This window comes from Vombatus ursinus, unplaced genomic scaffold (assembly GCF_900497805.2).
Source record: "Vombatus ursinus unplaced genomic scaffold, bare-nosed wombat genome assembly UNPS02000546.1, whole genome shotgun sequence".
NCBI lineage: Eukaryota > Metazoa > Chordata > Mammalia > Diprotodontia > Vombatidae > Vombatus > Vombatus ursinus.
In genome coordinates this window covers 533,605-603,670 of record NW_020940324.1, presented here as the reverse complement: position 1 = coordinate 603,670, position 70,066 = coordinate 533,605, and the positions used below count along the sequence as shown (strand labels likewise).

Here is a 70,066-nt window from a genome sequence, read left to right as displayed (position 1 = left end):
GTCAGAGCTGGGAGGGCCCTTAGGACACAGGATGTCAGAGCTGGGAGGGCCCTTAGGACACAGGGTGTCAGAGCTGGGAGGGCCCTTAGGACACAGGGTGTCAGAGCTGGGAGGGCCCTTAGAACACAGAGTGTCAGAGCTAGGAGGGGCACAGACTGTCTGAGCTGGGAGGGGCCTTAGAGCACAGGATGTCAGAGCTGGGAGGACTCTTAGAACATAGAATGTCAGTGCTGGGAGAGCCCTTAAAACATGGAATGGCAGGGCTGGGAGGGTCCTTAGGACAGAGTGGCAAAACTGGGAAAGAACTTAGAATATGGAATATCAGAGCAAGAAGGTACTTAAGGGATTATGTAATAATTATAGTAGAAGTGACAATAATAATAGCATTTCTATAGCGCTTTCTATATACCAAGCACTGTGCTAAGCGCTTTACAATTATTATCTCATTTGATTTTATCACAACTCTGGGAGATAGGTACTATTATGATCTCCATTTTACAGTTGAGGAAACAGGCATTAAGTGACTTATCCAAGGTCATACAAGTGCCTGAGGCTGAATTTGAACTTAGGGCACTCAATCCATTGTACCACCTAGCTGCTTCTATGTGATGGTAACAGAACCCCCTTACCTGACAAATGAGAAAACTAAGGCCTATAGAGGGAAAGGAATTTTCTCAAGATTACAGGATGAGCTAATTGTAGAGCTAAGATTAGAATGCAGGTCTCTGAACCCCCAGTCCAGGGCTCTTCCTGCCCAATTTAAATGACTTTCCTATCAGGATAAAAAACCTCAGGATGATTCAATCAAGTTCCTATGCATCTGATTAGAAGGCTGCCAAGTAGAGGAGTTGGGCAATAGGAAATAAGGTCAAGCATGAGGTCACTCCCCTCACCCCTTCGATCCCCCCTTACTCCTAGCTACCCCCTCCCCATGTCAGATAGATTTCGCCAATTCCCCCGCCCCCAAGCTGGCTTCTGTGGTGCTCCCTCCACATTCCAGCTTGCTCCCACACCCTAGGTCCGGCTGGCTGTCTGGCCCTGCTGGCCTGCCCACATTCCTGTTGAGAGTTGGGCTCTCCCAGAACCTGCCCTGTGGGCTGCTAGCCTCAGCCTCCTCCCTGCATCTTGCCCCAGCCCAAGAGCCTAGCTACGGGACAAGAAAGAGGAAAGGTCACTGGAGGAAGAAGGCCAGTGTTCTGTGGTATCCACGACCCTTCCCTGCCTCCCCAACACTGTGAAAGATAGACTGATGAGACAGTCCTCCTGGTCTGCGGGATGCACGCACCCATGGTCCATCCATCAGGAAATGGCTCACTCATCTTTTACGAGGATTATAATTAAATAACAGCAATTCCCATTTCAATCCCTTTATAAGGTTTACAAAGTGCTTTTTTCATAAGGGCTCCATAAGGGAAGTAATGCATTATTATTCCCATTTTAATGTTTACAAAGATTAGCAGCTCACATTTGGATGGTGGGTGTTTCAGTTTATACAGTAGCCCCAGGAAGAATGGAGACCATGTATTCTTGCCCACACTTTAAGAGAGGGGAAAGGCTTTTCCCACGACCACCCAGGTGTCAGTAGCAGAGCTGAGACCTAGACTCAGACCCCCATCTCTCAGTTGCTGACCCGGGTGTGAAAATGCCACCGGCTGCCCACAGTCCACCCCAGTGTCTTTTCTCCTCAGGCATTGTGGAGATCCGCTCCGTCAGAGTGGGTGTTGTGGCCATAAAAGCAGTCTACACAGGCTTCTACTTGGCCATGAACCGGAGGGGGAGACTTTATGGGACGGTGAGTATTCACCTGGGGAGGTAGAAGGGAGGGGGGCGCATAACAGTCAAGAACATCTCTGGAAGGAACCTCGCTGGGCAGGGCACCAGGGTAAACATAAGTCTCACTACGCTTCTTGGGCGTGGAGTTCCTGGGAATATGGAGATCTGGGTGCGAGTCCTGGTACCGCCCCTGATTCCTGTGTGACCCTGGTCGTGTCCCTCTCTGGAATTCTGAGGGGCTCTTTACGGCCTTTTGTCCCCATCCTGTCTTTCTCTTCCGCAGAGGGAATACAGCACCAACTGCAAATTCATGGAACGGATTGAGGAGAATGGCTATAACACCTACGCTTCGCTTCACTGGAGACATGAAGGCCGACAGATGTTTCTGGCCCTGGATGGACGGGGTGCCCCTCGCCAAGGTGGCCGGACCCGCCGGCAGCACCTCTCCACTCACTTCCTGCCCATCTTGGTCTCCTGAGCCTGAAGAAAGGACTACCGTGTATATATATATATATATATATATATATATATATATATACATATACATATATATATAGATACATATATATATATATATGTATGTATGTATATATTTTTTCCTCTATTTATTATTTTTTAAAAGACAAGCAAGGGAAAGGAAGATGCTTTCCTTCGGAAGACCTGGAAAAAAGGCCTGGAACCTTCTGGAGAGTCCCCAAGTCAGCAACTGGAGAACATAGAGGCCCTGAAGTTTCTGGGATGCTCAGCCCCCAGAGAAGGGGTACTCACCACTAGTTCCAGGCCTCTGAAAAGACCACATATTTGTTGTACAAATACTTGGAACACAAAAATCAAGGATCAGTGCAGCTGTATTAACCTGCATTTCTACAATGCCTTAAGGCTTACAAAATATTTTCCTCACAACAGACCTATGAAATAGGGAGTGCAAGTAAACTTACTCCCATTTTACAGAGGACAAAACTGAGGCCAGAAAAAGGGAAGTGAACTGCTTAGGCTCATACAACTAATCAATGGCTGAGTCAGTACTTAAATAAACCCCAATCTCATGACTTCAAGCTCACTGTTTTCCCCTGAGCACTGGGGTGTAACCCAGTGGCATTGGGTCCCCACTTTCCTTGGAAGAGAAGAGGGTAGGGCTCAGGATCCAGAGGAGATATCTGCTATATAACCCCAAGGGAGTTCTGAGCTTCAGAGTAAGCAGTATGGTAACATCATTGGGTGGGAAGCCCAGCTTTGCCTTTAACTCACAAATGGAGCTGTGACCTTCCCCACTGTGGGCCTCAGTTTCCCCATCTGTATAGTGAGAGATGTTGGACTCAGTGGTTTTTAGCATTCTTTGTTCTATGAGCCATTAACACTCTATGTTCTCTGTTCTAAAAGACCTTCCAACTCTGACCTTCTTTGTCCACTGGCTTTCCGGTTCAGATATTCCATATCTTTTGTTTTCTGGTCCTGTCTGACTCTGATCTTCTATGAACATCCCATGTGTTTGTAAACTCCCGTCCTGACCTAGGTTCTAAGATCCCCTCCAGCTCTGATGTTCTATGTCGTACATTCTAAGGAAAAGACAGTAATATGGGCAAGCCCATTACATGAAAATCCAGATTCATAAATGATAATTAGGACATAAAGCTTTATAAAAAGATTTTTTTTTTTTTTGCTTTTTTTGGTGAGGCGATTGGGGTTAAGTGACTTGCTCAGGGTCACACAGCTAGTAAATGTTAAGTGTCTGAAGCTGGATTTGAACTCAGGTCCTCCTGACTCCAAGGCCAGAGCTCTATTCACTGTGCCACCTAGCTGCCCCCATAAAAAGATCTTTGAAAGAGGGAACTCCCTTGGGGAATTTAAAATAGTACTTTCCTCTCTACCTTACCAGGTATCTGCCAAAAAATAAGCCCAGCCTCTTTCATTTCTAGATGGCCAGGGGCCAGGCTAGACCTGGAATAGGGCAATGGTATGCTGGTAAAGTTTTAACAACCAGGATTTCTGGAGAAAAAGAAAAAGGTATGCAGGCCACACTTAAGTTTAGTCTGCATTATTAACATTTTCTCCATCACTTTCTTAAGTCTAGACAGTCAACAAAACAATAAATCAAGTGCTGATCTATAGCATTTGCCAGTTTCTAAGGTGTAAATAAATATTCACAATAAAAATTTAACAATCAGGTCTTGAGAGCTAGTTAGAAATAGCTTTAACATACCTCTGGCTGGACTTGACACAAAGTGCGTCTGAGAACTGGGTAGCTCCTAGTGTCCTCTCCACCATGACAGGCCCCAGGGGAAGGCTGGACCCAGGTGAGAAAATAGGTTGGCCCTAAGGCTAGACACATAGTGACTATATATCCCTCCCTGGGAAAATGCTTATGCTTTTTCCTCTGAACTTCCTCTACTTCTCTACCATAATGTTACTGAAACTTGGAAGGGACAGATAGGAAAAAGAATGTCAGAGCAAGAAAGGTCCTTAACTACACTAAATGCTCTTCACTTTGTAGACTGGTGCCATTCAAAGACAAGAAGTACTCCTCCCTACAAAACATCTCAAAGGGAGTTTGCCATTGTCAAGTCTTCAGATAAGTAAGAATGACCTTCTATTTGTGAGCTTAGCAAAGCGGTTATCCCTTCCATTCTCATAGGCTTGAATCACCCTGATGAGGAAGACAGGACATGGATTATTACTTGTGTTGTACAGATATGTAAGCTGAGGACTCAGAGCAGGGAAGGGGCTTACCTAAGGAGTCACACATTTAGTGTAGGTAGTGGTAGATTCAGTACCATAACTAAGAGGTGGGTCTTATTTCCTAAAAACAGGCAACTCAAGAGTTAGAATTGGGTCCTGGTCCTGTTTCCATCACTTACTTGTTGTAACCTTCAGCATGCCATTTTCTCTTTGCAATGCCTCAATTTCTTCCTACATTAAGGAATGTGTGTATGAAATAATACCAACACAACCAGCCTCACCTGGTTGTTGTGAGCTTTCTAAAGCACTAATGAAAGCTACATGGGTGGCTATTATAAATTCATGGCTTTTTCTACTACTCTACTATGATGTTACTAAAACTTGGGAGGGACAGATAGGAAAAAGAATGTCAGAACAAGAGGTCCTGTTGTCTGGCCCTCTCATTTTATAGTGGAAGAAACTAAGACCCACAGAGGTGAGCTAGTGCAGACTCAGTTTCCAGTCTGGGGCTCTTTTTTATTCAATAGACTGCTTACTTCTCATATCTGGGTAAAACTCCAGGGTTTTATTCAATTCAATTCCAACAAACACTTATTAAGCACTGACTGTGTGCAAATGGAAGCTCAGTACAGGGGATACAAAGCAAAAACCAAAACATAATCTTTTCTCAAATAACTTACATTCCTTTGGGAGGTCTTACATTCCTTTGGAAGGTCTTGCCTGTCCAAATGAAGGGAACTGGAGAGCAGGAGAACCCAACCAATAATTTTGTTTCCTTTTTACCTAACGTTATTCCCTTAATTTCTTTATATCGTTTCATTGCTATTGTAAGCATTTCTGGCACTATATCAAATAGTAAAGGATGATAGTGGACATCCTTGCTTTACCCCTAATCTTATTGGAAAGGCTTCCAGTTTATCCCCATTACATGTAATGGTGGCTCTTGGTTTCAGACAGATAACTTATATCAAGGAAAGGTCCATTTAGCCCTATGTTTCCTAGTGTTTTTAACAGGAATGGATATGAGTAAGAACAAGGTTGGAGTGAGGTCCCCACTCCCCCACACCTCCATCTCTACCTCCTTACCACTTTTCAGCTACCTCTACCCAGGCCCACAATCCTATCACATCACTCTCCTAGCAGGGAGGGAGGATTTTGCGTCTAGGCCACATATTACCTCAGTTCTGAATTCAAACTCTGTCTTCCTCTCTTCAAGGGAGAGGCCAAGGGAATTTTTTTCTCTACTCTGTCCAAAAGGAAACACCTCATATTAAGACTAGGGCACATACTTGGGTACCTGTGGCCTGAATCACCAAGAAGCCAAGGCCCTTCCCAGGGAGAGAATGGCAGGATGTGGCAAGAGCCTAGTAGGAACCATTCTCTTGAAACAGCAGGTCTGTCTGGCATTTGGTACTCAAGCACAAAAAAAAAAAAAAAAAAAAAAAAGACTCATTTCCATTAGATTGTAAGCTCGTTGAGGGCAGGGACTGTCTTTTGCCTCTTTTTTGTATCCCCAGCACTTAGCACAGTGTCTGGCACATGGAAGATGCTTAATAAATGTTTATTGATTAATTGATTGATTCCTAATTCTAGGCAGCCCAATGCAGATAAGGGTGTTAGCTATGAAAACCAGATTGGGAAATGGACTGAATTTGAGTACCCAGAATCATGTACAAGTGGTCTCACCAGTCAGAAAACTTTCTTTGATATTGACTACTGAAAGGTTCTCATGCCCCCTCAATCACAGGCTTTTTGAAGGCTGAATTCCTAGGGCTCAAATGTTCTGCCATAGGGAATAAGGAGATAGAAGGTTTCCCAGTTAATTAAGTTAATTCAAAAAATGCCAGGCATTGAGGAAAGACATCTTGTCCTGATGGACCTCTAAGTCCTTCGGCTCAAGGTTCCATTGTGAGCTGAGGCAAGGGGAGAAAATTGACCTGGGATGGAAGAACCCCTTGGATAGTGAAGAAGGCTGAAGAGCTAAAGCCAATCTTACATGAGAGTCATCTTTATCCTGGAACACATCCCTCTGCTGCTTCTTTTATTTCTACCTCTAGTAATGAAAGCATAGCACCGGCCTATTAGTGTGGGGGCAAGGTGGTAACAGTGAACAGGGACCTGTCAGAGGTACTGGGTTAGTCTTGGAGCTGCTGAATGAGCTGCATGACCCTGGGCAAGTCACTCCTCATCTCAGCCTCAGTTTCCTCATTTATAAAAAGAGGATAGCTGCAGGTAGCAGATAAGGTGCTGAACTTGGGCATTAGAAAGCCCTGGGTACAAATCTCACATTTCTCACTTTGTAGTTAGTTGTTCAACCAACTCACTTTACCTCTTTTCTCAAAATGGGGATAAAATCTATAGTAACCGAGACAAAAACATGGCTAGAACATTGGACTTGGAGTCAGGAAAACATGAAATAAAATTCTGCTTCACTTACTTAGCTGTGTGACTCTAGGCAAGTCACTTAAACGCTCAGCCTCAGATTCCTCATCTGTACAATGGGCAGTAATAGCAGCATCTACCTCCCAGAGTTGTCATAAAACTCTAATGAGATAATGTACGTGAAGCTCTTTGTAAACCTTAAAGCACTATGTAAAGTCCTATTATTCTGTTATATCAAGCCTTTTAAAATAGATGGCTCCACCTCAGATCCATATTTGGATAGTAGAGTATAAAAAAAAGATCTGTGAAAAATCAGAAAATGCAGAGAACTAACCAAAATTATTATGAGGGGGGCGGGGAATAGCTCCTGATAAGAAATAAATAAAATGAGATTGATTGTTCAGCCCAGAAAAGGTTGAGGGAAAATAGGTTCTACCTTTGAGAATGTGAAGGTTTGCTGGGAGCAACTGTATTACATATCTAGGGATAACCAAAGAGGAGGTTAGCACAGGCCTGGCACACAGTAGGTACTACATAAATGCACTATAAATTGCTTATTTAAAGCAAGAGGATATGTAGGTGGATATATGGAGGACAACAATGGCAGAGCTGGGAAGGATCTCAGAGACCTCTAAATTCAACTCCCTCCTTGTACAGAGAGGGAAACTGAGGTTCAGAGAGAGAGACCTACCCAGGGTCACAAAGCCAGGGCTTTGGACTCCTAAGTCTCTTGCTTTTTTTGTACTGGACTGTAATTCCTGAACTTTCACTAGCCTGGATGTGAACAATTCCTTCTACATCAGAGTACTAAATCAGTCATAAAAATGTTGGTCATCTATCCTAAGCAAGGAAGGAAGATGTAGCATGGTAAGCAAATAGCATCCACCTAAAGGCAGCTCTGGAGTCTTTTTTTGTGGGTGGGAGGGGCAAGACAGTGGGGTTAAGTGACTTGCCCAGGGTCACACAGCTAGTAAGTGTCAAGTGTCTCAGGCCACATTTGAACTCAGGTCCTCCTGACTCCAAGGCCAGTGCTCTATTGACTGCGCCACCTAGCTGCCCCCTAGAATCCCTTTCTTAACTGACTTTGTGACTGCCACCCTCTCCCCTCTAGAATCAAACAAGACAAATTTAATCCCTCTTCCATTTGGGGAAAGAGGGGAAGGAGAGGAGGAGAGTACCCTCCCACGACTACAGGACCCCTGACTTTCCTCAATCTTTTAGTGTTTGGGATAATAACATCTAACACACATAGTCCATTAAGGCTTGCATATATCATCTCATTTAGATGCTATTATTATCCCCATTTTATAGATGAGGAAGCTGAGGCTGAGAGGATTAATTGACTTGCTTTTTTTGTTGTTGTTGTTTTTTAAACAAGTGTCTGAGGCAGGACTTAAATTCTAGTCTTCCTCACTCTAAGTCCAGTACTCTATCCACTGTGTTACCTGGTGAGCACCTTCTGGAGTTCCAAGTTCTCCAGAAAGGGGAACCCAGACCCCTGCCCCAAAGTATATTCTCCATCCATATCCTTTGAGCTAGCAAAAATTAAGACTGGGAATCTTAGAGGGACAGGGAATGATTGTCCCATTAGGATCAAGGACAGGTAGACTGGGCATTGTCTGACATGCACCGTAACTTTTGGGGTAGAATGGATTTTGAAAGGCTCAGAGAAAGACCAGATAGGATCCCAAGTATAAAATCCTACTAGAGACCTCAGACCTTGAGGCATGAGAAGCTCTCAGAGAATGAAATTCTGCTGGCCAGGCATGATCCCAGCTACCAATGAGGAGGCTAAGGCTGGCAGATCCCTTGAACTGAAGACTTCTGAATGCAGTGGCTGAAATAAGTTTGGCATTAATATGGTGAGAGGGAGGAGGGTGGCTACAAGGTTGCCTAAGGAGGATGCCAACATAAGATTCCAATGAGGAAACAGGTCACTGACTAAAATAGATTGTTTAAAGACCTATGTAAAAGGTGGAAGCAAGGACAGCTCATGGTACAATTCTCCAAGAAAAGCAGCAGGAGTGAGAAAGCTTGGAATTAGCTGAAGCAGATATGAAATGCTATAGGAAAAACGCCTCTTTTTAGTGATACTGAAAGAAAAAGAAAACAAATAGATCAAAGAAAGAACAGCTCCTTTGGGTGGACTGGACAATGCTACTAGGTGATGGAAACTCTTTTGCTTCTCTTTACCTCTGGCAAGAATAAACTTTCAAGAACAGACCAAAAATAAATGAATTCATCCTCCCCCTTCTTAGAGCCCAGGAAGGTACCCAGCTGCCTGCAATAACTTTTGGTTGATTCACTTGCCTGGTGGGCCATACTCCAGGTTACTTAAAGAATTACTCCATGGTGGGCTACTCACTGTCCATAATTCTGGTAACATGATGGATGAGAAACTGGATGAGAAACAGAAGGGACAGAAAATGTCCAGATTTTCTAAAAAGGGAAGAGAGGCTATAGTTCACAGGACAGTGGGAATGATTTTGGCTTCTGAATGTATCGGGATGGCCAGTCACCCTTCCAGAAAGAGAAGCAACAATCTCCACAAGTCAGCATTCTCTAGACCTCTCTTTCCTCCCCTCCCTCCCAAGCCCTGACTTCTTTCAATAGGGACACTTAGCCTGCAGGTCAGGGAAATATCATAGATACCATCAGCAAAACATCTTGCACATCCTTGTGGACAAGATGAAGAGATGTGGGGACCGGATGATGATATGATTAGGTCAATTCAGAACTGATGAAGATCTCTAGAGCCAGCGTAGTCAGTCACCACTGGGTTGTTAAATTGGAGATTCTTGAGTAGTTTTCCAGGGATCTGCCTTTGTGTGATTTTAACACTTTTATCAACGACTTGGATGAAAGCAGAGGGCAGCACGTTTGTCAGTTTCAGATGACTCAGAGTTAGGAGAGATAGCTAATATAGTGGATTACAAAAATTCCAAAGGGCTAAAAAATGTGCCAAATTTCACATGGCCTCAAGGTGAATCAACTTCACAAGGATAAGGGGGAGAGGGGTAGGCTTGATTAAATGAGTTTGGGTTAAAAAAAGATCTGGGGGCTTCAGTGGGCTGAAAGCACAACAGGAATTAAGAGTGAGATGGCATCCTAAAGAAGGGCAGTGTTAAGCTAAGCTGAGAGAAACCTACTGTCCAGAAAGTGGGACATAGCACAGCAGCCCTGCCCTGACCAGAATACATCTGGAGCAATGGGGTTAGCCCTGGATGGCACACTTTAAGGATGTGGACAAGCTGAAAAGCGCCAAGTATGGTGAGGAGCCTTAATACTATGCCAGATAAGCACTGATGCAAAGATCTGGGAATTTTGAGTCTGAAGAGTAGACCTGGGGGGAGAAGGTGAGAAAGAAGACACATGGTAACCATCTTCAATTATCTAGGAGGCTGTGACATGAAAAGGATTAAATGTGTCCTATTTGGTTCTAGAAAGAAGTATGAATTGTAGATGGCAATGACAAAGAGACAAGCTTTGGCTTTTAAAAGGAGAAACTTCTTAACTCTATTTCTCCAAGTGGAATGGGATGCCTCCAGAGGGCGGGGATTTCTCTTCACTAGAGGTATTCAAAAGGAGGCCAGAAGCCCACTCCCTGGATGTGCTATATAAGAATTCTTGGTCAGGTAGAAGGAACTCAGAGTTCTCTTCCAACTCTGACCAGGTGACTCTCCTCTCAGTCGCCAGTACCACATGGTGCTATAGAGGGCACCTACAGCCACCTGGTGCCACCTAGAGGCACTGCTTGCCAGGGCCCCGGAGTAGAATCCCAGAATCTCAGATCCTCCATCACTCCCCCACTACATAAGGATTCTATCATCTCCCTCTATCGTCCCCTAGGGATGAGGCACTGTGGAAAGTCTGGCTGTTAGCCCAGTTTGGGCCCCTAGCATCTCTTGACTGGACTATGGCAATAGCCTTCTAACTGGTCTCCCCGACTCAAATTTCTCCTCCACTTACTTGGCAGGGTGATTTTCTTTGAGACTGGTCCTCCCTATCTCATCAAGTGTCTACCCATGGGCCCAATCGCACTGCTGATCACTGCGGGAGCTTTGACTTACTACATTTCAGAGTTGGAATGGCTCACCTCTCTTTAGACAGCTTGGTTACCCTTCGCTCCCTGGGGGCTCATTATATCAGTCAGTGCCGGACTTGGGGTCAGCAGCCAATTAACAAGCTTCACTCACTACAGCTCAGAATCCCCAAGCTCAAGCAATCCACTAGCCTCAGCCCCGTGGGTAGTGGCAGTTACTATAGATGAGGGGCACAACCACAACTAGTTGATTTTTCTAAGGTGTAAGTCTGATCATGTCTTCTACCTCGCCCCCGCCTGCCCCCAACCATTTGATCCAATGAATCAAATATAAACTTTCGTTTGGCATTTAAAGCTCTTCATAACCTTCCTATCTTTCCAGCCTTCTCATTATTATTCCCCTCTGTACGTAGCTAGCCCCCATAGAGCACCATCTCCTGTGTCCCTGTGTATAGCTTCAGCATTCAGCTCTAATCCTACCTTCTGCAGAATGCCTTTCTCTTTCAGATTACGTTCATTCATACTGTATGTTTATATGTGCCTAGACATTGACCTGTTGTCTCCATCACAACATATATATGCTCTTTTAAAGTGGGAACTGGTTTTTGTTATTGGGTTTTGGGGGGGGGTATCCAAGTGTTTAACCCTGTGTGGGGCACACAGTAGGTCTTCCTTATACTGAGACTGAATATGCTTCCCTGCCCCACCCCATTAGTGCTAAATCTGCACTCTGCTATATTTTTTAAAAGTCTTAATTAAAAAATCAAACATCTCTAACCACTCTGCCCTAATTGCCTGATCCTAACCAATCCTTAATCAAATGCCAAACTATTCTGCCCAGTGCTCCTCACCTGCTTTTCTGATACTGAACCTGAGTTACTAGGTTTCCCCATTCCTGCAATCCCAGTCTTCTCCAGACTCAACATGTTCCCTCAAGCAATCTTCATGCCAGTCAAAGGCAACTGGATGACTGTTGGTAGCACTGACTCAGGAGAGCTAGGTTGAAGCTGATTCCCAAACTTCCATGCCTCCAATCCTAGCTGACATTTCCTAGAAGCAGCAGCACGCTATGGTGAAAAAATGCTAGACTTGGGGTCTGAGGCTCTTAAGGTCTACCACTTACTAGATGTGACCCGGGTAAGCTGCTTTTTCTCTCTGGCCTTAGTTCTTCTGTAAGAATTGAAGCAAGGTCCCTTCCAGCTTAGTTTAATGGCTCTCAGGGTCTTACTGACCATTATAGGAGGGTAACCATGATTTTCCTGGCCTTCACCAGGAAACCCTCATGAAAGGGATTTTTCTAGTGCCCAAGAATCTCTAATTGGTTGGGCCTTCCTCAATAGAGAATATTTGCTTGGAGCCAGAACCTCTCTGCCAATAATCCTAGCATTCTACAAGAGGCTGTGGAATCATGAGGATGATAAGGACCCCTTCCCTAAAACCCACTAGAAGGAATCCTTCAAGTTACCAGAACCCACTTGGCCACAAAGGGCCAAACCAAGAATAACAGGCAGAATCTACAAAGAATTCAGTTTAGGCTGGATGGATGTCAGGAAAACCTAACAACCAGAGCTACCACCAAGTGGACAGGGCTGCCAGAGGAGGTGGTGGGTTCCCCTAACTTAGAAATCTTGGAGAGGATGCTTACCAACCACATGTCAGGAGTGGTAGGGTGGCATGATTTTCATGGATGGGTTGGTTGGACTAAAAGGACAGAGGTCTCTTCCAATTCTCAAATGATGTGGACAGAATACAACAAGCAATGGACTTAGGAGTGAGGACAGTTTGCATCTTTGCTCTGCAAACTGGGGCAAATCACTTAACCTGAATCTCAAATAGGTTATGTGTAAAACAGAGTTGTGTAGCTTACTCTGTTGTGAGGCTCAAGAGATAAAACAAGTCAACAGCTTTTACAAATCAGAAAGCACCAAATAGAATACAAATTTGGTAACATATGCACGCACGCACACACATACACACGCACACACACACGCGCGCGCACACACACACACACACACACACACACAGAGTTGCCAGTCTTGGTCACCGAGGCTGGGTAGCAGACAGTGTCAGGGGAGGGAGAAAGCAGAGCCAGAGCCTGGACATCAAAGGAGGTGGGGACATGACCACGGACCCCCAAGGGCCTGGTTACCAAACGGAGCAAACAACCAGTACATCTCCAGAAAAAGAAGTCCTGTCTCAAAGTCCTACCTGCAACCTCTGAGGGAGCAATTGCTAACATGTTTTTTTAAGGCAATTGGGGTTAAGTGACTTGCCCAGGGTCACACAGCTAGTAAGTGTTAAAGTGTTTGGTCTGAGACCGCATTTGAACTCAGGTCCTCTTGACTTCAGGACTGGTGCTCTATCCACTGAGCCACCTAGCTGCTCTCAATTGCTAACATCTGGAACTTCCCTCCTGCCGACCCCAATGCATCGTGGAAAAGCTAGAAGGGTGCAGAAAAGGAAGGGGTAAGGTGTAGGGTGAGATGTCAACTATATGGCTGCAGGCCAGAGTTTCAAGAACCCAAGATCACCAGGGGTAAACCTAGGAACTGAGAAAATAGAGGTTCTATTCCCAGGTTCTGTCACTATCACCATATAACCAGAAACAAGTTACTTTTCCCTTCCACACCTGTTTCCTTATCTAAAACGTGGGCTTTAACAGCTGACTTACCCAGACTAGTGTTGTGAAAATCAAATAGAATGTGAAAAGGTTTTGAAAAGTATCACACATTATATACACAGGAGGTGACATTTTTTGAGCAAGATTCCTTATGTGGTCCCTAGATTGGGTTCCCCGTGGACCAGGGTAAGGGATGATTGGGTAAGGACCAAAGCTCTCTGTTCCTAGAGCTGAGCACCTATCTGGGGAGGAGAGGGAGGGAGCATCTAGCCTTGGTAACCCCCCAGTGGCTATGAGGCAGCTCATCAGAGAAGCTAAAGCAGGCCTGAAAAACTCCTGGCTATTAGTGGGGAGATGTTGGAAGACAAGAATATTTCTTCATGCTACTTCTGGCTTCTAGATGTGACCAAAGTACCTGGCCCTGAGAAGCATCGGCCAATGAATTCTTCTAGACTTTTGGCGCTCACTGACTTACATTTGTGCTGGTGAGTCAAGGCAAGCTTATGATGAAAGCATTCAGATTTAGGAGACAGTCAGTGCTGTAGCTGGTCCGTGTCAGAGCTAACTATGGATGAACATAACCCCGTAGAGGTTCCCATGAGTAACAATCATAAAACTGCCTCCAAACTAGAAAGGGACTTAGAAGGCATCTAGTCCAATCTCATTCCCAAGGTCAGAGTTCTAATACAGAATTTCAGAGCTGATATGTACCTGAGGGTTTAGTCCTCTATTTGGCCTAGTAATCCTCTCTCCAATGTCCCCGAAAATTAGTCCCCAGGCCTCTGCTTGAAAGCTTGCAATAACAGAGTATGTCCCACCTCGTGTAGCTGGCCAGTTCTGGTATTAGGCAGCTAGGTGGCACAATGGATAAATCGCAGGGCCTAGAGCAAGGGTGGGAAACATGTAGCCTCCAGGCCACATGTGACCCTCCAGGTCCTCAAGTGCAGCCCTTTGACTGAATTCAAACTTCACAGAACAAACTCCCTTAATAAAAGGATTTGTTCTGGAGAACCTGGGCTCAAAGGGCTGCATTTGAGGACCTAGAGGGTCACACGTGACCTCAAGGCCGCAGGTTTCCCACCCCTGGCTTAGAGTCCAGAAAACCTGAGTTCAAATTTGGATCAGACATTAACTGGATGATTCTGGGGCAAGTCACTTAACTTGCCCCAGTTTCTTCATCTGTAAAAAATAACAATACCTGCCTCCCAGGGTTGCTGTAAGGATCAAATGAGATAATAATTGTAAAGCACTACATAAATATTAACTATTAGGGTTAAATCTGGCCTTAGACACTCACCACCTGTGTGACCCTGGGTAAGTTACTTACTCTGTTTGCCTCAGTTTCCTCAACTGTAAAATAGGGACCATAATAGCATCTACTTCCCAGGGTGGTCATGAGGATTGGATAAGATCATGCTGGGTTTCAGTGATTGCGTCTGAGTGGGATGAAGAGTACATCCCCTGGCTGGGAGCGGGGCATGCTGAAGACACATTCTTGGGATGCTTATAAGAGTCAGAATACTCCACGACAATTTGAACTCAACAGCCCCAGAGAATGAATTGTACAAAAACACCAAGCTGAGGCAGATGAAGACTATGAAACTTGCTGTTTCTAAGAAGAACATTAAAAAGAGCTACAGACCATTAAATTGACAGAAAACTGAGAAAAGCTCAAAGACAAGAACCATTTGTTAGGGGAAGTTAATGGGCAGCTGCACCAACGAGAGCTGAAGAAGTTGCTGGAGAAATTTCAGGGTAGTTACTAGGCAATTTTGGACAGTGGCAATATTGACCCAGTTATAGGAACCAACAGATCTTGGAAAGCCAGTAAGAAACACTAAAGCATCAGAGACTTGCTCTTGGAAAGTCTGAAAGTTGAAATGAAGCTTTTTAACTAGACTGCTATATAGCAGATGGAGAAGTTGTAGGCACTGAAAGTGAAGATGGAAAAGGAGGAAAGATTTCATTTTCTAGAAGAATGGGCAGTGTTTAACAATCAAAGCGATGATCTCACAGCCACCCTTGAACAAATGGAATAATTACTAGCACTCTGAGAAGAAAAGGGGGTTCATTCCTTCCGTTAAGGGCAAACTACAAGAATGTTCTCTTAAATTTTCCTAGGATAGGACTCCTCAATATTCTCCCAACTAAAATACCTTCAGAAACAAAGTTGGAATCATCCAGACTTGTACTGAGGGGCCCTCTTACCTTATAATCATGTGCTGGTCAAGCAGCTAGGTATCTGAATCAATTGTCAGCTGACAGCTTAAGATCCAACCGGGAAAGGGGATCCCGGGCTGCCCTGCTGTAGTTACTACGTAGCAATAATTCAGCTCATGGGCAGAACCAGAAATGTGAACAAATAACAGAACCAAGAAGGATCATTCTCAGATTGGGAACGGGAAATGTTAGAAACAGTCTGTAGCATGGACTAAAAGGAAGGAGCCTATGGAAAGTCCCATGCTGTCAGTCTGATTTGAGCCACACACTTCTCTGGTTAGACCTCCCTAGTTGGTATTTAAGCATATAAGCATATCTTATGGTATGAACTCTGAACTTAGGCATCTTCCTTTCTACTCCTAGTCAAATTTCTGAACTTGAAATGGGTTAGCATCCATTTCCCTAAACAGATGGATGGATAACATGTTCCTAAAATACCTGAATAGAACAGTAGACTTGGAATAAATTCCTTACTGTCATCCTCTTGGTCCAAATGACCTAGTGTTTGTTCTTTATTTCTTTTAAGCTAAAATACTTTTATAAATAAATACTTCTTGGACTGGAAAAAAAAATGAGATCATATTTAGACAGAGCTTAGCACAGTGCCTGGCACATAGTAGGTGCTATCACTTTTAAGTTCAGTATTTCATCCATGAACTGAAATCTGGCTCTTGAACTTTCTCCCATTGCTCCAAGTTCGGCCCTTTAGAATCAGACACATCTTCCTTTTTCCATGGAATATTTGAAGATGTCAATCACATCCCCCTTAAGTTTCCTCTTCTGTAGGAAAAAGATGACCAATTCCTTGTACTGACTGCGATCTGACATGTCTTTGGTCTCACTGTTCTAGTCAGACCCCTCAGGACATGTTCCAGTTTGTCCAATATCCCTTCTAAAACATGGGCGCAATCTGAACACAGTATTGGTCTTGAGTCTCACCAATGTCCAGATTGGGGGGATTATCCCTTCCTTCCTTCTAGACACTAGACAGAGTGAAAGCAGCTGCATCTCTATGAGGATAAGAAGGGTTCAGGCTTCAGTTGGAAGCATGAGTCAAATCTTGCTGTTTTGTAAAAGATCGTAAAACTTATCTGGCTGTTCCTGAAGAAAGAAGGCATGGAACAAAGTGGACTGACTACTCCCTGAAAAGTTAGGGAAAAAGAAGGTATGGTCAAATGTTGAACAAGTTAGAATCTAGGAATGTCAGTGCTGGAAGGGTCCTCAGGTATTTATCTAAGTTCAACTTCCTTATTTTACAAAGGAGGAAACTGAGACAGAGAGAATTAACTTGCCTAAAGCTATACAGAGATTCAGTGTTCTGCAGAGATGAGATTAGAACCCCAAGTCTCCCCATTTTCAATCTAGGACACCTTCCACTACATTATAATACCTCCTCGAATATGAGTCGACACTCCTTTCTCAGTTTCCACAACTGCCGAAGAGAGAAAAGGATGTGTGAGCAAGTCAGTCTTTAGAAGCTCAGCGACGGTCACCTGGCTAAGCTTCATCAATTTCACCCACCAGCTGTCTTACCAATGATAACTCTCACTCAGGTCTTCTCAGCCTTCAAAGACCTGGGAAACCCCAACCCACAAATTCTCTTCTGTCTTCTTCTCAATGGATTATGGCTCTCAACCCTCCATCAATCTGGGGCTTTTGGTGGTAAATTTGTTCCCAGGGTTTCTGCCATCCAAGCACTTGACTAGACACGTTTTGCTGTAGGAGAGGCAGGTCTGTGGTGTAGTGTGGAGACAGGGAAATATTAGTCTACCAAATCCACTCTGTTCAGCTTAAGCAGAACTAGACGACTGGGGAGGGACTGCCTGCATGCAAACAGGCTCCTTGACTCCTGTCAGGGTAGAGACACCCAGGGAAGGCAGAAGGGCCCCATCAGAAGAGATGGCCTGATGGGCCCGAGACAAACACACACAACACGACCAGGCTTGACAAGGAGCTGGCGTCTAAGGAAAACTCCAAAGCATCTGCTTCTCGTTTTGAAGTAGCTGTATTTTTAAATAGCTTTCAAGATACACATTTCTTTCTTTCTTTAAAAACAAAACAAAACAAAACAAAACAAAAAAATCTGTAAGAGCAACTGACCACTAGGGCAGTTTCTTTTTGCTGGTCCTTGTTGTGGTCCCAGTCCCAGTGCTCGACATAATTCTGAGCTCATCCGAGCAGTGAGGCAGGAGAGTAGGGGCAAAGGGGAAGGGATGACTGGGGAACGGGAGACATGTCAGGGAGAAGAGGTTGCGAGGAGGTTGAATGCCAGACCCAAATGGGTTTTTGGCTTTGTTCCTGGGAGCCAGGCATGGTGGAGGCTGGGGAATGACAGCCTCTTGGGCTGGCAGCCGACAACTGGGCTACACTTGCCCTAGGAGTCTTACCCTGTTTTCCACAAATCATGCATCACCTCTTGTTGAGCTAAAATGTCCATTTATTTAATAGCAGTAATAATTTAAAATTATAAAAACCCTTTCCGTTGTTGAGCATTAGAGGGCGAGGTTATAAAGACAGACAGGATGATGGGGGAGAGGACAGCTGAAGGGGGAGTGGACAGTTCGCATGTTGGATGGCAATACAGCCACACTCCACCGGCCTTCCCACCTGGGAGCATTGTCTATGTTCCCTCCGAGGGGTTACAAAGGTTAGCAGGGCTGTTGGGGAGAAAGGGGAAAATGAAAAGTATCTCAAATCCACACCATAGAGATGGCCTAGCCACATCCATCCTTCATTTCAAACAACCTGGTACCTGCTAGGATCCAGACTGATGAAACACAGTTAATGTGACCTGGGGGCTTTGCAAGCCAGCGCAGTGGTAGCCATCAATTGGCAGGAGAGACAAAGCTTCCCTGGAATCGGCAGATGAGTTGGGGACTGGCGGGTAGAGAGGGGGGAAAGGTCTAAAGGCCTTTGGTGCTTCCAAAGCTTGTTTAAAAAAAAAAAAAAAAGAACAAAGAAAAGAAAAAGGAAAGAAAAAAAAAAAAGGTGGTCTTGGGGTCTCTCCAGCCCCCTCCCCCTCCCCCCCCACTCTGTCTCCTGGGTTCAGTGGGGGGTGGGGGAAGATTAGCTGCTCCCTCTGACCAGGAAGCAGATGGGCAATGGACAAGGCAGGGTTGGGGGCAAAGGGGAAAGAGGGAAGGAGGTCGGGGGTGGTTGGCTGGACTGGCTGGTGGTGAGATTCACGAGTTGTTTGTTGAGTTTTCGTTACTTGGCGAACTGGAGGAGGAGGAGGAAGAGGAGGAAGAAAAATTCATTCCTGTCAGTCCCGGGGGATTTGTGGCAGTGTTCTGTCCACTTAAGCTTTTCCGACACACTGGGCAGGTATCATGCTTTGAGAAGTGGAGAGTGGGAAAGAGAAAAAAAGAATTAGAGCTCATATCTGAATGCAAGTGAGTCTTTAGGATGCCGAAGATTCTTCATGTAGAGGGTTACCAACTTACCTGTTCCAGCCAGGGAACTATGCAGCCGTCGTGGAATAAGTGATTGCAAGGTAACTGTCGGACATTCTCACCCAGCGTATAGTCATCTTTGCATACGGGACATTCTAACCCTGAACCTGAAAGCACCAAGGAGGAGACATAGCATGGAGACCTCAGACTCCCGGGGTTAAAAACAAAACAAAACACCCCAATCCCCCAAAACTTCCTCGCTGGCTTCCCAGTTTTATTGTTCTATAGGGTGGTTCAACACCACCATTTTAAACTCCCAGACAACCGGCGGAGGTGTTGATTTTGAAATAAAAGCTCCCTCAATCTATCTCCAAAATCACCACCACTGACTTCCTCTATGTAAACTAAGTCAAGCCAATGAAGACTTTTGAGGAGCCCCAGGAAGCTGCCAATGACAGAACGTAAGGGCTGGAAGGAACCTTAGAGATCCAACCCTCTTGAAAAGGGTCCAACCCTTGTAGGAGAAGTAGGCTCAGAAGGAGAAAAGCAGCTGAGGACTAAGACAAGTCTCCCAATTCCAAGCCCCACGTTCTTCCAATCCAGTAGGCTGACTCTCCCACAGACATCTGTCCTGAAAATCTTGGGAGCAAATAAAAGGGATGTTATAGGAATGTTCTATTAGGAAGGGTCTATTGTATTTGGGTATCTCAAAATACAACTAGATATTACATCTCAGTCAGTGAGGTGTTAACCTTGCTTTACCAGAGAGCACAGGGAAAAGGGCAACATACTCCACGTCAAGGGAGACAGAAGAACCACACACAACTGACTAAAAATGGCCTCCTCCAGCTTCTGGCCCCAGTGAACTAACCCCGACACTGTCACGGTTGAAAACCGAGCTCCAGACCAAAGGATCACACACCATAGTGTGTGAGACTCCAGACTCTCAGTACAACTGAATTTTACAGGTGAGAAAACGTGAGTACAAAAAGGGGAGTGGACCTCACCCAAGGCCACACACAGTCAAGCGTGAGCCTCAGCCAGGTCTGACCCGTGCTCTCAGGGCTGAGGCTGCAGTACCTACCTACGTGTTCCTCTGTGACTTGTATGGTGGGAAGGGCTTGTATTTTCTCTTTGTCTGCTGGTGGGGGACCGGTGTTTTCAAACTGATTAAGGAGCTGAAAGACAAGAGGCGAGAGTGCCGAGATCCCTGGTCTGGGGCATAGCTTCTTTTGCCAGAAGAAATCAGTTCACTGAGCTCAGTGTGTCTGGGGTCTTGCTTTTGGCCATGGACAGTAACTGAGGCAATCCTGCCACCTGAATCCCAGGGAAGGCCTCTTCCTGGGCCCTTCTGGAGTCAGTTTGGGCTCTGAAAAGCAAGGACAGATTGCCTGCCAAAGCCCTACAATCTGCCATGTCTCCTTTGCCCAAGTTGTTGGGAAAGCCTGCCTAGCAAAACAAAACACTATTCTGTTCACGCTCAGGGGAGTGCGCTTCCACGATCAGCTGGACAGGGCTGAGCTGACTCTTCCAATTCAGTTTGGGATGCATCTGCTGCTCATCTCACCCACTGAAACTGGCCCCTGCCCAGCCTCTAGTTACCCAGGGTGTCATAAAGAAGAGGAGGGCCACCATCTGCCCTTCCAAATGAAAAGAAGTTGTGAGAGACCCTGGGGCTACTTCTCAGGAGCCAGGGTAGTTTTGCAAGGAGAATTCCAAAGGGTTCAGGTCATTTGTTTTCAAACAGAACTTTTCCTAAAGGAAGAGCTACCAAAGATAAGAGGGACCATGAGGGAACACAGCAGTATCTGAACAATCACTTTCCTTCCACAGAAGGAACAGGAAAGGATTTCAGTTTGGGGGATGAAGAAGGAAGTTCAGTGTGGGGATCTCTGCCTGTCCTAAGATCCCATAGCTGTAGAAGGCTCCTGGGTATTTGGCCTCCACGCCCCAAAGAAAGCCCAGAGCCATAAGCCAGTGAGAAGCTTGGCCAACTCAGTGTGCCCCCCCACTGCCTCCCACAGTGGGTAGACAAGCCACAGGGTTTGAGACTGCCTTTTACCTGTGTAATGATCGCATCCAGGCCATTCGCACCCCACGCATAGTCCATTGGATTCGAATGCAAAACACCCCTTGAGAACAGAGAGAAAAGATTGAAAGTTAAAATGGATTTGAGGGAGAGAAGAAGAGAGGCGCAGCCACCAACAGCTCATATTTGATACTTCTTGACTCACCAAGGGCCCAATCCCAGGTTTGGTATTGTTGCAGGTGCAATAATTCCATTGACCAACTGCTGAATAATCCTAAAAGAAAAAAAACAGCAAAGGAAAAATCAGATTAAAAAGAGAAGGCAGCCAAAAGAGCCTTTCTCAAAGGCTGAACATTTGAAACCAAGAGGAAAGGCAATGTGGTATGATGGAAAGAACACTGGTTTTGGAATCAACACCTGGATTCAAGTCCTGGGTCTGAAATTTACCAGCCATATGATCCTGGCCAGATCACTTCCTCTCTCTGGGCCTCAGTTTCTTCAATGGCAAAATAGGAAAATTAACACTTGCCCTGATTACCTCTGAGGGCTGTAGGCTCAAATGTCATCACAAATGTAAAGTGTTTTTGAAAACTGGAAAGTGCTATAGAAGTATAAACTATTATTACTGTACACCCCAAAGGTGGGACACTATACGAACTGTTGGGAATCACTGCAAATTTTTGCCTGAGCACCGATTCTCACCCTTCTAACGTTGGGACGCCTTCATGCCTGCCTGCAGCGCGCCGTGCAGTAAGGCGGGCCCGTGGCTGCCGTGCGCCATAGCGGTGGCGGGACTGGTGTTCTCTCTCCCGCCTGTTCTCCGAGTCTCTGGCATCCTCAGACTGCACCCCAGAGCCGAATGTGGGAAATTCAAAGCTGTCATCAAAAATCCCAAAGGCAAACTGGCCATAGCCCTGTGGCAAGGTGAATAAATGCTGATCCACATTCTACAGAGGGGGAGAGAAGGTTAGGTGAGAGGAGCCTGGTGGGGTAGCGATCATTTTAACAATAAATTAAACCCAACAAACATGTTTTAAGTGCCTGTAATATATAAAGCACTGTGTTTTGACACAGGAAGATGACTGAATCTTAAGAGCTGAAAAGGATTTGGAAGCTCCCCTAATCCAAAGCCTGAAAGGGATGATCCTCCATCTTCTGGATAGGTGATCATCACTGGTTTCTAATCAACCATTTCCAGGCACAGGGCACGAGCTGTTTCCAGAAGGCAGGTCCCCCACATCACTGACAGATAGTGTTCATCTTTGGAAATCTGCCTCCTGGTGGTTTTGCAGGTTCTACTTCTGGGACCTGAGACCATGCAGAACAAGCCTAATTCCTCTTCCTCATGAGGATCCTGCCCTCAGATATTTGAAGACAGTCATCATGCCCTCCTAAACCTTCAATTAAGCCTAATCTAGGTCCAGTCCACAGAGCTCTAAATACCCGTGGCTCCCTTGCATGCATGGCCCTCCCTTCCGGGCTCAGACCTGACAGAGAGGATGACTCCTAAGTAGTTTGGAGGGTAAAAACAGACCAATGGACTACCCTAAGGCAACTCTGTGGGCAGGAACACAAAGACACAATCTAAGAAGGCCTGCTTGTCCGACTGCTGGTGTACAGCAAGGGGCTTGGAAATTGTGCCAGATCAAACCTGTGAAGTCTATGCTCCATTCCCACTTTTGCAAAACCACCTTTGACCTGGCTGCTGACCTTACTCCAACTGCACTCATGCTGACCCCTTCATTCTAGGCAAACAGGGCAAATGCACTGATGCCTAAGGATGCCTAACACATCTCTACCTCCAACTCTGCTCCCGTGAATCCCTGCTTCACCCAGCTCTCTCTGCATCCCCATCTCCTCCTCCACCTCTCCTACAAAGTCTTCTCTACCCCACTCTAAGCCCATCTCATTCTTTAGGGCCCAGTTCAACCATGATCTCCTCTTTGGAGCTCTTCCAGAATCTCACTGGACATTACACCTATTACACACAGTATTTGCCTTTGTGTCTATGTTCTATCTCCCCAAGTAAATTATGAGTCCCTCGAGAATAGGGACTACGAATTATCCTTTTGTGTTTTCCCCAGCACCTATACAAAGTAGGTGTCCAACTATATCTGTTGATAGTGGCAATATGGAGGTGGCCATAGTTAAAAGGGTCCTATGGCCTTGAAATAACAATAACAGCTCACATTTCTATAGCACTTTATGGTTATAAAGCACTTCATAATCCACTCATGCTCAGAGAAAGGAAGTGACTTGCTCAAGGTCTCACACTTAGGTAAGTAGCAGAGCTGGGACTAAAATCCAGGTCTCTCCTGACTCCAAATCAAAGGTTCTTTCCACTATACTGAGCTGTCTCTCCCTGAGACAGAGAGGAGTAGATAAGAGGACAAAGACAAATCAGGGCTGAGGTTCGAATTCCAAGTCATTAAAACCACTAAACATCAAACGTTGCCCAAGGTATCACACACGGGCCTGAAATGTTCCAATAATGGCCTAAGAGGTTAAATATGGCAAGAGATTCTTCTTGCGGAAGAATCTTGGTCCTGATAGAAATATTTAAAAAAACAAAAACAAAAACAAAAAAAAGATATATTTTGAAAGATGCATGGATTTAGATGTCACTTAGCCAAACTCTGATATAAGACACAGAGATCCATTCTCAGAGGATGATGCCTAGGGAAAATACAGGTGCTGGCTCTGAGTGGGTGACTTTGGATGACCGGACACTTCTCTTCCCTCAGGGGAGGAAGTGTTATGTGTTGTGTGTGTACACACATGTATGCATGTCCATGTACATGCATATGTCCGTGTGTGCACGCATATGCTGGCCAACTTGTCAGAAGGAAGCTGGGGGGAATGGGGAGGGAGGGGAGAAAAGGCGGTGTCAGTTTCCTACTTACCTCAAACGGTTGTCTGTTCTGATCCGTGGGAGCTGTAGCAGAGCTGGAACTATTTTCAGTATTTCTGAGGAGAATGATATCACATGTTAGAAGGGATTATGAAAATACCAAGTCAGGGCAAATTGAAACTCTCCTTCTTCCCCTCCCTTCCCTGCATCTGCAGCAGGAGCTGTGGGATGATGGGAATCATACCCAATACTAGCCCCACGCAAACATCTACCACTTTGAACACTACAGCTCTTTTCTTCTTCGGCCTGGACACAATTATTTTGGCCTTTTTAGTATGCTTTCTTATTTTTCCATGGTCTTTCCCCTCATTTTTGTTCAATTCTTTGTTGTCTGTGTATTTACGTAATTAAATTTTATAGAATCAGAACTGAGATGGACCCGAGGGCATCCAGTCCACCTCACCCATCAGCACAAGTCTCTCCATAATGCCCCTAACAAGGTCATCCAGACTCTGCCTGAACATAAACAGTGATGGAGAAATCACTCCCTCACAAAAAGGTCTATTTAGTTAAAAGTCAGCTCTGAATGCTGGGAAGTTATTACATGGAGCTGAAAGTGCCTCCTAATTATTTTCCCCAATGATACCAGTTCTCCCCTTTCCTGCCTCCCCCCACCTCAGGCAGAAATCTGCTCTCTCTTTTATATGACAGTCCTTTGGCTAAGTGAAGAAGCAATCATGTTTTTCCACATCATAAACTTAAGGTAAGGTCATTTCAATAAAAAATGAATGGTCACTCTCATGAGCAATGCTATTTCTAACTATGTCAAGTGTTAGGTCCACTTAAAAGAAGAGTGCCTTGCACCCAATTAAGTCAGTCCTAGGAAAAGGTTGAAAAACATTTAGTGCTTAAACCCCACCCCCACCCCCTGCCAAAAGGCCAAGGAAAGCCTGCTCCGTTGTTGGCAGGCATCCATTTTTAATCTAAGGTGACTAACAGTTATATCATCTACCAGCTATACGTAGACAACCAATTTTACCCACATTAGCACTTTTTACGTCCCTGCTCTTCTTGAAGGGGACCAAAAAGAAAGCAAGGCCAAGTTCAGAGAGGTGTGCGGCAACGTGTGTGTCTGTCTCACTTCTGTCTGCTAACTCCCCCTGATTTATTTCTGAAGGGCAGCGTGTTACTTTTAGCTATTTAGTCCAATCTACTCACTGCCAAATGAGTAAATTCAGGCTAAGAAAGTGAAAGCGATTTGCACAAGGTCATACAACAAGGTAATGGCAGAGCTGAGCCATGCGCCCTGGACCTGACTCCCAGGCTAATGCTGTCTCCACTACCAACGTCACTATGGCGTGCTAAGGAAAGGTCAGGCTCTGCCTGGCTGCAGGGCACTGCTGCCCCATCAGTACCACTTCCTTGGACTCCTAACAGGTGCAGAGGGTTCTAATGTCAGGCCACAGTTCTGGTGGAGTGGTGCAGCATTGGCAAAAAGCCTCTTCCAAGGGGGAAGGGAGCTCAGACTTGAGGTGAGCTTTTTATATACTTTTCTATACATAGCACAAAGTGCACCCATTTCTCGTGATGACAGCTACACCTGGACTTAAATGGACACTTCAGGAATAACTTATGTTACTTTTTGGTGTACTGGCTGAAGTTGCTTCATTAAGAAAGAAACTCAAAAGGGAAATCTGACCAAGTCTATCTTGAAGAACAAGATCTTCCAGGGGTGGGGTAGGGAAGGGAAGCAATAAGTTTTATACTATTGTACTCTTACTGTTTCTAATGTGGATACCAACAGTATGCCCTTATCATCCTCAAGTCAAACACATCACACAGTCTCAAAGCCCAAAGGGACCTGAGGAGTCATCTGATTCAACTCGATCTCCAAGGCAGAATTCCCTTTAGAGCACACCTAGGAAGTGGCCATTTAGTCTCAGTCTAAATACAGCCAGGCCCACCCTGGGGGCTGGGGAGATCTGGTTCCTCCTTCCAGAGAGGACCCTTTTCCTTGTCGGATAGCTGTATTTATTAGAAAAATCTGACCCTCACTTACTTCTTTCCTCTGGAACCAGTCAAGGGAAAGGAATTCTACTCCCTCTACCCCATGAATCTTAATGTTTTACAGAATGATTCTTCACACTAAAAAAAAAAAAGGTCCTCTGGAATTTATAGGCATATACAAAGTTCTGGAATTAAAGAAGCTATTGGTTTCGTGAATCCAGAACTTTCTGGGCCCTCTTCAGAACTTGATGAGAGACTAACTGGTCAGCTTTGGCTTCCAGGGACAGAGGAAAGAGTCTTTTAGCAATCCCTGAAACAGGGATACTTGCTCTTCCCTGGGAAAGGCCATGAAAGAAAACCACAAAACTGGGAACTTCGACAGAGGGGAGGACAATGACCTGGTCTCTTCCGGAAGCTCTTCAATAAAACCAGACTCACACCTTGGGCAGATATAATCCTGGAGAAGAAGAGAGACACAGAAAGGTGAATGGCAAAGATAATTAGTGGACTTTCAATGGAATTCAGTCAACTTGAGCTGCTGGTTTTTTCCCCCTCCTCCGTGCTGATGGAGGACATGGCAATCAGTTATGACAGGCAGGTGGGAATGCCCAGTGTGAGTGGCATTCAGCAAAGCCAGAGGGCCCACCCCGGTAGTCTGAAGAGGTCAAAGCCACTGCATCTGAGCACCCAGTCAGTTCAACCCATACATGAAAGGAATTCCCACAAAATGTACCCAGCAAATGACCACTTAGTCTTTGCCTGAAGATCTCCAAGGAGGTGGATACCACAGCAGCCCATTCTGTTTCTGGACAGCTCTGCTACCAAGTTTTCCCCCATTTCCTCACATTAGTCCCAGTTCTTCCTTGGGGACCAAACAGAACAAGTCTGATTTTTCCTCCACACAATAGTCCTTCAGTACTCTCAGGGAGCATTTTGTCCAGGCTAGAGTGCCCAGCTTCTTCACCTGATCCTCATATGACCTAGACGGAAGGCTGACATTCTGGCCGGCCTCCTCTGGACATTCTCTCTGCAGCTTTTCAAGGTCCTTTTGGATCCTTAGCTGACAATTCACTGGAGTGACTTCTTCCAGGATAGCACGTGAAGTTACTGTACCTTCCTGAGCTGTGAGTCAGAACATTCGGGTTCAAGTTCTGTGCACTGTGTGACCCTGGGCAAGTAATTCAAACCTCTCTGTGCCTCAGTTTCCTTATTCATAAAACAGTGAAAATTAGCTGCTGTCCTGCTGTCTTCATGGTGTGTTGTAGGGATTAAATGAGATGATGGTTCTAAAAACACTGTGTTAAGTATGAGTGCTACAGAAATAGAGCCTGTAAGATCTACTCAATTCAAACCCTAATGAGTTCAATAAATAAGAGGCAGGGTTTTTTCATGTTTTGCTAATCCCCTCCCCCTTTTTTTATTAAAAAAAAAAAATCTTTGTTTTATGGAATGGCCCTCTGGGAGGGGGAAAGATACAGCAGGAAAGGTCTTTTAGAAACAACCACAATAAATATTTTAAAAAATAAGTGAGAGGCAGCATGGCATAGTACATAAAGAGCCAGCCCTGAAATCAAGAAGAGTGAGGTTTCACAGAAGAAGTTGAATAAATGCTGGATTAAGAGAGGGAAAATAACACCGACCTACTCAGGGGGTCCAAGGATTTCATCTGACAGAGAAGCAAACTCAGGCTTAGGGACATTACAGGAGCCTCTTAAAGTCCTATAAGCTAAGAAAGATGCAGAAGCCCAATCAGTGCTCCTGATTGTCAAATAATGTGAAGTGTGTTGTAAACTCTAAAGGCACATAAGGGTCACTCACTAAATGTTTACTGAATAAAATACTAAGTAAATACTTGTTAAAGACGATTAAAAAAAAATCACCATTAAGAACCTCATCAAATCCATCCACTTGGACATGCACACAACCCCCAGGTTTAGGGCCTATATCTGAGACACAGTGGGACCTCAAAACCACTTAATGGCACAGTGTACCCAAGAAGACTATAAATACAGATAAAATGCCAGTCGTCAGCAGCAGAAGGAATTTTCCACACCACTGAAATCAAAAGTTTTGACAGTTTTACCAACTGCCCTTCCCCCAAGGGAACTCAGTATTTTTTTTGTTGTTGTTGTTTTCTTCTGCTTTTTAGTGAGGCAATCGGGATTAAGCGACTTGCCCAGGGTCACACAACTAGTAAATGTCAAGTGTCTGAGGCTGTATTTGAACTCAGGTCCTCCTGACTCTAAGGCCGGACATCTATCCACTACCCCACCTAGCTGCCCCATGGGAGCTTTTTTTGATCCAAGAAAACCAAGCAAAACAAAAAAACTAGACATAAAACCCTGTCCATAACTAGTTTATAAACCCAGGGACCAAGGCTAGCCCAGGAAAAGTGCAGCTAAGGCTTCTTCTTCCTTCCAATGCAGCAAGCACCAAGGGGAGCTTCTCAATGGAGAGAATGATGGACCTGAAATCCAAAGAACAAGCTCCCATATTTACTAGCTGTGTGACATTGGGTAAATCATTTACTTTCCTCAACTGTATAAATGGGGCCTACCTAGCTTCTTTTACAAGACTGTCCAAGGACCAAATGAAAAAATGGATGTAAAGCATTTTAGTACCTCAAAGAATTCTATTAACATAAGCTATTACTTATTTTTAGGAGCCTGAGAAAAAACAAACACAAAGAATTTTACAACCCATAATCATACAATTTCCTTGTGCCAAGTTTTAAGCTTGGAGCGTTTTCCATGAGCTCAAGCACTCTATGTCAGTTGTTGGGAATCCCATGCAGTGGCCCTTCTAGTCCACACACTTTGCTGTAGCAAAGGAAATGTTAGCAGAAGTCCTGGTCCTTCAAATTTCGACTGGGTAAAGACCTGACCATTGCATTAAAGGATCAAAATACTTTCAAAATACACATGCACAATTTTGGCAGTTCTAATGCTCAGTCTCCAAAGTCAAAGGGTTTGCACAATAGGACTCTGATGGTAGCCAGACCAGATAAGGCCTTCAAACAATTTAGAGTAAGTCTTTCTGCCCTATACTCCTTGGAATTACTCTAAGATATATATACCCCAGCAAAAACCTGAAATGTGCACCAGACTGAATTCTGATTGAGAAAGCCAATAAGAAACTACAAGAAGTGAATTCTTGCACCCCAGAAATGCACAAAAAGTCAATTAGAACCAATAGGAAAGGAGGTCACCAGCAAAGCCAGTGCACCAGCAAAAGCTAACAAGCCCAGACTCCCAGTAAGGCCAAAGGGCCAGAGAAACATGTAGCCTACAGGACTCTTGAATGCAGGTAGCAAAAGTGGAAAACTCCCCCCCAAAAAACCCTGGGAGGTCAGAGAGACCCAGGGTGGGATCCTTGGAAGCCCTAGGAACAGCAGAGATCAGAGAAACACTTCAGTACTCAGACTGGGACAGCTCTGACTACGAAGTCTCTAACACTCAGTCCTAAAAGGGTCTTGAAAAGCCAACACTGAATATGAGAGATCCAGGAGCCCTGAACCCTGGGAGGTTGAAGTCAGTACAAGAACCCAGGACAAAACCAAGCACGGCCACAGCAAAAGTGCAATTGGGGGGGGGAGGGCGGCTAGTCCTAGCACAAAGCCTCAATTCTGGAACTAAAGCTAGAGAGAGTAAATCAAAGAAGCATACACCATTATTGTTGATTTAGACATCCCCCCCCCCCCAAAGGAAGTTAACCATAAAAACTACAAGCAATGACTCAAAGGAAAAAAATGGATTTTCTACAAGGACTACATGAAAACCTAGAAGAAATGAAGCAAGCAATAAAAAAAATGAAATAAAAGCTCTGGAAAAATATTAGGAAGGAGAATAAAGAGCTTGGAACAGAAAATTATTATTTTTTTTTTTGAGAGGCAATTGTGGTTAAGTGACTTGCCTAGGGTCACACAGCTAGTGAATGTGTCTGAGGCTTGATTTGAACTCAGGTTCTCCTGACTCCAGGGCCGGTACTCTATAGCTGGGCACCACCCAGCTGCCCCCAGAACAGAAAATTCTTGCGCAAGTTATATACTCCCTAAAACCCGAACAGACTACATATAAGTCGCTGATTCTATGAGAAAGTAAAAAATATTAAAACTCAAAAGACTGAAAAAATATTGCAAGAAAATATAAGATATTTGATATAAAAAAAACTGGGGAAAACAGGTAAGGAATGATAATTTAAAAATTATTGTATTCCCTGAAAAATGATTAAAAAATCCTAGAGATATTTTAAGAAATTATAAATGAAAAAGTGCCTAGAATTATGAGACTAAAGGGCAAAGTGAAGATCAAGTCCAAAATCCAGAGTTCCCACATAAAAAAACAAACAAACAAAACTGCAAACACCCAGAAAGAAACCAGTTTAAGTACCAAAGGAACCAGTCAAGATCATATAAGACCTGGCAGCTTCTACTTTAAAGAAGAGATCTTGGAATATAATATTCCAAAAGGCAACAGAAATAGGCTTACAAGCAAGAATAACTTAACCTGTAAAGCTGAATAGTCCTAAGGACCTTTAATGGAAGAGAGAACTTTCAAGCATTTCTGATGAAAAGAGCAGAGCTGTGTAGGAACTTTGGAATACAAAACACAAGCCAAGAGAAACCCAGAAAAGTAAATTTATTTGAGAAACTGGAAAAGGCTGCATGATGCAAACTATATGATACAATGTTAACATCCTAACAAAGGGAGAATAAATAAGAGTACCTTTTGAACCTTAATGTCTTTCAGAGGAATTGAGGGAATTAAATAAGAAAAACAGAGGGTGGATTGGTTCTGTTCTGACCACTTTAAAAGGCAAAAGAGAAGGAAAGTAAAAGGAATATATGACACACATGTGACCACACCCTGGAATTCATTATTCACACTAATGAGGAGCTCTCCGATGTGAAAAGAAGGAAGCCGGTGGAACTTGTGCAAGTCCCAAGAAAAGGAGGCAAAGAGGAAGAGGTGGGGGGGGTATGCATCAGAGGAACGCCATTTTTAGCTGAAACATAACATAAAGGGTTAAATACACATGGGGGGCTGAATTCTGTATAGAAATGCATCCAACTCAGCAGAGTGAAGTGAGATGAACCAAAAAAAAAAAAACACCAATGTATACAAGGCCAAAAACATTGTAAAGAAAAACTGTGAAAGACTGAAGAACTCTGATCAGTGCAACCCACCAATGTTTCCAGAGACACAGGAAAAGGCATGTTATCCACCTCCTGATAAAGGCACAGGGACATACATTTCTGGACTAGGCTACTGTCTATATTTGTTTTGTGGTTGGAATTGTTACAAGATTTTTTTTTTCTTTTTTTCTCTCGACTTTTAATTGGGAGTGGGGTGGGATTCGATAGAGAAAGGGAAGAAATAGTGATGCAAAAAAAAAAGGGGCCATTAAAAGAAAGAAGCTGAGAAGAAAGTAGAGAGAAGCAGGACAATTTTGAAAATAATGTGACATTTATTATGAACTTTTAAAAAGCAAGCAGAATAAAATGTAGATTCACAGTTTTACATGGAATCTCTTTGTATTCTGTTGTATATATGGAAACACTATCTTTTTGATGTTTAAATTCAGAATAAATTAAATTTTAAATTACTATTAAGGAGTCCCAATTTTCCAACTTTTGTGCACCTGAGCCTACAGCTCCCATAACTGCAAATGGGTTCCTCTTTAGAGATAAGAATGCCTTGCTGAACCTCTGGAAGAGTGGACAACAAATGCCATTTCCTGTGACCTTAGAGGATGAACCCCTAACATAGTCAAGATAAGAGAAAAGACAACCAGGTTCAGACTCTTTCAGCCTAGTGAGGGGAAAAAAAGAAGCAGGCTGTGGTGAGGCCAGGTGGAAAGACCCTCCCAGTCCCTGAGGCTATCTTTCACTCCTCACCCATCCCCACCTATATCCAACAAAAGTGCCAAATCCTGTGGGTTAGACCTTTGGTAACATCTCCAGTATATGGTCCCTTCTCTCCTCTGACACTTCAATGACCCTGGTCCAGAGCCTCATCACCTCAAGTCTGGACTATTTGTTTGGTCTCACTACCTCCAATCTCTCCTCACTATAGTCCATCCTCCACTCAACTATTAAAGTAACCTTTCGAGAGTGTAGATCTGACCATGGTAACCCTCTCCCCTACTTAATAAAATCCAGGGATATGGCATGGCCTCCAGGATCAAATGTAAGTCTCCTAGCATACTCTCGAAATCGAGTAACAACAGGCCTCCGTCGCTATTCCTTGCACAAGAACCTCCGTCTCCTGACTCTGGGCATTTCCACTGGCTGTCCACCATCGCTGGAATTTTCTCCTACTCGTTTCTTCCCCAGCTTGCTTCAAGTCCTAGCTAAAATCCCACACTCCACAAAAAGCCTTTCTGATCCCCCTTAATGCTAATGTTTTCTCTCTATTGATTGTCTACAATCTATCTTTTATGTAGCTTCTTATACATAACTGTTTTTATGGGCTCACCCATAAGACCGTGTGCTCCTTGGAGAGTAGGAACTGTTCTGTGCCTTTCTTTGTATCCCTAGCACTTAATACAGTGCCTGGAACAGGGCCGGCACTTAAAGCTTGCTGACTTGACAAGCCTTGGTAAGAAGCTGGCATTCCTTCCTGAATGTTTCTTCAACATGGCTTCAATTGCCACCTCTGACACAAACTGTCTGTGGGACTTGAGACAAATCACTTGACCCTCAGTGTTGCAAGCAACCCTCTAAGACTGTCGACTGGAACCATGGTGCTGGCCTGTGCTGACAGCAGGAATTGCCTCATCCAAAAGTTCCCTATGTCAATGAACTCATGGGTCTAGTGGTCTCTGTCCCAACCTGTACCATAATGAAATGGGCAGAGGACTTGTGTCAGATGACCTGGGTTTGGATCCTGCATCTAAATTTACTGTCTATATGCAAGATATTGGGCAAATCAACCCCTTTCTCTGAGTGTTTCCTCTTCCATAAAATGAAGAGGTTGGGCTAAATGAGCTCTAAATTCCTGTTCAGTTCTTAGGAATTAGTTTTAGGAATTTAGAATCCTATTATTCCATAAAAGTAAAAATCCTATCATTCTATGGAAGCACTTTCCTTTGGCTTCAGGCAAGATCCTTTCTAGAAAGTCTGGGAGAACAAGATTTGCCAGTCTGTGGCAGGTGCCATGTCTCCACAGGGAAACACTCCCGAGCCTGTGCCAATGAAAAGGTGGCACAGCACGCAAGGCAGTCTAATTTTCACCAGAGTTCTTAAAAGGTGCTGGTCCCTGCCAGCCGCCTAACTCAGAGAGCTGGAGATCTTGGAAGGCTTCAGTTACAGGCAAGCTGATGCTCTGGGAAGAGACCCTGACTTGCTGGAAACATGCTTATTCAGCTTTACCAAAAGTGCCCCCGTCAAACACTGTGAGCAGGGCCTGGCACTGAGGAACCAATACTAACCTGTGGCTGGGCTCCAGGCCTGCTCTGTACTCCCACCGCCACTGACCTAGCCTTACCAGGGCCCACTGGGACTCAGCTGGAATCTACACCTCAGGCGTCTCCTTTCTCCACCCACTCTTCACAAACCTGTTCACATAATACTCCTACAGCACAGGTAGGAATGACCAGGTCACTCCCCTGCTCAATAAAATTTATTAAGCACCTACTGTGTGCCAGGCACAGCGATGAGTGCTAGGCATACAAGGAGGCAAAAGATAGTCCCTGCCCTCAAGGAGCTTCTGCTTTAATCTTGCTGACTCCTTAATTCCTTCAGAATAAAATACAGACAGATGAGTCTGGCCTTAAGGCTCCTCTTCACCACCTGGCTCTAACTCAACTTTTCAACCTTATTTTGCATTACTCCATATTCCAGCCAAACTGAGTTACTTACTGTTCCCCATGCTTAATACTGCATTTTGGGGTTCTAAGCATTAGCCATAAGCTGCTGCCCACATATAGAATTCACTCCCTTTATCAGAAGCTTTCTCTGACCCTCCTAGCTAAGCAATTTCCTCTCTCCCTCAATACATTTTCCTAAGGTTGATCTGAACCTCTCCTTTACTACTGTCACTCCCATGCCTTTCTTTTGGGTTGCCATAAGGAGTCCACTCAACTCGCTGGAGGCCGTTCTCTATAATCTTTTCACAAAGAGAGGACACCAACACTCAAGCTGTCCTCCAGCCATCCCTGGTCCTCCCTATGTGACCTGTCCACCTTCTTTTTCAATGATATATTTTCCTGATAACAATCTTTATTCTAGTATCTAATTCAATATCTTACAGAGCCTTATGTAGTGTAGGGGAGGAGCTACTGGAGCTGGAAGGAACCTGAGACCACCTAAGTCAGCCTAAGCAGAAGACCTGGTTCAAATGCCAATAACCTCCACTCATTAAATGTGAATTACTGTATCAGTGTGACCTTGGACAAATCTCTTACTCTGCTCTGAAACTGAGCTCTAAGGACTCTTCCTCCTTGAAAATCCATATATACATCTCTATAACTGGGTTTTAGTCATGGTTTTGGCATTAGTTAAATAAGAAGGAATTACTCAAGTTTTTCTTCAAGGGAGTAGGAGGATTGGATGGAAATTGCAAAGACATCATGGTACATGTGGTGGAATTAATGTTACAATCAGATCTGGGTTTAAACCCAATCCTGCTACTTCACCTGTGTGACTTTGGCCAAGTCACTTTACCTCTACACACCTGTTTCCTCATCTGTAAAATGAGGGGGATGGACTAGATTACCTATGGATTCTTTCCAACTGTAAACATATGATTCTATAATCTGTAAAGTGAGGCAACTACCAACTTCACAGAGATGATAAAAGAATCAAATAAGAAAAAAGAGGTAAAACACAATATAAATGAACTACTGTATCTGACTTTATCCTCAAAAGCATCCTGAGGTAGATCAGAGTGAGCTGTGTTACAGACAGGAAAGCAGAGGTCCACAGACAGAAAGTGGTTGTCGGACCCAAACTACATGTAGTCCTTGGCTCTGACAGGTCATATAATAGTGAGCACTTTCTACAGTGCTTTACTGTCTGTGATATATGCTGTCTCATTTGGTGCTCAGGTCAGCCCTGTGAGGGAGGTGCTATCATTGTCCCCATGTGTCCAAACAGAAACCTTGTTTTACGAATGACAAATATGAGGTTCAGATAAGAGACTCCTGACTCCAATCTCCAACTGAACATCTTGACCTGGATGTCCTTATAGTCACCTTAAACTCAGCGTGTTCAGAACTGAACTCATTATCCTTCCCCTCTGTAGAGGGCTCCACCATCCTCTCAGTCACCCAGACTCACAACCTAGGTATCATCACCAACTCCTCACTATCGCTCATCCCCCACCGCCAAATGGTTACCAAGTCTCGTCAATAAACTCCAGTGGTTCTCTATCACCTATAGGATCAAATATAAAATACTCTGTTTAGCATTCAAAGCCCTTCATACCCTAGTCTGTTTCTACCTTTCCAGTTTTCTTACACTTTACTCACTCCCACATATACTGTGATCCAGTGACATTGGCCTTCTCACTGTTCCTTGCACAAGACATTCTGTCTTCTGACTCGAGGCATTTTCAGCTGTCCCCCCGCCTGGAATTCTCTCCCTTCTCATCTGTCTCCTGACTTCCCTGCCTTCCTTCAAGTCCCAGCTAAAATCCCATCTTCTATAAGAAGCCTCTGCATTAACTTCTTAATACTAGTCCCCTCCCTTTGTTGACTGCATCCAACTTATCTTATATATATATCTCGTTTGCACATAGTCATTAGCTTACTGTTTCCCCCATTAGACACAGAGCTCCTTGACAGCAGGGACTGATTTGCCTTTCTTTTTATTCCCAGCGCTTAGCATAGTGCTTAGCACACAGTAGGTGCTTAATAAATCTTCATTGACTAACTTGCCTAAAGCCACAAAAATAGGAAGAAGTAACAAATCCAGGGCTAGAACTGAGATCTGAACCCAAGGGCCAGGCTCAGGCTCATTTTATTACATCACAAGGCCTGATTCTCTAGTGATGAGGAACAAAGGAATGCATACCATCTTGAGAACTGTAGCTTTTGCAGCCTCAACCACATTCTCTATGGCCTCTTGAAAGGGTGCTCACTATACACGGCCAAACCCCATAGAAAATCCCACATACCTCTATTAGTAGCCTTTGGGAGGAGGGGGGAAAATCACCTATCCTCTTTACACAAGTTTGCCCAGAGGCTCACTACTAGATGACAAATTTGGGGTCCAGCAGCCTTCCATTAAATTCACCAGAAAGAACCACTGTGTGTGACACACACACACCATCCACAAGGGAGAGACTCCTGTGGATAACACTCAGAAATTTACAACAGAAAGGCACCTTCAGGATCACCCAGTCCAAAGCTCTTCTTGATAAGGACACTAAAACTCCAGTGAGCGAAGTGATTTGCCCCACTCCAGGTAACAGTGATGAGCAGAGCAATGCTAATGGCTTGAAACCGAGGTGCTCTGACTACAAAGTCACAAAGTCGGTAGTCTTTGTGTAATATGCTGCCTCCTTTAGCAAGTGACAGTACAGCCTCCATTTAAAGGTCTCTGGTGACGGGGAGCTCATTCTCTGCTGAGGCAGCCCGTTCAGCTTTTGGACAGTTCTCACTGTTATATGAGTTTTTCCTTACACAGAACCAAAACTGGCCTCTCCAAAACATCCCCATACCGGGGATTTAACCTGCTCAAAGTACCTTCCAATACACTCTCTGATTTCAGTTTCACAAGCACCCTGAGTCCAGCGAGGAAGTTACTATCATCTCTACTGGACAGAAGAGAAAATGGAGACCCAAAGAGTTTCAATAACTTGCCACAGGTCACATGTCTAACATTCATCCTAACTTTAGAGCTGGGAAGAATCCCATAGCCTACACGGTCCACACCCCTCATTTTACAGAGGAAGAGCTAAGCCCCAACGAGGTTCAGAGACTTGCCCCAGGTCAGGCTGGCAATAATAATGAGCAGCCCTGAGTACTCAATCCCAGGCTCTCTAGTTCTAAGCTCTTTCTACTCCATTGTCACCATGCAGCCATGGCAATTTCCACCCATTTCTAGTCCCCTGATGGAGAACTTCATTAGCTCCTCCTCAGTTGACTCACGACAAACCCAGACTGCCTACACAGGAGCAAAATGGCCCACACAGGAATGAAAGCTCCCCTGCTCGGATGAAGAGTGGGATCTAGTCAGAGTAACCGAGGTACTCCTGGCCTGGGGGAAGACAGGTAGTCCCAGTCCCCTCCTTCTCCCCAGAAAAGATAATGTCCAGGACTCTTTCTATAATACCGGGTTGAGTTTTTCTGACAATAAAGGTAAATGATGAGGAAGAACATCGAAAAACTTAAAAGTTTTTCCTTAAATACAAGGGATTATTTGTGCAGAAAACTGAAGGACAAGTAACATCTGATGGACAAGGGATCTCCAAATATAAAAGCCATAAAAATGTCAGCTGAGTCAAAACCCCTTCTCTACTGACCATGGTGGCCTGAACTATGTAAGATTAAATACATACTCATGCTCAAAGGGGCTCTCTTTTGGGTATTCCTTAATTCATGGAATGAATGTATTCTAGTCAGTTCCTCACAGGACCTCCATTTAATGTACCTCTTTCCTTTACAATTTTTAACAGCTCCAGGTATGAGGAAAGACATTGAGGAAGAGAGGGAAAAAAGACTGCTGAGCCAAATTCTATGACAAAGAACTCTAAATTTCCCAGGTCTTGACATTTTTGGCAAATTCATCAATCAGTCAGTTCACATGTATTTATTAAGTGTCTAATGTGTGCCAAGTACTAGTCTAAGAGGGCAGACAACATGCAAAAAACTATGTACAAACAAGATGTAGGGAGGATAAACTAGAGATAATCACAGAAGTATTAGCCTTACCGAAATCAGGTGGGATTTTCACTTGGAATGAAGGATGCTAGGAGAGGGACGAAGAGGGAGAGAATTCCAGGCCTAGGAGGGAGATGGGGATTTGTGATGCGATGGGATTGTTTTGTCATTGAGTCGTTTTTCAGTTATGTCTGACTCTCCATGACCCCATCTGGGATTGTCTTAGCAAAGATACTGGAGTAGTTTTCCAATTCCTTCTCCAGCTCATTTTACAGAGGAGGAAACTGAGGCAAACAGGGTGAAGTGACTTGCCCAGGGTCACACAGCTAGCAAGTGTCTTGAGGCCAGATCTGAACTCAGGAAGAGGAGTCTTCCTGACTCTAGGAACGACAGGCACTATCCACTTTGACACCTAGCTGCTCATGTAATGGGATTGGTATTTGCTTTATGGAAAGAATACCTTACTAACAGAATGATAACAGACCAACCCAGTTTTGAAATTCAACTTGAAAATTTACATTAACCTTCCTCCCATTAATGTTGGTTTAGTGGAAAGAGGACTAAAGTTGGAATCAGGAGACTTGATTCAAATCCTGCTACTTCCTACCTGCATGACTTTGACTAAAGACTAAAGAACCCTGTCTTTTTCTTTTCTTTTTTTTTTTTTAGGAAATTGGGGTTAAATGACTTGCCCAGGGTCACACAGCTAGTAAGTGTCAAGTATTTGGCCTGAGGCTGGATTTGAACTCAGGTCCTCCTGACTTCAGGACCGGTGCTCTATCCACTACGCCACCTAGCTGCCCCAGAACCCTGTCTTAATACTACTTTCAGCTTCTAACTGGTCTCCTTAATAATAAAAGCTAATATTTTATACAGTGATTCAAGGTTTGCAAAGTGCTTTATATCTTACTCGGATCTTCACAATAATCCTGTGAGAAAGGTACTGTTAGTCCCATTTTACAGATGAGGAAACTGAGGATCAGATAGGTTAAATGATTTGCCCAGGATCATACAGGTAGTGTGTATCTGAGGGGGATTCAAACCTAGGTATTCCTGGTTCCATGTCCAATCCCTCTATCTACTATAGCAAGCTGCCCTCCTTTCATGCAGCCTCTGCTTTCCAACACATCCTCCAAATTGACAATCCTAAAATAGCCCACAGGTCCATGCAGGTCCCTTGGCAGATCAAGAAAAGTCTCAGTGGCCCCCTACTGCCTCTGCGCTGAAACATCAGTTCATCCTGTCTGGCTTCCCCTTCACTTGGCAGGCTGATGCCTCCTCCAGACATCCTCGACATTCCAGCCAGATTGGCATGACCTGAAGGCTCTAGACCTCTAAGGCTTGGGACCTTTAGTTTCTTTAAAAGCAAAGATCAGCTCAGTTGCCTCTTTCGATGGGAGGCCTGACACCTCCCCCCGCCCCACAGTGGTGAGCACTCTGGTATCCACCAAGGCCTCGAAATGACTCTGTGTTTAAGTGGTCTCCATTTTATCCCAAACCCTACCAACGAATGGGAAGCACACCAAGAAAGTTTCCCCTTCCATCCCTCCTCACTAGTTAATCCCCCTAAGGCTGAACCTTGATCACATTCCTCTTCTCCTTAAGCATCTTCAATGGCTGCTTGCTATACTACCCACCACCTTCCACAATCTGTTCTCAGTCTTCTACTTTTATCTTCTATTACTGCTTAACTTCATGATTCAAACCAATTAGTGCCCTCTAATTCTCCAAAAATGCCCTGAACTTCTTCAGATCTACACTTATGTTGACATTTCCCTTTGCCTGCCCTCTCTCCCCTTTGAATCTGACCTTCAAGGCCTAGCTCCAATACCATCACCTCCACGAAGCCTTTCCGAAGTTCCCAAACTAGAAGTGAATCCTATGTCAAAGTCCACTACTTGTCTAACATAGCAAGTACCCAATAAATATGCTAGTTCTACAAGACCTGCATGAATAACTCAAGGTAACCCATGCCCTGAAGGTCTCAGGTACATGTATATATGACATGTTGATGGGGATAATAGGTAGATATCAAAGTCTTTTTAAATCCAATTCCTTTTATTAGGATGTAAAACTTCATTTATTTCAACTCTCATGGTTGCAACTTTGCAACCTATTCAACTATAAAAAACAGACACAGTTGGCATCAACACAAGAATCAACTTGGCAAAAACAACAACAACAAATTGCAGACTAGCAGAATCAGAGATATTCCTAAGGATTTTAAGGACTTAAATTTTACACTGATCAACCTAATTTCTTAAGCTAGAAACTTTTTTTTTTAAAAAAAACCAGACTAAGTATTACACAGCCATCATATAATCATTCCACAGAATTATTATTCCTTTAACCACATTCCGAAAAGAAACATGGACTGAAATATCCCTATTTTAGAGGCAGGATTTTTCCCTAGGTGAGGTTGTTGGGATCTGGGACATTCCTTGGAAGAGAGGTGATAACCAGCAGGCCACGCATCCTCTGAACAAAACAGAAGTCATTATCACATCACCTCCTCCTCCCTGAGCCCCAATCCATCTCTCTTCCTAACTTCCCTATTTTTGTCAAGGACATCACTTTCCTTCCCATTAGTCTTCTCCCTCATCCCTCTGTCTCCACCTCACAAGACCACCATCACCTCTTAAGTGAACTACTGCAAAAGCCTCTGGTCTCTCCCTTATTCAATCCAGCCTTCACAGAGCTGTCAAATTTATAGACCCAAAGTACAGGTCTGATCATGTCACTTGAAAAAGAAGTATCAGTGGGCCCCCCCCACCTTAAAGGTAAAACACAAAATATTCTGCATTTCACTTAAGTCCTTCAGAATCTGGCTCTAACCAATAATGAAACATGTTACCCACCTTTCAAAGAGGTGAGGGACTCAAGACGCAGGTAAGACATAACTTTTGGCCATGGCCAATTCAAGGATTTGTTTTGCTTGACAATGCATACTTGTTACAAGGGTTTTTGGGTCTCCCCCCTTTTTTCAATTGAAGGGAAGTGACAGGAGTCAATCAGTAAATATTCAAAAGGCTTACTATGTGCCGAGAACTGTATTAAGTACTGGGAAACGCAAAACATAGTGTTCCCAAGGAGAAATATACTAAATAAAAAACAAAGCTTAGAATGGAGGCACAAGCCATGAACATGTTCCTTCAAAGCATGATGGTTATAACCACTGAATGATGTTTTAGTAACTATTAATTTCCCATTTCTGAGATGCTATTCCCCTTTTTTCTTTTTGATGCCGAGGAATTCTACTGGCATCTTTGCAACAATTTTCCACAGTCTATTGGGGAAAACGATACGCAAACAACTATGCACATAAAGAATTGGGAATAATCTCAGATGGAAGATAAGTAAGACTGGGAAGGCTTTTTGCAGATGGTGAGACTTTAGAAAGGGAAGCCATGAGGCAGAAATGAGGAAGGAGAGAGAGATGTTATGTTTGAGGAATAAATAAGCAAGAAGGCCAGGGTCACTGGATCAGAGTACAACTAGGGAAGTAAGGGACAGAAAGACGGGAAAGATAAGGAGCCAGGCTATAAAGGGTTTTTGTTCATTCACTGAAAAAAAAATTCAATGAAATTTTAAAAAATCTGACTCCAATCTATCTTTCTAGACTATTCTCACATTATTCCTCGTAACACACTGAATTCTAGCCAGGTTGGCCTCATGGCTGTTCTCCCTGGAGGTCCTTTCATCTTCTCCCTCAGTGCTTTTACACAAGTCTGCCTGGACTTCTCTTCTAGCCTCAGCTCTGCCTCCTGGACCTCCTTAGCTCCTCTCTAAGTGCCACCTTCTAGGCCTTCCCCAATCTCATCAGTACTGTCCTCTTCTACCCCTAAAATGACTTTTTATTTACTTTGTACATAATTCATATTCACTTATTCACACTCGTTAATAATAGCTAATATTATGGTTTTTAATAATATGGCTTTTTCATTTGCAAAAGCATGTTATTTTATTTTTACAACAACCCTATGATACCTACTATTAATATCTCTATTCCGGAGATGAGAAAAATGATTCAGAGAGAGGTTAAGTCATTTGCTCAGGGTCAGAGATAGCAAGGGACTGAGGCAAGATTTGAACTCAGGGTTTCCTGACTTCCAATCCAAGGCTTTAGCCACTATAACAGAGTGCCTTTTACTGTAAATAGAACATAAGTTCCTTGAGGGCAGGTGCTGTTTCACGTTTTGGTCTTTGTATTCCCAAGTGCCTAGCCTTTCGTGTAATGGAAAGGAAAGTGATGTCCTTGACAAAAATAGAGAAGTTAGGAAGAGAGATGGATTGGGGCTCAGGGAGGAGGGGGTGACAAAAGATAAAAACAAAGAAATAAGCAAATTTGCACTTCAACCTCAGACACTGCTGAAGGGAAAGAGTATAGGAAACGAAATACTCCCCTCCTTTTAGAGCTCAGGCATAAATAGGCAACACACTGGTGAATAAGCCTGCAATTCTGTTTCTCATCTATCTTTCCAAGCCTTTTACTGGTCCTCTTCCCAAAGAAATCAGTCTTATGTGTATGGATCAGCGATGACACCAAGGCTGATACCCAAATAGAGGGGCTTCTTCTCTACCCTTATGCCCCGAGAAACACAACCACCCACTGTGAGGGAGTTCCCCCAAGCCTAAGTTCTGATAGGTCTCTGGAGAAATACTAGAAAACTGTAACACATTCATTTCAAAGAAGTTAAGCAATTATTCACACCCTTGACTCTCCCAACTTCAAATTTTTAAAAGCCAGAGCACTCAGGAAGGGAAGCCCCAGCCTGGGGGAAAAAAAAAAGGAATGGGGGGGAGCGATAAATCTTGAGGGACCGATTTGCTGGAGGCCTGGAAGGTGGGAAGGGCTTCTCAGAGAAGCAAAATGTCTCTGGATGGCGAGGCCTCACACCTGCTTCCCTAAGCATTTCTGGGGGCTGATTCATCTCGCGTCTCTTACTCCCCTGCAGATAAAAGACCCGCTCCCGTGGCCCGGAGAGGGGTAGGTCTTGAGATGGAGTGAGAAGCCCCTTTAAGCCGCCCTCCCACCGTTTCCAGACCAGACTGGAGGCAAGGGCTGCCCAAGGTGCCCACTCTGTTCAGTTCTTGGCCATCCCCACTCCTCTTCCACTCTTACTCTTTCCAGAGGACCTGAGGGAAGAATGGAGGAGGAGATGGAGAAGGTCTAGGAGTGAGGGGTGGCTAGAAGAGAGCAAAAGAGCAGGCTGGGGAGGGGGGCCCAAGAGAAAGAGAAAGGATGGGCCTCGGATGATGGAGCGAAAGCAGGGGAGTGGGCAGGCCTGGCGAGGGGTAGGAGGGATGAGAAAGGGCAGGTCCGGGGGGAGGGAAGACCAGTGGGGGAGGGGAAGGCAGCGCGGGAGCGTGGGAGGGCAGCCCCGGGCAGGAAGCCGGCAGGCCAGGGAAGTGCTAGGCCCGGGCAGGGAGGAGGGGGCACGTGGGAGGGAGCGGGGTTAGGAGGGGGGCAGGAGGGAGGGTGGAGTGGGAAGGGACGGAGCAGGAGGTGGCAGGCCGGGGTGGGGGTACGTGGGAGGGGACGGGCTTGAGGATGGAGGGAGCAGACCGGAGGGTGGCGTGGAAAGGGGCAGGTCTGGAGTGGGGGAGAGAAAGCAGGCCGGGAAGAGGAGGTGAATGGGAAAGGCCTGCGGAGGGCAGAGGACTCGGGCCTATTAGGCCCCGACCCGAGGGATGAGGGGTGGTAGCCTGGTCCCCGGTGCTGGTCCTAGTCCCCGACCCCTGAGCTCACCGGCAGCCGCGGGGAGATCTCGGCGGAACAGCAGTGGCAGAAGTACCGTCCGGGTTGCGGCGAAGCCTCCGCCATTTCCCTTCCCCCCCACCCCTCCCCCCCGGAACCCCAGCGCGCACGCGCAGCGCCCTCGCGCCCGCCCGGTCTCACGTACGCACGCACGCTCGCACTCACGCTTTACTCGAGATTGCTCGCACGCACGCACTCGCTTTACTTGCCCTTCCTCCCTACGCACGCACGCACGCGCACACACGCGTAGAAGGAGCTCGAATAGGCGGTGCCGCCGAGGCGTTGAGCAAGTAGCCAGGAACAAGGCTGCTGACTCGCTTATGGCAGCCGGAAAGGACCAAGAAACATGGAAGGGAGGTTCCACGCGCCTGCGCGCCCGAGTCCCTTACAGGAGCCGGTAGACAAACGTGTGCGTCCCCTGGCGGAAGACCTTGGGAAAAGCTCAAGAGAAAGCACGTGGCTGGGGAAGGGAGAAGGTCTGGAGGAAAGGACCCAGGGAGTCTTTCGTCTCCAACAGCTCCAGGAAGCTCTGAGGTTAAAATAATTAGAAAGATCTTGAGGTCTCAGCTCCCTCTCCCAGGGAGGGATCCCAAAGAGGGATCTGAAGCCAGGCTTTTTGCCTCCCAGCATCGGGCTATCTCAGTGACTCCTAAGCTTGGGCTTTCCCTTTCAGCATCACCTTCCAGAGGGTGTCCATGGTGACTCACACTCATTCATTCACTCACAGCATAGGGCTGCAAGCAACCACAGTACCCTCAAACCCGCTCATTTTAAAGATGAGAAAGCTGAAACCCAGAGAAAGGACTGGACCAAGGTTTTAGAAATCATCTTACCAGACCCTCTCCTTTTGCAGATGGGGAAACAAAGTCATGGAAATCTGCCCAGTGTGAGACTGGTTAGTGGCATGGCCGGAACTTCAACCCAGGTCTCCAGTATCAGTCCAGTGCTTTTCTGCCTCCCCTGTTTGTGCTGGAAATATCACTTCTCAGGACAACGTTGAGTGCCACTCCCCCCAATACGGTTAAGCTGTTTTCTCAAAAACTGTCATTTTGGTTCCTGTTAAGTGGATTGTAATGAATAATTAAGAATTTTGGCTTAGAAGATCCTTTTCCACTGTGGGTTTCACAGTGTCCGTTATTGCTCAAAGCATAGAAGATCAGTCAAGCATTGATTTAAGCTCCTCTCACATGCTGGGAACTGGGGGATACAAAGACAGAAGCAGAGTTCTTGCCTCTCATGATCCTACCTTCTAGAGAGGGACAAAACAGCTCGGCTAAGTACATGTTGAAAGGTGGTGTGGCATCTGAGCTGCACCTTGACAGAAGGGTCTGGAAGCGAAGAGAAGAGGAGGTGCATTCCACAGAGACAATGTCAGCTTCATCCAACAGCTGTCTAGAATGTAGAGTACCCAGAGAGGGGAGTAAGGTTAAACTGGAACAGTAACAGATTGGAACCGAATTGGGGAGAGCTGGGGGGGTCCCGAGTTGAATGCCCTGGAAAAGACTTGTTTTTTATCCTAGAGACAATGGGGAGCCATTGAAGGTTGTAGAGTCAGGATTTGATAAGGTCAGATCTATGGCTCATTAAGATTGTTTTTAGCAGTTTAGTGGAGTGGGGAGGGGAAAGCCTGGAGGCAAGAAAATTGGTTAGAAGGTGATCCTTAATAATCCAAGTGAGTGATGATGAAGGCTGGAGCTAGGATGGTCAGTAAAGGAAAAGGGAGTAGATGGAAATGATGTATGAAACTAGAATTCAATAGGACTTAGCAACTGAAAGGATGGAGTGGGGGGGGTGAGGGAAAATGAAAAGTCAGATGGCTCTAGGGTCAGAACCTGGGGCTTAAGAGAAATAGAATGTCTGGAGGACAGAGTTTAAGAAAGAAGGTAATCAATTCTGTTTTGGACATTTTGAGTTTGAGATACCAGTGGGATTGAGAGGGCAGGCACTTGTAGATATGGGACTGGAGTCCAGAAGTGAGATTAGAGCTAGATATATAGATCTGAGTGTAATCTACATAGAGATGACACTTCAACCCATGGGGGATCAGTCAGTCAGTTCACAAACATTTATGCAGCTCTTGCTATGTGCCAGGCACTGTGAGAAGAGAAGCAAGAGAAAGTGTACGTCTTAAGTCTTCTAGGAAAACCAAGGGGAAAGGACAAATCTAGGAAGAAAAAGTGGTTATCAGTGTCAGAAATAGCAGAAATATTAAAAAGCATGAGAACTGAAAAAAGGGCTTTGGTTTTTATCAGCAAAGAGATAGCGGGCAACTTTTGAGAGTGTGGTATCATTATACTTTTGTAGTCTGAAGCCAGATTACAAAGGGGTGAGGAGGGTCGGGAGGAAGTGTGTACAGTTTACTCTAGGATTTCATCTGTAAGCAGAACTAGATATATAGAACAGTAGTTCCAGAGGATGATTCACAGTCTAGGTCTGATCTATCTTTTTAATATGATTTCATATTTCTGACCCCAAAGCTTTCAAGTCAAGTTAAAAAGCATATATTAAGGGCCTGCTATGTGCCAAGCACCATTCTAATCACTGGAGATACAAAGAAAGGCAAAAGACAGTCCCTGCTCTGAAAGAACTCTAAGTGTAATGTGGGAAACAGCATGCTCAGAGCTATGTACAAACAAGATGGAGACAGGGTTTGTTGTTGTTGAGTCATTTTTCAGTTGCATCTGACTCTTTGTGACCCCATTTGGGGTTTTCTTGGCAAAGATACTGGAATGGTTTGCCATTTCCTTCTCCAGCCTATTTTACAGATGAGGAAACTGAGGCACACAGGGTTAAGTGACTTGCCCAGGGTCACACAACTACTAAGTGTCTTGAGGTCACTTTTGAACTCAGGAAGATGAGTCTTCCTGATTACAAGCCCAGTGCTGTATCCATTTTGCCACCTAGCCCCAAGGACAGGCTAAATTGGGAATAATCAAGAGAGGAAAGGCATTAATATGAAGGAGCACTGGGAAAGGCTTTTTAAAGAAGGTAGGACTTTATCTGAATCTCAAAGGAAGCCAGGCTTCATTCCAGCCAAAGTAGATTCCTGGCAGTCAGTCAGCTGGCCAACCAGCATTTATGAAGTGTTCTAATATGCCAAGCCCTAGGCATACAAAGAAAGGCAAAGCTAGTCTCCTTCTCTCTAGGAGCTCATATTCTAATGAGAGAGACAACACGCAAACGATTACAGACGTACAAGACATATACTGGGGTGTAAAAGGAAAGCCTTCTCAGAGAGAAGGCACTAACAGGGGTGGGGAACTTGCTACTAGCAGATGAAGAGGACCAGGAATGACCTCTTACAGAAGGTGGGATCTAATTTTGAAGAAGGCAAGGGAAACCAGAAGGTGGAGGGGAATCTAGAGATCTTCCAGGTATGGGCAGTAAAAAGCCATAGAGTCTGATTTTGGAGTGTTTTGTGTTGGGAGGCCAGTGTCTCTGCACTGTGAGGTATGTGAAAGGGAGAAAAGGGGCAGAAGACTGGAAAGGTGGAAGGGGGCCAGGCTGTGAAGATTTTGAAAGGCCAAAGGACTGTGTATTTTCTCCTGGTGGAAACAGGGAATCACTGGAGTTTTACTGACCACTGGGGAGGGAAATGGGGGGGGGGGGCAGTTAACATGGTCAGATCTGTGTTTTAGGACAGAATGGATTGGAACAGGGAGAGACGAGGCATGGAGACTTACCAGAAGCTAATTTGAGGAGACCAGGGTTGAAGTGATGAAGGCCTGGGACCAAGATGGTGGCTGAGTCAGCAGAGACAAGTGAAGAGAGAAGGAAAAAAAAAAACCACAACAAAATATGTTAAGGGTTTACTCGATGCTACTGTGCTGAAACAGCAAGGTTTGGCAGCAGATTGGATGTGAGGTCAGAATAAGGGAGAAGTCAAGGAGGATGCCAAGGTGATTGGAAGAGTGGTGATGCCCTCCACAGTAATAGGAAAGCCGGGAAGAGAAGAGATCTGGGTGGATTGACAAGGTTATGGTTTGGTCTGGGGCTTGTTGAGTTGGAGATGTCTATAGGACATCCAGTTGGACACGTCCAAAAGGTGGCACTTCTCAGGAGAAAAACAGTGTCTGGATTTGTAAATCTGAGGAGTATCTGCTGCTCACCTCCATCCATAACACCCCCATTCATAACACTCCATCTCCCCCTCAGTGGCGATGTCTGCCATGCCTGGGATGTTCTCCCTCCTTAACTCTGTCTCTTGTCCTTCTGACAGTCACTCTGTTGGAAGTTGAGGATAAGCACCACCTGCTGCAAGAGTACTTTTTTCATCAGACATTTTGAGTTATTAGCAGTCCCACTTTCAAAATTACTTTGTAAAGTCTCATGATGGAAAATGCCATCCACATCCAAAGAAAGAACCATGGAGTCTGAATGTAGATCAAAGCATACTATTTGCTGTTTTTTTCTTCTGTTGTGTTTTGTTTACTCTTTCTGGTGATTCCTCCTGTTGGTTCTAATTCTTCCTTACAACATGACTAATGTGAAAATATGTCTAATAGGAATGTATATGTAGAGCCTATATCAGATTGCCCACCATCTTGGGGAGGGAGGGGGAGAAAAATTCAAAACTCAAAAGCTTATGGAAGTGATTGTTGATAAATTAAAATAAATTAATAAAAAATAAAATAAAATAAAATTTTAAAAAATTACTTTGTATATACTTTGAAAAAAAATTTTTTTTTTGGCTAGGCAATGGGGTTAAATGACTTGCCCAGGGTTGCTACATGGGCTTTCCTGATTCCTCTCTAGATAGTCAACCCCATCTCTACAATACTCCCAAGAGCCCCAACCATGTTAAAATGGAATTGGGAAATATTTTAACAAATGTCTGATGCCATATTTGAACTCAGGTCCTCCTAAATCCAGGGCCAGTGCTCTATCCACTGCGCCGCCTAGCTGCCCCTGAAAAATTATTTTTTTATCTGTGAACATGTTATTTCCTCCCAATAGAAAGTAAGCTCTTTGAGAGAAGGACTATTTTTGTTTTTATCTTTGAAGTCCCAGTACCTAATAAGCTCCTGGCACATAGTAGGTAGTCAACAATCAGTCAATCAATCAACAGCAACAATAATAACAGCTATTCAAATTTCTATAAGTGCTTTAAGGTTTACATTTGTTATCTCATTTGATCCTTACAACAATGCTATGATTATCCCCATTTTACAGATGAGGAAACTGAGGCTGAAGGATGATGATTGACTTACCCAAGGCCAAAGAGCAAATTTTGAGGCAGGATATAAACTCAGATCTTCCTGTCTCCAAGTCCAGCACTCCATTACATCACCTATCTACCAACAAGCATTTATTAAGCACTTACTATATGCTGGGCACTATGCTAATAGCTAGCTAATGGTAATACTAGCGAGTATGACATAAATAGCCAGCATTCACATAGTGCCCTAGAGTTTGCAAGGCACTTTCCAAAATCTCATTTGATCCCCACAACGACCCTGCAAGATGGGGGCTATTATTATTATTCCCACTTTACAGCTGAGGAAACTGAGGCACAGAAAGGTTAAGTTACAGTTACACAGCTAGTAAGTGTCTGAGGCTGGATTTGAACTTGAGTCTTCCTGACTCCAAGTTCAGAACTCTCACCCACTGTGGGCCACTTATACTAGGAATACAAAGAGAATAAGCTCTTGATGATCTGGATTAAATTGAGTGGCAGTCTTCCACACCTTCCCTCCTTGTGTCATTAAATAACCTCTCCTCCAATTACATCCAGTTCCACAACCACTTACTAAGCACCCTATTAGGGATATAAAGACAAGATGAAAAACAACCCTTCCTTCCAGCAGCTTGTATTTTAGGGAAGATGGGGAGATACAAAATAAAAACATAGGTTGTATGATAGGTTCACACAATCTGTCTAAAACACCTTTGACAATGTCATTGATTGGCCTCCATCGTACTTTGCCTTTTCCTTCTCATTTAATTCCCTATCTCGGTGTCTTCCTTTCCACCCCAATGCTTGCCTTTACCCCAGAGGATTCCAATATTGATGTTAATGTCCTATAAGAAGCTGGGGGTGGATGTGTGGATGGGGAGTTGATCTAGGGAGTTCCCTTGGGTAAATTCTACTTGATAAGTTTGCCAACGGAGTGAAGCTCTGGGATACTCAATGGGCAACTCCTCATGGAGAGTATGGTCATGTCTATTGGCACCTAATGGCAACTCCTAATTAGGTCTCAGGGGCCAGGGCATGGGCAAGATGAATTGACTTGATCAGCTGTGATAGGGCAATGAAATAATATCTGATTGGCATCAGATCAGAGAGGAGGAAAAAGAATTTCAGAAATATAAGACAAATTACAAGATATTCTGTTTTAAACAAGTCCCATAGACCATCACAAAGGTTACAATAATTAGGTACTCTGAGTCCCACCAGAGATGTTGAGTCTCCAAGTTAATCAACCTTTTTTTTTAAAAATTCCATTCCCATGACTTATCCTATATCTCTACCTTACTCATCCACAGGGGCAGTTAGACTTCACCATCATTCAAAACTCCTTTCCTCCCTCCCATGTTCTTGCTGAAGTTACGCTCTCTGACCACGGTCTCCTGTCCTTCCTTTTCTCCTTTGTCCTCCACTCCTCTTTTTCTCCTTTTTATTCATTCCTTAGCTGCATTGTAGCCAGAAGAGGATAACCAGATGGTGAGAGATCGACCTTGAGATCACCATATAGGAGTAAAGATCAGCTGAGAGAACTGGGGATGCTTAGCTGGGAGGAGAAATGACTGAGAGCACTATGGGAAGGACCCTCATTTAGAAGGGAAATTTGGCATTTGATCTGGCCCCAGAGGAAAGAACTAGGAGCTCTGGGTGCAAGGTGCAGAGGGACAGATTTCACCTCATTGTTAGAAGGAACTTTGTGGGACTTAGACCTTGTCAAAGTCCAAAATGAGACCAAATTCAAAGAGGGGAACGGGCAGCCTCCAGAAGCAGTAGATTCTCCCTCATCAGAGGTCACTTACTGGGCACTTTGGACAGGGCATTCTTGCTCAGAGTTGGGTTCTGAGAACCTCAGGTGCCCCCGAGGTCCTTCCCAGGGTTAAGGTTTTGTGATTCTACCACAAACTGTTTCCTTCTTCACACTGGGGCTCCCCAAGGGTTGAGCCACTTCTCCATCTCAGACTGGGGGGTTCCTTTAGATCAGAAGCCACGCCCCACCCTGCACGCCCTTCACCTCTCCGCCTCTCCCTCCCACCCCAAGACTGGAGGCTTCCCTAGGACAGGGCTTGTGTTTCCTCTTCAGAATCATTTTTATTTCCCCTCAAGGGCTAGGGCTGGGTGGCCCCATCAGATTCAGGCAGCTAGCCCTCCATCTCCTAGGCCTCCTCCCTGCCTGCCTGTCTTCACTCCCCCCCCCTTCTATCCCTCCTACTGGAGCCCTGCTGTCTCTCTTAAATCCCAGTCTCGTGCTGACATCACCCCGTGTTTACCAGAATCCCAGATGTGTGTCCACGTCGGCACAGCCCGGCTCAGCTTCGGGTCTTTCCAATGGGAGGTTCCCTCTCTGGCCCCTCAGCCCCGGCTGCCACAGGCACCAGGATTGGGCCAAACCCTGTCAGTCCCAGCTCTTTCCCCGGCAGTCAAGGACAGAGACCTGGGGATTTCTAGGACTTTACGTCAAGAGCCCAGGGAGGGATCTCAAAAGGCCACAGGGTCTTGCCCCTGCCTTATGGCCTGGCTGAAGACCAGCCCCTCCCCCTAAGCTCCCTACATCCTCTTCTCCTTCACTAGTTCCAGCATTTTCACCTCTAGAATCACAGAACATAGAACATAGAATGTCAAAGCTGGGAAGGCCCTTAGAACATATGCAAAGAGACAGATTCAATCTTGCTGTAAAGAGAAACTTTCTAACAGTTCATGCTGTCCAGAAGAAGCATGGGCTGCCTGGGGGAGGGTGTGGGCACCCCTCAATTGGAGACCCTCAAGTAAAGTCTGGGTGACCACTCGTCAGGTCTAAGGGGGGTGGGGATCATTTTTCAGGTATGGTTTGGCCTGGATGATTACCAAGCCCCTTCGAAGCCTGAAATTCTGAGATTCTATCAACATAGACCATGGACTGTCAGAGCTGAAAGACACCATAGGACACAGGATGTCATTTCTAGAAGGGATCTTAGATCATAGAAGGGAAGACCCGAATTCAAATTCTTTCTCAGACACTTGTTAGCTTTGTGACCCTGGGCAAGTAACTCAATATCTTTCTGCCTCAGTTTCCTGTAAAATGGGGATAATAATAGCACAACTACCCAGAGCCGTTAGGCTGGGCAGCACAGGGAGGAGGACCCTGAGAGATTATCTCCTCTAGCCACCTCATTTTACAGATGGAAGCACTGATCCCCCAGGGAAGGTAAGTGATTTATCCAGGACATCTGCCCAGATTAGTGGCTTAGCTAGGACTTGAGATCCAGACTTCCAACTCAGGGTTCTTTGGCCCATCCCATATCACTCTGCATTTCGGAGATCTACCCTAAATTCTCCACTCTACAATTCTCTCCCCTCCTTTGGGAGTGTTTATGTAACAAGGGTACGAGAGAAGTAGATACCACAGTGGAAAGAACAGCAGATCTGGAGGCCGAGGACTCAAATTCAAATCCTCCCTCAAAAAACTTCCCATTTCTTGGCCTGAGTTTCCTCATTGGTAAAATTAAGGGATTAAACTAGATTACCTCTAAAGGTCCTACTGTGACTCTATAAGGGCAATTAGGTAGTGAGGTGAAGTATTGCATTTGGAGTCAGAAAGACCAGAGTTCAAATCCTCTCTCAAACATTCAGTTAGCAGCGTGAGCTGGGCAAGTCTCTTACCCTGATTCAGCCTCAGTTTTCTTCATCTGTAAAATGGGGATAATAATACTAGCCTCCTGCCTTTCAGAGTTGTTATGAGGATTAAGTGAGTTGACATGCTGCTAGGTCTTCATTAGTGAAGTGGGGCATATATTTGAATTCACACTGTTCAAAGTTATGATTATATAAGTATGGTCATTGGTTCTGACCCACTGGAAAGATACAGTGGGAATTGCCACTTATTGAGACTTCATCGTGTGTGCCCAGCAAACCTTAAAATACTACATGAATGCTAACTTTCTCAGTCTATGAAATAAGCTTGAGGACAGTTTTTCACCTTTTATCTCTCAAGTAGTAGGAATACAATTTAATTTAATTTTTAAAAGTGTTTATTAAGAACGTACTATGAATTTGGAACTCAAAACTTAAAACAACAACAATGAATGTTAAAAATTGTTTTTACATGTAATCGGGGAAAAACGAAATATTATTTTTTGAAAAAACATACTATGCACCAGTAGCTATATTCTAGGCACAGGGAATTAAAAAGCCAAAAACTAATCTCAGACAAAACTGATCTCAGACAGAAGTTAGAGATAACTTGTTCAGTAATCCTCTAATTATTCATATCAAATGACAAAGAGGCTGATGCCTTGGGGTGGGGGGAGGGGTGAGATGGGGAGAAAATTTGGAACTCAAAATCTTGTGGAAATGAATGTTGAAAACTAAAAATTAATTCATTAATAATAATAATAATGATAAAACAGAGGCTGAGGCTTCCCCGAGGATGGGAAGAGAATAAGCATTTATATGGCATCTACTATGTGCTAGGCACTATTGTAAGTGCTTTTTACAAATACTATGCCATTTGATTCTTACAACAACCCTGCAAAGTAGGTGCTATTGTAATCCCCATTTTATTGGGGAGGAAACTGAGGTGAACAGAGATTAAGTGACTTGCCCAGGGTCACAGAGTTAGTGAGTGTCTGAGGCTGGATTTGAATTTAGGTGTTCCTGACTCTATGCCCTGGGCTCCGTCCACTGCATCACCAGCTGCTTCAGGGCCAAGACTAAGTCAAGAAATTCCCAATAAAAAGTAAGGTACTCCAGGATGCTCCCGTGTGCAGTTGACAACATTGCAGATCCTCTTCCATTGATACTTTTGTTTTTACATCACCTTTATTTCCAATTATCTCCCTCCCCTCAAAGGGCCTTTCCAGGGGAGAAGCTAGGTGGCGCACTGAAAAGAGCGCCGGCTCTGAAGTCAAGAGGACCTGAGTTCAAATTTGACCTCATTCCAAACACTTAACACTTACTAGCTGTGTGACCCTGGGCAAGTCACTTAACTCCAATTGCCTTAAAAAATTAAAAAAAAAAAAAGGAACAAAGGGCCATTCCTCAGGATCAAGAATTTAAAAACAAAGAGAAAGAAAAACAGTTCCCGAGGCATACCCCTACTAAGACTGTCTAGATAATGCAGCATACCAGCAGTTGTCCACTAGGTGGCACACTTCGCAGAATGTTGGTCTTGGAGTCAAAAAGATCAGGGTTTAAATTTTACCTCAGATACTCGCTAGCTGTGTGACCCTGCACAGGTCACTTACCCTCTCTGTGCCTCAGTTTCCTCACCTGTAAAATGAGGTGGCTGGCCTCAATGGCTTCTAAGGTCCGTTCCAATGCTTTTGTCTATGACGCTACGATAGTCTCCCACTTCTGCAGACGGGTGGAGGTACTAACTGAGATCCATGATGACAATTTATGTGACCATTTACCAACACAGGGAAAACAAAGTGAATGAAGAATTCCTATTGTCTATCTATAATGTCCTTCTGTGATCCAACCCTGGTCTCTTTGGGCTCCTAGGTGATCTAATCCACTCAGCTTTGGTCAAAGACGTGCTGGTGCCAGCTCTACCAACTCCAGGGAGCCCAGTGGTAAATTTTCTTTCTTTCTTTTTTTTTTTTTTTGGGCAATTGGAGTTAAGTGACTTGCCCAGGGTCACACAACTAGTAAGTGTCAAGTGTTTGGTCTGAGGCTGGATTTGAACTCAGGTCCTCCTGACTCCAGGGGCTGGTGCTCTGTCCACTGCGCCACCTAGCTGCCCCCCAGTGTTAAATTTTCAATGTGCACATATATAACTCAGAAATCAGCAATTGCTACAAATCGGGCCTTGATTCATTGTTTTGTTGACTGTGCAGGCTTAAGAAAGTGATGGAGAAAATGTTGATATTTCAAATTAAACTGAAAAGTGTGTTGCATATATCCTTTTTTTTTTCTTCTGGAGAGCTTGTTGTTAAATATCTGTCAGTACACCCCTGGCTTTGGTGCCACCAGCCTGGGGCTGTGTCATCCTAGTACGTGAGCAGTCATATCTAGGCTGCGTCGGGCCCTAGCCCATATTTCCCATTCCATACAGCTACCCATCCTGGCCATGTACCCCACCGTAGCTTATAAATGGCCATTCCCTTCCCACCTCTTTTTCTGGGAACATTGACCATATCACTGCCACCACCATTCTGGGAAGAATGGCTCCAGCCAAACCCTCACCACAAGGATGTTTCTGTGAAGGAACTTGAGGCCATTAAAGGAGCACCGTGAGCACATCCTGCCTTCTTCCTCTTACTCGTTTCTGCCTCATCTCGTTATTCCTTTGCAGTGTCTGTCCAAGATGTACAGGATGAATGAATGAATGAAAAGCATTTATTGAGACCTTAGTGCTCAGCATGGTGCTAAGTGCTGGAGACAGAAGCAGCCAATCCTCATTCTCCACGACCTCTCTGCAGCCTCGGACGCTGCTGATCACTCTCTCCTCCGTGGTCCTCTCTTCTCTCTAGGGTTGCAGGACACTGCTCTCGCTCACTTCTCTTACCTGGCTGACTACTCCTTCTCTGTCTCCTTTGCTGAATTCTCTTCCAGAGATCCTTTGATTCTTTTGTTCTTTGGTCATATTTTTTAGTCATGACTGACTCTTCATGACCCCATTTGGGGTTTTCTTGGGAAAGATACTGGAGTGGTCTGCCATTTCCTTCTCCAGCTCATTTTACAGATGAGGAAACTGAGGCAAACAGGGTTATGTGACTTGCCCAGAGTCACACCGCAAGTAAGTGTCTGAGGCTAGATTTGAACTCATAAAAATGAGTTTTCCTGACTCCAGGCCTGGCACTCTATCCGCTGTGCCACTAGCCTCCCGTTCTATGATTCATAGGATCCTGGAGTGCTGGACTTGGAGTAGGGAAGGCTGGTTCAAATCCTCCCTCTGACACTTGTTAGCTTGTGGTCTTGGACAAGTCATTTACTCTCTCTGTGACTCAGTTTCTTTATCTGTAAAATGAGATGGTGGGACTAGATGCTCACTGAGATCCCTTCTAGCTCTAATTCTAGGGTCCTGTGATCACAGAATAGCAAAGAATTGAAGGATGACCGAAAGGGCAATGGAGAAATGCATTGTGGGAGTGAGCAAGCTGTAGCACCTTATGGGTGAGGAATTGGGTAGAAGTGGTGTGAAGGATGCTGTCAGAGAAATATGGGGGAGAGGGACAGAGAAGAAGGGGAAGAAGGGTGAGCCAGTCACTTATTGAGGGCTTTTGCACTCCATTGGTATCAATTTATCAGCAGGAGAACGTGAGGAAGGCCCCAGTCAGATAGAGTGGAACCCCAGGGGTGAATTAATGGGAAGAGGGGCAGCTAGATGGCACAGTGGTTAGAGCTCCAGCCCTGGAGTCAGGAGGACCTGAGGTCAAATCTGCCCTCAGACACTTGACACTTACTAGCTGTGTGATCCTGGGCAAGTCACTTAACTCCATTGCCTCACCAAAAAGAAAAAAAAAATTAATGGGAAGAGAAATCCAGGATAGCAGGTTCAAATGGACTGGCACCTACACCGTTTACCCCTGGGCCTGTGAACTTGTTTTTAAATTTGATGTTTATTTCGACAGAATTAGGTTCTTTTGTAATTCTACATATTTTATTTTATACATTTAAAAGCATACTTCTGACAAGGTTCCATGGGCATGAATAAAGGCTAAGGAAATGCTCCTATGGTGAAATCTAAGATCCACAGGTTTATTCCAGTGACCTCTCAGGGCTTAGAACAGGACCTTTTCTCTCCCTCTTCCCTGAGACCTTCTCACTTTGGAAGATGACTCTACTTCTCTGGGGGTCCCCTCCTCCCAGTTTCTCTTTCCTTCTGGAGTTCCTCCAGAACCTCCATTTTTTTTTCTTTTAAATACTATTTTATTTTTTCCAATTATATGTAGATAATTTATAACATACATTTTAAAATAAAATTTTGAGTTCCAAATTTCCTCCCTCCCTCTTCTCTCACCTAAGCAATTTGATATAGGTTTTATATATGTATGCATATATATGTGATCATGTAAAACATATTTTCATATTAGTCATGTTGTAAGAGAAGAAACAGAACAAAAGAAAAACTACAAAAAAAAATAAAGATACTGAAAATTGTATGTTTTGATCTACATTCAGACTCCATCTATCAGTTTTTTCTCTGGAGGTAGATAGTATTTTCCATCTGGAGTCCTTTGGAATTGTCCTGGATCGTTGTATTGATAAGTCATTCATAGTTGGTCATCGCACAATGTTGCTGTGACAGTGTACAATATTCTCCTGGTTCTGCTTGCTTCACTTTGCATCAGTTCATGTAAGTCTCAGAACCTCCATTTTGAAGAAAGGCCCAGGCCAGCCATCCTTCTCTTCTCTCCTGGCTTGCTCCTATCTCTCCAGACTTTTCCACCATGCCCCCTCTTTTCAGCTCTATTTTATGTATTCTCTTCCCCCATTAGAATGTAAGCTCCTTGAGGTCAGGGTCTGCCTTTCTTTTTATTTGTGTTTGTGTCCCCAACACTTAGCACAGTGTCCGGCACATAGTAAGCCCATGGTGAATGCTTACTGACCTGACCCACACAAAACTGGTATTTACTAAAGGTTTGTTGAATCGAATTTGTTGAATTAAAAAACTTTTTTTTTTTACTGAACCTAGATGTTACTGATTTGTTTATTTTGCCCACTCGAGGTGGGTGGAAGACCTGTTCCTCAGACAGGAAAAGGTTGGGATTTAGAAGCCCCAAATGTGACAAAGAGGAAAAAGGGAGGGGAGAAGGCAAGGAGATCTGGGGGTCTTAGACAAGGAAGCCCCAGGCAGGAGCTGAGAGGACCCAGAGATACAAGGAATAGAGCCCGATGATTTGGGAAACTTGCCTGGGTGACTTGGCACACTTTCTACCTGACCTTGGCAAGTCACTCCCCTCCAGGTTCCTTATCTGTAAAATGAAGCGTAATTTGTTAATCCACATCCCAGGGCTGTGGGATGGGGGAAAGCACTTGATAAACCTCTGAGCACTCTAGAAATGGGAGATTTGCAGACCCAAGGAGGGAGAATCGCAGGGTCCAGAGCCAACTTGTCACCATGGGCCCCAGTCACCAAAAGCTCCGACATCTGGCTTTGTTCTATTCACTGCCTGGATTTGGTTTCCTACCTTCCAGCCCTGACCTCATGCTTGGGAAAAAGTCACAAGATGAAAACCTGTGGCATTTCAGAACCAGAAGAGAACATATAGAGCATGCAATGTGCCTCTCGTTTGATAGGGTAGGGGGAACTGAGTCAGAGAAGGGGGAAAAATATACCCAGGTTCACAAGAAATTAGAAGCAAAGACGGGATTCCAGCTCTAGTTTTTGACTCCATCGTATGTCCAGTGGCAGTACTGGAGAAGATGATCAAACTGAAGGAGGCTATGCCTTAATAAGGGCAAGGGGACAGGAGAAGATGGGGGAAGCCCCTGGTTTGGGGTCCCCATAACTCTGCAGCCATGCTACGACCCTAGTTTGAGGATAATCCAGTGAGTAGGCAGTCAGTTAACAAGTACTATATACCAGGCATTGTGCTAAATTCTGGGGATTCAAAGAAAGACAAAAACATGATTCCTGTCCTCAATGAGCTTCCATTCTAATGGAGGAGAAAACATGCAAATAACTATGGACATGCAGTGTGAGTGTGTGTGTGTGTGTGTGTGTGTGTGTGTATGAAATGGGAGGTAATCTTAGAGGGGCACCCACAGCTTGAGGGACCAATAAGGCTGCCTACAAAAGGTGAACCTTGAATTGAGTTCTGAAGGAGGGAAATCAAGAGGCAGAGGGGAAGAGGGAGAGCACCTGAAGGCAGGGGATGGTCAGTTAGTCAGTCAGAGCAGTTTGTCTGGCCTAGAACTGGCCAAGCTCCTAGTTTGAATCCCTCTGGACACGTCCAAATGGCCTTGAAGCCCAGAAGGGTGGACAGAAATACAGGGTGCTCCCTCCCCCAGGGGCAGAGAACTCTGGGACAGACTGACTCCCTGTCCTTGAAGCACATGGCAGAATTGTGCCTTTAGGGGTGATAAGAGAAGGGGGCAAAAGGCCTGGCGGTCCAGAATCTCTGGGGCTGGACGGACATCACAGAGGTTATCTTGTCCACTCTGGCCTCATCTTCTTGTCTGCCTCTCCTTTTCTCCAGGTCAAAAATAGGACTGTGACTTTGTAAGTTTAAAGAGCATTAGGATGGGACTTAATCTATTCTTTCGTCACAATGAGCCTTAAGTGTCTGAGGACAGGTCGTTTCCTTAAAGTTCTTCCTTAAGTTGTCATTTGGGGGTTTTGTGGTATGGTGGAAAAGGTCTTGTGTGTCCTTCATTTTCTTTTTTTTTTCAATAATTAATTTATTTGTTTTTAGTTTTCAACGTTCACTTCCATAAGATTTTGATTTTTAAATTTTTTCTCCCTCTCTTCGCGTCTTCCTCCCCAAGACAGTGTGCAATCTGATGTAGGCTCTACTTATACATTCATATTAAGCATATTTTCACATTAGTCATGATGTAAAGAACAATTAGAACTAATGGGAGGAACCACGAGAAAGAAGAAACAAAACAAAACAGCAAAAGAAAAAGAGAGCAAATCGTGTGCTTCCCTCTGCATTCAGACTCCATAGTTCTTTCTCTGCATGTGGACAGCATTTTCCATCATGGGCCTTTTAGAGTTGTCTAAGATCTTTGCATTACTGAGAAGGGCTAAGTCTATCAAAGTCAGTCATCACACAACATAGCTGTTACTGTGTACGTTCTCCTCGTTCTGCTTATTTCACTCAGCATCAGACCATACAAGTCTTTCCAGGTTTTTCTGAAGTCTACCTACTCATCATTTCTCATAGCACCATAGTATTCCATTACATTCATGTACCATAACTTGTTCGGCCACTCCCCAATTGATGGGCATCCCCTCAATGTCCAATTCTTGGCCACCACAAAAAGAGCTGCCGTAAATATTTTTGTACATGTGGGTTGTGTCCTTCATTTTCAAAGATGACTAGTGAGGGCCAGGGGCAGTAGACAGAGTGAGCACCAGCCTTGGAGTCAGGAGGACCTGAGTTGAAATCTAACCTCAGACATTTACTAGCTGTGTGACCCTGGGCAAGTCACTTAACTCCAGTTGCCCCCACTAAAATAAATAAAATAAAATAAAAAACCCAAAGAGGACCAATGACATCACAAGTGATGTCTTGACTTGTGAAGTCAAAGGACCTGCATTGAAATCCCTGCTTTTCCACTTACTGCCTATATGTCTTTGAGTAAGTCATTTCCCCAGTGTGGGCTGCAGTTTCCTCATCTAAAAATTAAGGAAAGGAGGGTTGTAGTAGATGACCTCTGAGGTGCTTCCAGATCCATACTGGTGGTCCAATTTTGCCAGGCATTTTTACTGTATATACCTGTCACCTCGTTTGATTTTCACACCTTTACACCTGTAAATTAAGGTACTACAGGTATTATTTTTACCTATTTTGCAGCTCAGAAAACTGAACCTCAGAAAGAGGAAATGACTAACCCATGATCCCAGAGGCAAAATTTGAACCTCATGCTCTCTTCCTACCAGACTGGCATATTTCTCCTTTGAGCTTAGACTTAGAGCCAATTAGAACTTTAGGAACAGGTAGGTGGCACAGTGGATAAAGCACCAGGCCTGAAATCAGGAAGACCTGAGTTCAAATCCAACCTCAGACATTTACTAGCTGTGTGACCCTAGGCAAGTCACTTAACCCTGTTTGCCTCAGTTTCCTCATCTGAAAAATGAGAAGGAAATGGCAAACCATTCCAGTATCTCTGCCAAGAAGACCCCAAATGAGGTCACAAAGAGTTGGACACGACTGAGCAACAGCAGAATTTTAGAGGGGGCCTACTCCACCATTCATTGTATAGAAGAAAGTGAGGCCCAAAGAGGGTAAGGGGTTTATAGGCTTATAGACGTAGACCCAGACGGGACTGCCAAGACAATCTAACCCAGATCCCTATGTTACAGATGAAGAAACTGAGGCCCAGAGTGCTTCAATGATTTGCCCAAGGTCATACAAATAGTATCAGAGATGAGATTTGAACCTAGGCCCTGTGACTCCAGAGCCAATGCTCTTTCCACGGTACCTTTTGCCTAGGTGGCTTCACAAGGAACACCAGAGGGAAGGGGCACCATATTTTGGAATGAGACTACACAACCCCTCATTTCCTTCTCTCTCCTTAGAGATCCTGGGAAGGAGCATCTAAGGCTGATGACAAGAGACTTGAATTTTTTTTTTAAAGGCCTTCGAGGTTAAATGACTTGCACAGGGCCACATAGCTAGTAAGGGTCTAAGGATGGATTTGAACTCAGCTCCTCCTGACTCCAGGGCTGGCACTCTATCCACTGTGCCACCTAGCTACCCAAGAGACTTATATTGTAATCCTGGCTCTGACCTCTGATTCAGTTTATGTCCTTGGGCAAATCCCTTTCCTGTCCTCAGTTTCCTCATCTGTTTAATGGGGATGGTTAGACCTATTTGGACAAAGTCACTGTACTGCTTTGGACCTCAGTTTCCTCACCTGTAAAAAGAAGGTGTGAGGGGAGGGGGAGGGGGAGAGTGGACTAGGTCCCTTCTAGCTGTGAATTTCATGATGCTAAGAACCTACCCTTTGGGGCTGCCAGGGCTGTTAAGAGGAAAGTACTACGTAAACCTAAAATAATTGTGTTCTCTTGTTATCGTTTCTTTAGTTGATGCCTTTAATTTCTCCACCAGAGGAAAAAAAAAAGCTTGAACTGGTTGGAAGTTCTTACCTTCTTCTGGAAGCCCCTTGCAGAGCAGGGAAGGGGCTGGTGGGTCAACCTGTCCTTTTGCATTTCCCAGATATTGGAGGATGAGGATCCATCCCAGCACTAGAAGGAGACAGGAGACAGCCCCTCTCCTTAAGGTTAAAGGGAGGGGACAACCAGCCTCCCTCTCCCCACTCTCCTTCCCAGCCCATTCTAGTGAGAAAAGAAGGTCCATGAGCCCTAGGTCTTTCCTACACACTGCCCTGTCCAGGGCCCTTTCTACATGAGGATTCATAAGCAAGCCAGGATGGAGAGAGAGGTCAGGGAAGAAGGAAACATCTCTTTCCCCAGGGCTAGCCAGCCAGTCAGTCACCCCTGAGTCCAGGGCACTGGCCCAGTATCTAGGGTTCAGTCTCAGATTCAGGGATTAATATCTAGTGCTCAGGCCCAGTTCCCAGGGTTCAAGCCTAGGATCAGAGACTCAGATTGAGTAAAGAGGCTTAGGCCCAGTGCCCAGGGTTCAAGCCTAGGATCAGAGACTCAGATTGAGTAAAGAGGCTTAGGCCCAGTGCCCAGCGTTCAAGTCTAGGATCAGGGACTCAGATTGAGTGTCCAGGGCTCAGTACAAAACTCTGGGGTTCAGTCTCAGTGACAGATGCTCAGACTTAGTATCCAAGTCAAACCTTAGCTATCCAGGGATGAGGCCCAAGTATCAGAACAGCTCAGGATAACTGGCTGAGGCCCCCTGGCTACGTCTCCTGACCATCTTCATTAGCACTCAAACCCTTGCTATTCCAGACTTGGCAGAAAGGGCCGACAAGTAGTTCTGTCTCTTCCCCGCCCCAGTATCGCCCCAGATCCCTTCCAGGCACAAGTCCCCAGAACCGGGGGCAGCGATGAGGCAGGAGGGAGGGAGACCAGAACCAAGGTCTCTGCCCTGGCCCAGACTGTGGCGCCAGCTCAGTGACCTCGGTCCAAGGCACGGGTCCAGCCCTGAGAAAGGCCAGGCAGTCCAGATGGGAGCTAGATAGTGATGGGGGATGGGAGTTGGCCCACAAACGAGAGAATCTCTCTCTCCCTATCTAGGCCACGAAAGTGAGAAACTGTGTTTCTCTTCCATGTAGATAAAATAAGCGATTCCTAGACTATCAGAGCTAGAGAATAGGGAGTCCAGCCATCTCATTGTAAGGATGGGGAAACTGAGGCCCGGAGGGGTGGGTACCTGTCCTGGGTCACCCAGAAAATAAGTCTGTCTTCCTCTGTCTCTCCCCACTCTGGGTCTCTCTTTGCCTTCTCTCTCTATTCCGTCTCTGTCTCTGTCTCTCTCCTTTGTGACTCTGTTTCCTCCAGGTCTCTGGCTCTGCCCTCTCTGTGTCTCTTGTCTCTCTCTCCTCTGTCTCTTTTCTGTGTCTCTCTATTCTCCCCCCATTCTGTCTCTGTCTCTCTCCCCTTCACATTTCCAATCCTTCTCTCTTCGCTCTTTCAGGGGTATGTTTCTGTCTCTGCCCGCCCTGTGTCTCTGTTTCTTTCTGTCCTTGTCTCTCTGTCTCCCCCCTTTGTGCCTCTGTTCCTTTCTACTCTGCATCTCTCTCTGTCTCTTCCCAATCTGTGTCTCTGTTGTCTCTGCTGGGTCACACATATTGACTCAACCATCTCAAATTTCCAAACAGCTCCAGGCCCACAGGCCCCTCCCCAGCAGGCTCAGACAGGGGTGTGTCCCCACCAGTCCCACTCTGGGCCCTGCTCCAGCCCCAGCCCCAGCCCCAGCCCCTGCCCCGGCCCAGGTCCCTCCCTCCCCATCCCTTCTTCCAAGGACAGCGGCTAGTGGCCTGTGTTCTGCCCAGGACGGGAGGAGAGCACATATCTGGAGGGCTGAATAAATCTGCCCTCCTCAGGCTGAAGACCCAGAGGAGTGGGATCCGTGGGGGCCAGAAGGAAAAAGGGGCACCAGCCCCACCCCCTTCCCTCATTCCCTCCTTTCCCTCTGGGATGAGGCAACGGGGTCTGGATGGGGATGGGGGACCCTTAAGAAGCCACAGATATACCAGCCACACACTCAGAAAGTACCCACACAACACACCAAGGCACCCACGGAATCACGGAAATGACAGACATCACACACTCCCTCTGGGACTTTGCCTGGGCTGGTTTCCCGCGTCTGGAATGTACTCTCTCCTCATCTCAGCCTCATGGAGTCTATTTTCATTCAAGGGTCAGCTCAGCTCAGGTACCACCTCCTACAGGAAGCCCGTCTAGATCTTCTCCAACAGCCCCCCCCCCCCACTGTGGGTGTTCTATCCTTCCTCAAATTCTCTTGTAGATATTTCTCTCTTTACACACAGAGACACACTCATATAGCAACACACACAGCCATATCATACAGCAGCACTAACAGACTTACATCCTCACACATGGTCTCACTGACATGCACACATAGTAACACCCACAACACACATGTGCGCAGTTACTGCCTTACACACACGAGCTGTCTGGAAACTTGAAATAGTGAGATAAGTCAACATGTGTGACCCGGCAGAAATGATGGAGACACAAAGAGACATACAGAACACAAAGAAACAGAGACACAGGGGGGCAGAGACAGAGACACACTCCCGGAGGGCAGAGACACCCCACAAAGGGCAGAGACAGAGGGATCAGAAATATGAAGGAGAAAGATAAAGGAGAAACAGAGACAGAGACCCATACCAGGCTCTCATGGACATGTACATATGCCTATTCACGGCACAATGACACGCTATAACCCTCTCGCACATGCTCACAATACCAAGTTCACATTCACACACAGGTACACTCTGACACACACACTCTTTCACACTGACGTGCACATACCCATACACACAGCTACACTCTTACACGAGGGCACACACAAGCACACATGAGCAGTCTCACAGCTGCAACGAGGAGCACACTTTTACACTGTTAAATTCTCGTGCTCACCCTGATACACACACACACACACACATACACACTCACACACAGTGTCTCACACTCACACACACACTCACTCTGATGCACACATACACACACGCCGCCCCACAGACCCATCCAAGAACATCTTCGTACACACACAGTTCCAATCTCACACACACACTCACACACACTCGCACACACTCACCCTCCCCCTGGCCCAGGCTCAGGCCCCGCCCACCCCTCCCTTGTTCCTCCACTGAGCAGGAGGGAAAAGTCTTTATATAGAGAGAGGCTGAAACTGGGGCTTGAAGTCAGCTCCACAGTCCTGGGGAGGCGGCTGAGCCCTGAGCCCCCCAACAGGCCCCGCCCCCGGCGGGGGCCCCCCCGCCCTCCACCTGCTCCCTGCCCCTCAGGGACCCGCGTTCTCCCCCACTCTTTCAGCCATGCCGCTGTGGTTCCTGCTCCTGGGGGTGCTCTCCTGGCCGACAGCCCAAGCCGAATCTGGCCAGGGTAAGTGACCTCCCCCAAATCCCAGGTTGCTAACACCCTTCCCTCTCACCCTCTCAGCCCCCGACCTGTAACCCCCTTGGCCCCTTGGGCTATCCAGCACCATGATCATACCATTCCCCTGGTGCCCCAACCACCCCATCCCCTGGATGTCTGGGACACCAGAACCTCGGACCCCAGAAGTCCCTGGCCTCCAGATTCCCAGATCTTTGGCTTCTGACTCTCCAGACCCAGGCTCCCAGTACCCTGGGTCCCTGGACTCCTGGCCCCCTTTGCCCAGACCTCTGATCATTCCATCCTCTTAATCCTCAGTCCCTCAATAATGCGGCTTCCAGAAGCTAAGGATGTCCAATACCCTGGTCTCCAGAACTCTCAGATCTTGGAACCCAACACCTTGGCCCTAGAACTCCAAACACCCCACCCTGCCAGTCCCTTGACTCAACTGGACCCGAATCCATGACCATTCTGCTACCTGGTCTCTGGACGCTTGAATTTCAGGCTACTAGATTCCTTGCGCCCCCAGCACTTTGGCCTCTCGATCCCCAAACCTTGGACATTTGATGCCACAGAACCTTAATTTCCCAACATTGTGGACTCCCAAACCCCCTTGAATCCAGGCCCTTGATCACCATCCTCCCCCAAACCTAGATACCTAATCCTTTGTCATTTAATGCCCTGGCCCCCAGAGCCCTCAGACCCCAACATCCTAGTCTCAAAAACCTTTAGATCCTGAGCCCCCAACACCCTGGACTCCCAGATCCCTGAGCCCCTCATAACTAGACTTCTAATGCTCACTATCCCTAGGGACCCCAAAGCTCTAATCCTGCCCCCCCCAAAGCTTGACCCCCAAACTCTAAGCCCTGAATCATCAATACTTTGCAACCCCACACCCAATACTATGATATAGCCAGAGCCCTGGTGCACTCCTATCCCCATGGACCCCAAATTCCTAATCCTTGGCCCCTCTTAACCTTAGACCCTAAGTCCCTACCTCCTTTGCCAGGGGTCTCAAGCCTGTATTGTCTGACCCCAGAGATCATTCCTTAGATTTGGGGGAGGAAGGCAGTCTGGCTATATCAGAGGTAGGCCTACAGTGGGGTGGGAGATGAGCAGCTGGGGCAGCCCAGGATCCTGACTACCTACCTTTGTGGGATTCTACGGCTTCTCCATCAGGACTAATATGGGTTTGGTCTGGCTCCTGGTAGGCCCAGAAGGGGGGAAGATGTGTAGAATATGGCGGCTAATGTCCTAGGGATGGAGGGAAGAGTGAGACCAGGAGCTTTGCAAATTTCCTGCCCTACAGCTAAGCCTTGGCAGCACCCCAGTGCCCCCATCTCCCTAGCCCCCTTAGTCGACTCAGCTCCTCTTTTTGTTATACCTCTTCTTCTTCTTGTTGTCCCTTCTCTTAGCTGGGAGCAGTCCAGCTTCCCACTCCTATGGTCAAGGACTGGACATCAGGTCCTGTTCACCCCAGGAGTTCTACCCTCTGAATATAACCCAGGGTCTCTCCCACCTGGCCCTGTGCAAATCCTAGAAAAATGAGGACCCCATTTCCTTACATTTGTTATGGCCAGGATGGGTGATGAAAGACCATCCAGGACATGGCATGTATCTTCCCCACCCCCTCCCAACAGATAGATGACAAAACTGAGACTCAGTTATGGTCACGTAGTAACTCTCTAGGAAGAATAAATTCTAGAACCCAGCCGTCCCGACTCCCAACCAGGGCTCATTCCGGACTCCATATCCTCTTCTCTGGATTATAAGGGACACTCCAGGTACCTCCAAAGGGCAGGAGTGAGCTTCTTATTCCCAAGCTGGATAGTGGGATGGGTGGGGTGTGTTTTGCTAGCGTCTCCAGCCAAGAACCATCTTTCCCATCCCTACCCGCACCCTATCCCCCAGTGACTGAAAGCCTACCCCCCCTCCAGGGCTCCCAGTGTGGTGACTGTGCTGGGGAGACTCATGAGCTCATGCTACGGGAATGTTCCCGGAAGGCTTGGGTGACTAAGAGGTTGGGGGGGGGGGCAGGAGGTGGGCAGGAGCACAGGCTGGGTGAGGAGCTGGGATCTCGAGCTGGGGTTGCATTCTGTCCCCTAGACCCCAAGGCTCCTGCCCTTGCTTCAAGCTCTGGCCCTCAGATTCCCTCCCCCTCCCCCTGCTCCACCCCAAGCCCCTGTTTTTATGGTGCTAAGACACCGGTCCTAATCCCAGGCGAGGTCCTAGACCTGCCTCCAGCCTCAGGCAGCTCCCTCCTGATTCAGGAGTGATTAAGTGATTTTTGAGTCCCGGGGAGGTGAAGGAAAAGGTATATCCCTCAGCTCCAGAGGCTGAAGTCACTGCTTCATCATCTCCCTGTCCCAAAATGAGGTCTCAGGCAGGGAAGAGGTATCCTCAGGTACCTTGAGATCTTCAGGAAAAAGAGTCCAAAAGAAGAGATTTGGGGCACACTCTCCCATTAGATTGTGAGCTTCTTGAGGGCAGGGATTATTTTTTGCCTTTTTGGTTTGTTTTGTTTTTAGGCAATGGGGTGAAATGACTTGCCCAGAATCACACAGCTAGTATGTGTCTGAGGTCACATTTGAACTCGTGTCCTCCTGACTCCAGGGCCAGTGGTCTATCCCACTGGTTCACTTGGCTGGCCCCTTAGTTTTGAATCTCCAGCACTAAGTATAATACCTGACACATAGTAGGCGCTTAATGAATGTTAATTGACTGACTTGGGACTGACTGTCCTTGGTATTTATTATCCCTTCCACGCTCCAAAGACCCTTGCTGACCCCCAGATCCTGGCTGGGCTGGGTTCTAATGCCCAGGAATTGAATTTGCAGTCAGAAGACCTGGGTTTGCATTTCTGCTCTGCCACCACTCCACTGCCTCTGTGACCTTGGCCAAGTGCATTCCCTTCTCTAACCCTGAGCTTCCCTATCTATATAATAAAGAGGTTGTACCAGATAGATGGTCAGCGAGGTCCCTTCCCCTTTGTAAATCCTCTGATCCCGTGTCTCCCCGGCTCCAGGTGGCATCTGCTGGCTTCGCCAGGGCCGAGAGGCTCAGTGCAGCCTGATCCTGAGGGCAGGTGTGAGCTGGGAGGAGTGCTGCTCTGCCGGTAATGTAGATACCGCCTGGTCAAATTACACCCATCAGGGCAACAAGATCAGCCTCCTGGGCTTCCTGGGCCTGGTGACCTGTCACCCCTGCAAAGGTAGGAGCCCCTCGAGCCGGTCACTGCCCAGCTGTGCCCCCATGGGAGGTAGAGTGCGGAAAGAAGGGGGTGGGAGCCAGCCTCCCAGATGTTGGAAGTGGCAGCCGCCGAGGCTCAGTGGTTGGGGATGGTGATTAATCCCAGCTCTGCCTGGCTGGGTGGTCTCTGGGAAAACACTCTCCCTCTCTGGGCCCCCGCTCTTGCCTCCCTCCCTCCTTTTTCTGTTCCTGCTCACTTCCTATCTGGGGGTGGCTTTTGGGAATGGGGATAGAGGCAGGAGGGGAGGGAACGGGAGGGGAAGAAGAAGGGGGGAGAACGCAGGTGGCTTTGGGATAAGACAGGGCCAGGCTCCAGCTGGAGGTTTGAAGATGGATCCTCCAGGGTCCTCTGGGGCTGGGGATGGAGGTGGGGCGGGGAGGGGGGCGTGGGCGGGGACTCTCTTTTCTCCAGTCCAAATCTAGACTGGGAGAGGCTCCAGCTGTGTGTGGCCGGGCTCTGCCAGATGTGTGGGAGCTGGTGGCCAGGTGCAACCCACATGTGAGGAGCCAGAGGCCCCTCCCCTCAATCAGCCTCAGGAACCCTTAGGGAACTCAGAAGGGTGGGAAAGGGGGCTCCGGAGGACCCTGGAAAGAACCGTTGGTGCAGGGGCCGGGGCCCTGGTGGGGAATCTCAATCCTAGCCAATACGACCTTCCCCGGCTAGGCGCCCCCCCCCCCCCAGTTTCCCCATCTCTGAAATGAAGGCTCATAGGTCACAGATCTAGCGTTAAGGCCACCTAATCCAACGCCTTCATTCTTCAGATGTGAAGAACTCAGACTCCAAAAAGTGAACCTTGATTTGCACAGTAAGTAGTAGAACCGAGATTTGAACCAGTTCTGGTTCTGCCACCAGCCCTCTTTCTACCATGCTGGACTGTCGAGGCTAAAGTTCAGTGGCAAGAGCCCCTGGATGGGAGTCAGGAGACCCAGGGGCAAGTCTCAGCTCCAACATTTACTTACTATCGGGGTGAGCGTTGACAGCTGTGTGCCTCAGTTTCCCCATCTGTAAAATAGCGCTAATAATGGGCACCACAGAAACGTGAGCTGCAATTATTATTGAGTTCAACCCCCACAGTGCCTTGCACCTTATAGGTACTTAATAGGGGTTGAATTAATTAAATTAAATTTCAGTATGCAGTATCCCTAGTCATAGGGACTGGGCACTTGGGGCTATAGAGATCTTTCATCTCTCAGAAATGGGCAGGCAGTCAGGGAAATCGAAACAAAAGGAGGGCACTGGCTTTCTCCTGTCTGACTCAGTTATCAGTCTGCCAAGGGTCAGCCTCCATTCAGTCCAGTGAAACTGGAGCAGAGAGACATTCCGTCCCTGGTTAGAGGCTAACCCCCTGATCCCCACTGCCCCCTCCTTTAACCACAGAACTGCATAATCCAGTACCCAGAGCAAAAAACAAAACCAAACCCAAAATCTGCCCCAGAATGATTTTTTGATTAATTAGGAGGTTTTTTTTTTTGTTTTTTTTTGTGGGAAATTTATTTGTTGGTTTGCTACATTATTCAATGTCATGAATTATGTTTCTCAGTATTTGCTGTTTGGTAATATCTACTTTTTGTATTGTGTAGGCCAGGGTGTCAACTTCAAATAGAGACAGACCACTAAAGTACACAAAGGTCCCTGCGGGTGCTTATTAATTTAGTTTTAAAATGTAATATTATCTCGGCTTTATTTTATTTTTGTGTACTTTTGTTAAATATTTCCCAATTATATTTTAATCTGGTTCTGGCCAGTATAGCCTGCTGGCTGCCTATTTGACTGATATAGACTGTCAATCAATAAACACTTATTAAGCACTAACTATATATCCAGTGGACAGCTGGGTGGCGAAGTAGATAGAGCATCAGGCCTGGAGTCAGGAAGACTCATCTTCCTGAGTTCAAATCTGGCCTCAGA

The 70,066-nt window shown here is 45.7% G+C and overlaps 3 protein-coding genes and 1 pseudogene across 3 annotated transcripts in view; 3 read left to right on the top strand and 1 right to left on the bottom strand.

Moving 5' to 3' along the window:
* FGF22 (fibroblast growth factor 22) overlaps positions 1 to 2,267 on the top strand; it is a 6,235-nt gene extending 3,968 nt beyond the window's left edge. Inside the window, exons 2-3 of the mRNA XM_027858295.1 lie at positions 1,689 to 1,792; positions 2,057 to 2,267. Coding sequence (XP_027714096.1) covers positions 1,689 to 1,792; positions 2,057 to 2,251 — 299 coding nt within the window. The 3' untranslated portion in view covers positions 2,252 to 2,267. The remainder of the gene's footprint in view (positions 1 to 1,688; positions 1,793 to 2,056) is intronic.
* Positions 2,268 to 14,993: 12,726 nt separating this feature from the next.
* On the top strand, positions 14,994 to 15,547 carry LOC114041808 (annotated as a pseudogene).
* A 2,155-nt stretch (positions 15,548 to 17,702) lies between these two features.
* Positions 17,703 to 43,654, bottom strand: RNF126 (ring finger protein 126). Its single transcript, XM_027859018.1, has 9 exons — positions 43,568 to 43,654; positions 26,391 to 26,449; positions 24,038 to 24,101; positions 21,837 to 22,081; positions 21,340 to 21,408; positions 21,168 to 21,237; positions 20,190 to 20,283; positions 19,157 to 19,272; positions 17,703 to 19,045 (listed from the first exon to the last, which is right to left on the bottom strand). Exons 1-9 carry the CDS (start codon positions 43,640 to 43,642, stop codon positions 18,896 to 18,898), a joined length of 942 nt encoding a protein of 313 aa, XP_027714819.1. The 5' UTR covers positions 43,643 to 43,654; the 3' UTR covers positions 17,703 to 18,895.
* A 21,056-nt stretch (positions 43,655 to 64,710) lies between these two features.
* FSTL3 (follistatin like 3) overlaps positions 64,711 to 70,066 on the top strand; it is a 13,849-nt gene continuing 8,493 nt past the window's right edge. Inside the window, exons 1-2 of the mRNA XM_027857992.1 lie at positions 64,711 to 64,917; positions 67,934 to 68,119. Coding sequence (XP_027713793.1) covers positions 64,851 to 64,917; positions 67,934 to 68,119 — 253 coding nt within the window. The 5' untranslated portion in view covers positions 64,711 to 64,850. The remainder of the gene's footprint in view (positions 64,918 to 67,933; positions 68,120 to 70,066) is intronic.

Coding starts and splice junctions, on each gene's coding strand:
- RNF126 (XM_027859018.1), bottom strand. CDS start 43,642: ATGGCGGAGGCTTCGCCGCAACCCGGACGGTACTTCTGCCACTGCTGT. Junction 21,409..21,836: donor GGCGTCCCAACGTTAGAAGG/GTGAGAATCGGT, acceptor TTTTTCTTTTAG/GATTATTCAGCAGTTGGTCA. Junction 21,238..21,339: donor AACCTGGGATTGGGCCCTTG/GTGAGTCAAGAA, acceptor TCTGTTCTCAAG/GGGTGTTTTGCATTCGAATC.